Source organism: Arachis hypogaea, chromosome 6 (assembly GCF_003086295.3).
Source record: "Arachis hypogaea cultivar Tifrunner chromosome 6, arahy.Tifrunner.gnm2.J5K5, whole genome shotgun sequence".
Lineage (NCBI taxonomy): Eukaryota > Viridiplantae > Streptophyta > Magnoliopsida > Fabales > Fabaceae > Arachis > Arachis hypogaea.
Window position 1 is genome coordinate 69,767,767 of NC_092041.1, and position 71,375 is coordinate 69,839,141.

Sequence of the window (71,375 nt, forward strand, 5' to 3'; positions counted from 1 at the left end):
CTCTCCTGATAACAGAGCCTCCATTCCGTGTGATCAAAGTCTTTGTGGTATAAGCTAGAATCACATGGGCTGCATTCTTGAGATCCGGAAAGTCTAAACCTTGTCTGTGGTATTCTGTGTAGGATCTGGGATGGGATGACTCTGACGAGCTTCAAACTCGCAAGTGTTGGGCGCAGTGACAGTGTGCAAAAGGATCAATGGATCTTATTCCGACTTCATCGAGAACTGACAAATGATTAGCCATGTGGAAAACCGTAGAGGACCATTTTCACTGAGCGGATGGATGGTAGCCATTGACAACGGTGATCCACCTACATACAGCTTGCCATGGAAAGGAGTATGAATGATTGGATGAAGGAAATAGGAAAGCAGAGGCTCAGAGGGAACAAAGCATCTTCATACGCTTATCTGAAATTCCCATCAATGAATTGCATAAGTATTTCTATCCTATTTTATGTTCTATTTCATTCTTTTAGTTATCAAAACCCTATAACCATTTGAATCCGCCTGACTAAAATTTACAAGATGACCATAACTTGCTTCAAACTGACAATCTCCGTGGGATCGACCCTTACTCACATAAGGTATTACTTGTACGACCCAGTGCACTTGTTGGTCAGCTGCACGAAGTTTTGTATCACGATTTCGTGTACCAAGTTTTTGGCGTCGTTGCCGGGGATTGTGAATATCTGTGAAGCTCCATGAGAGCTCACTGTCAAGCTATTGACATTAAAGAAGCGCTTATTGGGAGGCAACCCAATTTTTATTTTCCAATTTCCATTGTTATTTTATATTTTCTTTAGGTTGATGATCATGTGGAGTCACAAAAACAACTACAAAAATCAAAGCAAACTCAAAAATAGCATTAAAAATAGCACACCCTGGAGGAGGAGCTTGCTGGCGTTTAAACGCCAGTAAAGGCAGCAGAATGGGCGTTAAACGCCCAGTCTGGTACCAGACTGGCGTTTAATGCCAGAAAAGGGCACCAAGTTAGTGTTCAACGCCAGAAAGGGAAGAAAAGCTGGCGTTAAATGCCAGAAATGGGCAGCAACCTGGCGTTTAACGCCCGGATTGGCACTCCGAGGGCGTTTACACGCCAAAATGGTACAGGGATGAGAAATTCTTAACACCGCAAGATCTGTGGACCCCACAGGATCCCCACCACAACTCACTCTCTCTCTTCTTCACACCTCCCCGTACCACCCTTCCCCAAATACCCCTCAACAATCACCTCCATCTCTCTTCCCCATCAACTCTTCACCACTCACATCCAACCACTCTTCCCCATAGACCCTACCTTTCAAAATTCAAAAACTTTCCCTCCAAAAATAACCCTCACACACGAACCCTACCCCTCTCTCCACTCCTATATAAACCCCTCATCCCTCCTTCATTTTCACACATCATAAACACTTCTTTCCCCATTGGCTGAACCATTCACACATATCCATCTCCTCCATTTTTTTCTTCTTTTCCGTCCCTTCTTTCTTCTTTTGCTCCAGGACGAGCAAACATTTTAATTTTGGTGTGGAAAAAGCGTTGCTTTTTGTTTTTCCATAACCATTTATGGCACCTAAGGCCGGAAAAACCTCTAGAAAGAGGAAAGGGAAGGCAAAAGCTTCTACCTCCGAGTCATGGGAGATGGAGAGATTTATCTCAAAGGTCCATCAAGACCACTTCTATGAAGTTATGGCCAAGAAAAAGGTGATCCCTGAGGTCCATTTCATGCTCAAAAGGAATGAGTATCCGGAGATCCGACATGAGATCCGAAGAAGAAGTTGGGAAGTTCTCACCAACCCCATTCAACAAGTCGGAATCTTAATGGTTCAAGAGTTCTATGCTAACGCATGGATCACCAAGAACCATGATCAAAGTGTAAACCCGAACCCAAAGAATTGGCTCACAATGGTTCGGGGGAAATACTTAGATTTCAGTCCGAAAAATGTAAGGTTGGCATTCAACTTGCCTATGATGCAATGAGATGCACGCCCCTATACTAGAAGGGTCAACTTTGATCAAAGGTTGGACCAAGTCCTCATGGACATATGTGTGGAAGGAGCTCAGTGGAAAAGAGACTCCAAAGGCAAGCTGGTTCAATTGAGAAGGCATGACCTTAAACCCACGGCTAGAGGATGGTTAGAGTTCATCCAACGCTCCATCATTCCTACTAGCAACCGGTCTGAAGTAACTGTGGATCGGGCTATCATGATCCATAGTATCATGACTGGAGAGGAAGTAGAAGTTCATGAGGTCATACCCCTAGAACTATACAAGGTTGCTGACAAGCCTTCTACTTTGGCAAGGTTAGCCTTCCCTCATCTCATCTGTCACCTATGCAATTTAGCTGGAATTGTCATAGAGGAAGACATCCTCATTGAAGAGGACAAGCCCATCACTAAAATGAGGATGGAGCAAATAAGAGAGCCCACTCATGGACCTCATCAAGAGCATGAGGAAGTCCCTCATCAAGAAATCCCTAAGATGCCTCAAGGGATGCATTTTCCTCCACACAACTATTGGGAGCAACTCAACACCTCTTTGGGAGATTTGAGTTCCAATATGGAGCAACTAAGGATGGAGCACCAAGAGCACTCCATTGTTCTCCATGAAATTAGAGAGGATCAAATAGCCATGAGGGAAGAGCAACAAAGGCAAGGAAGAGACATAGAGGAGCTTAGGCGTTCCATTGGATCTTCAAGAGGAAGAACTAGCCGCCATCACTGAGGTGGACCCGTTCTTTGATTTCCTTGTTCTTATTTTTCTGTTTTCGATTTTTATGCTTTATGTGATATCTATGTTTGTGTCTTCACTACATGATCAGTAGTATCTATGTCTTAAGGCTATGAATAAATTCCATGAATCCTTCACCTCTCTTAAATGAAAAATGTGCCTAATTACAAAAGAACAAGAAGTACTTGAATTTCAAATTTTATCTTGAAATTAGTTTAATTATTTTGATGTGGTGGCAATACTTTTTGTTTTTCTGAATGAATGATTGAACAGTGCATATTTTTTTTGATAGTGAAGTTTATGAATGTTAAAATTGTTGGCTCTTGAAAGAATGATGAATAAAGAGAAATGTTATTGATAATCTGAAAAATCATGAAATTGATTCTTGAAGCAAGAAAAAACAGTGAAAAAGAAAAAAAAAAGTAGCAAAAAAAATAGCGAAAAAAAAGAGGAAAAAGAAAGAAAAAGATAAAGCCAGTAGCCCTTTAAACCAAAAGGCAAGGGTAAAAGGCATCCAAGGCTTTGAGCATCAGTGGATAGGAGGGCACAAAGGAGTAAAATCCTGGCCTAAGCAGCTAAATCAAGCTGTCCCTAACTATATGCTTGTGCCATGAAGGTCCAAGTGAAAAGCTTGAGACTGAGTGGTTAAAGTCGTGATTCAAAGTAGAAAGAGTGTGCTTAAGAACTCTGGACACCTCTAACTGGAGACTTTAGCAAAGCTGAGTCACAATCTGAAAAGGTTCACCCAGTTATATGTCTGTGGCATTTATGTATCTGGTGGTAATATTGGAAAACAAAGTGCTTAGGGTCACGGCCAAGACTCATAAAGTAGCAGTGTTAAAGAATCAACGTACTGAACTAGGAGAATCAATAACACTATCTAAAATTTTAAGCTCCTATAGATGCCAATCATTCTGAATTTCAAAGGATAAAGTGAGATGCCAAAACTGTTCAAAAGCAAAATGCTACTAGCCCTGCTCATCTAATTGGGACTAAGTTTCATTGATATTGTAAGATTCATTGTATATTCTCTTCTTTTTATTCTATTTTGTTTTCTGTTGCTTGGGGACAAGCAACAATTTAAGTTTGGTGTTGTGATGACTGGATAATTTATACACTTTTTGGCATTATTTTTAGGTAGTTTTTTGTATGATTTAGTTAGTTTTTTACTATATAATTATTAGTTTTTATGATAAAATCATATTTCTGGACTTTACTATGAGTTTGTGTGTTTTTCTGTGATTTCAGGTATTTTCTGGCTGAAATTGAGGGACCTGAGCAAAAATCTGATTCAGAGGCTCAAAAAGGACTGCAGATGCTGTTGGATTCTGACCTCCTTGCACTCGAAATGAATTTTCTGGAGCTACAGAAGCCCAATTGGTGCGCTCTTAATTGCGTTGGAAAGTAAATATCTTGGGATTTCCAGCAATATATAAAAGTTTATACTTTTTTTGAGATTTGATGGCCTAAACTGGCGTTCCAAGTCAACATAAAAATTCTAGCGTAAAACGTCCAAACTGGCATAAAAGTTGGAGTTAAACACCCAAACTGGCACCAGAGCTAGCGTTTAACTCCAAGAGAAGCCTATGCACGTGAAAGCTTCAATGCTTAGCCCAATAACACACCAAGTGGGCCCCAGAAGTGGATTTCTACATCATTTACTTATTTTTATAAACCCTAGGTTACTAGTTCTTTATAAATAAGACCTTTTACTATTGTATTTTCATCTTTTTGATCATCTATGATCTTTTGATCATCTTTCATCTTGGGATCAGGTCTTTGAACCATTTTTTTTATTGTTGCATGTTATTTGGGAGGCATGGCCATTCGGCCATGTCTAGACCTTGTTCTTATGTATTTTCAACGGTAGAGTTTCTACACTTAAGCATAAATATGGGAGAGATAACAAAACCATACTAATTCATAGGCTAAATGTGACAAAAGGTTATCAAAATACTCTAAATTCAATACAAGATAAACCCTAAAAATGGGGTTTATCAACTAGCTACTAGGGTTTACAGAAATAAGTAATTAATGCAGAAATCCACTTCTGGGGCCCACTTTGGTGTGTGCCTGGGCTGAGCTTGAACTTTACATGTGCAGAGGCTTCTTTTAGAGTTAAATGCCAAGTTGTAACGTGTTTTTGGCGTTTAACTCTGGTTCGTGACGTGTTTCTGGCGTTTGACTCCAGAATGCAGCATGAAACTGGCGTTGAACGCCAGTTTACGTCATCTAATCTGAAATAAAGTATGGACTATTATATATTTCTGGAAAGATTTGAATGTCTATTTTCCAAAGCCGTTGAGAGCGCACCATTTGGAGTTCTGTAGCTCCAGAAAATCCATTTCGAGTGCAGGGAGGTCAGAATCCAACAGCATCAGCAGTCCTTTGTCAGCCTCCTTTCAGACTTTTGCTCAGGTCCCTCAATTTCAGCCAGAAAATACCTGAAATCACAGAAAAACACACAAACTCATAGTAAAGTCCAGAAATGTGAATTTTGCATAAAAACTAATGAAAACATCCCTAAAAGTAGCTAGATCCTACTAAAAACTACCTAAAAACAATGCAAAAAACGTATAAATTATCTACTCATCAACAAGTTACTTGGAGAGTAAGCCAAATATACATATACATATATATACACACAGAAATCCAAAATACGCCCAAGAACTACTTCTCTTCAAGGATCCAGATGCCTAGCGAGGAGCCTCTCGACCTGCATCTGAAAAATAACAACACAGTATGGAATGAGGTTCTCAGCATGGTAAAAGTGCCACGCGTATAATAAATAAGGTCCTGAGAATGCCATAGGCAATCCTAGAACTCCGTTATTTAGTTATCCAACTCAAGTACTAAACAGAAGCCATAAACAGGGGTAGGTATTCTAAATCTACCTAACTTACTCAATTTCAATTCACACCTATCACCAAACCATTTCTCCATTTCCTTCATACCTCCATTATCCATAATGCAACAGGAACAAACAACCAAACAAGTTCAAGCACAAGTAATGAACAGATAATACAAGTAGCAAATATACAAGTAGCACGTGATATATATCAATTAGGCATTCCCAATTAAGGCACAGCAAACAAAGCACACATATGCATATGATGAATGTCTATCCTACTGGCCGTGAGCTCACGTGTCGATTATTTTGCAAGAACCCGACACATCTGGTAGCTAACCCAGACATTGGTCTCTAGGTTGTGCATCTCTAGGAGGATCATAAACGAAGGAGAGTGCCTTTCCACATCGAAGGAATGTGCCTTTCCACCTTCTCCTGGAGGATATACGAAGGAGAGTGCCTTTCAACATCGAAGGAGTGTGTCTTTCCATCTTGCAACCAGAGAAGAATGTAGGGGAAAGAATACGAAGGAGAGTGCATTTCCACCTTCCCCACATCTGCATCACGACAAGAGAGGGAACTTCTATCCTCAACTTGCCATATCGACCATTTTGGCCACACACAGTCATTCCCAAATCTCATCATTTATCATCATCATTTCCTTACATTCGTTCTTTATAGCCATAACAACATGTATTCATTTAGCTTTCACATCATTCTCTTATAATTCATCACGTTTACCCTTTCCGGGTCCCGACCAAACCATTTATCAAACACTTCTTAACCTTTTTAAAATCAAATAATTTTAAAATCAACCCAATTCTAACATTAAATCAATCACATAACACAAAGATTAATCTTGGACTTTTCGGACCCATGACTATCACTAAGACATCCTTGACACTTTATTTTCTTTTCTGTTTTTAATATAACAAATGAACTCGGAATTTGGCAAACTTTATGTCCAGACGTTAAGCTCGGAATAAGCTTTCTAACTAATTAAAAACCATAATTTTCTGATTTAACTAGCCTCAAAAGCAGAGGAGAAACACTGACTACTCTGTAGTGCTTAAAAACATGAAAACAACAGCAGCATACGATATCTAAAACTCCATATAAAATTCAAATTAAATCCAATAATCTTCAAAATTAATATGGTTAAATTTAACATAACCAGGTTTCTTTTCCAATTGGTTTTAGGTCAAAACCATTTTTAATGAATGAGTTATGTAACTTAGGGTTTAACAGTAGAGCTCGACGCGCTGGACGCGTGACCGCAAACAGTGCAGCGATCGGAGCTCAAACGAGGAAGATACGGTGGTTTGAAGCTTGGATGAGGGTTAGGGATCTCCTCCTCTCCCCAATCTATTTTTAGTGCTGTTGATGCTGAAATTGGGAAGAAGAGCTTCTCTCCCTCTTTTAAGTCATGGTCCGGTTGGACCCACAGGCCCGGTTTGGCCCTTCCAGTCTGATTTTGGGTCAAATTTTCGAAATTGATATTAAAATTCTCGTTTCAACGAGCTCTATCCTATTTTGATATTAGTTTTGCATTTTTATCTTCCCTAATTAAAATTCGAATTATTGACTAACTGTTTACCGATTTTAGCGGGATTTACATCCTACCCACCTAATTAGGAATTTTGCCCTCAAAATTCAGATAGTTACCTGTAAAGAGGTGTGGGTAGTCCTTCGGCATACTTAGAGTCTCTCGAAGCTATCCTCATTATTCGAATTGTTTATCTCCTTTCATTTAAACTGGCTTAGGTTGAAAGACATGAACTTATTTTAGAAGCGTGTTTCAGAAGTTACGAAATATGGAGTACGTCGAATAGGTTCAAAAGTTACGGCAGAAATCTATTTGGCACGCCTCTGACCATTAATACTCTCCAAAAATTGAAATAGGCTAACTTAGCGGGTTTTAACTTTCTTGTTCTTGATTGCTCATCCAATTCTAGTCATTGAAGTAATCTTCAGAGATAGGTGTCCTTTTCCTTCCAGCTTGAAAAGTCTTCTTCTCGAATCTGCCTAACTCTATGTCAGCTTTTTGATAAACCACTATTTTATGATTTATATTGTATTTAATTGAGTGGTTTGATCAAGCTTTTCACCCACTTATTCATATGATTTGCATGATTTTACAATTTCTTCCTAATTTAGTTCTATGATTGAAAACATGCTTCTTTGGTCTTAATTTAGCTAATCTTAATCCTCTCTTATTACCATTCGATACCTTGATCTGTGTGTTAAGTGTTTCAGGCTTCATAGGGCAGGAATGGCTTAGAGAATGAAGAGGAAGCATGCAAAAAGGGAAGGAACACAAGGAATTGAGGAGATAACCAGCGAGAAGTCACGCGGTCGCATGGCTCACGCGACCGTGCAAAATGGAAGAAATCAGAGTGACGCGTTCGCATGCCTGACCCGACCGCGCGGATTGGAAGCTGCATGAACGATGCGAATGCGTGGACGATGCGCACGTGTGGTACGAAAAACGCTGAGTGACATGATCGCGTAAACGACGCGGTCGCGTGACGTGCGCGATCTACAGAAATTACAGAATACGCTGAAGACGATTTTGGGCCGCGTTTTGATCCATATTTTGGCCCAGGAACGTAGATTAAAGTCAGGGAACATGCAGAGACTCAAGACTTTAGATCATACATTCATAATACATACTTTTCACAATTTAGATGTAGTTTTTAGAGAGAGAGGTTCTGTCCTTTCTCTTAGGTTTTAGGATTAGGATTTCTTTTAGTCATTAGGATTGTTTCTTCGTATCAGGTTCAATAATTTATGTTTCTCTTCTATTTTTGTTTACTCAAGAGATTTTATTTGTATTTGATTTATGTTGCCCAATTGGCTTATGAACTTTTCCATGTTACAATTGACATCTTCATTCAATTTGAGGTATTCCAGATATTTATGATTTTAATTTAGCTTTCTATATTCTTGGCTCTGGTAGATTAATTGGTGACTCTTGAGTTGTTAAACTCATCGTGATCGATAATTGTTATCTTTGCTGATTAATTTAGATTCCTATAACTCTAGCCTTTCCTTAGGAGTTGACTAGGACTTTAGGTGTTAAATTGATTTGTCCACTTAACTTACCTTCATAGTTAGAGGTTGACTTAGTGGTAGTAAAAATATAATTCTCATCACCATTGATAAAGATAACTAGGATAGAACTTCCAGTTTTCATACTTTGCCAAGAGATTTTCTTCGTTATTAATTTATTAATTTTTGCAAACCTTTTCCATATTCAAAACCCTTTTTCAAAACCCAAAAACATTGTTTTCCATAACCAATAGTAAAACACACTTCCCTGCAATTCCTTGAGAAGATGACCCGAGGTTTGAATACTTCGATTTATAAATTTTATTGGGTTTGTTACTTGTGACTACCAAACGTTTGTAAGAAAGGTTGATTGCTTGGTTTAGAAACTATACTTGCAACAAGATTCTATTATAAATTCTAAACCAACAATCTTCAGTTCTTGAAAATGGCACCGTTGTCGGGGAATTGCAAACGTGTGCCTTATTATTGGTTATTGTAAATATTTTTCTTTTACTTATTTATTTGTTTTTGTTTTCCCTTCTTATTTCTGATAACTACTATGAATTCTCACCCCTCTTACTTTGAGTTTGGTTCTGCTTTTGTTGAATGGAATGGAAGCTATAACAGGACTATGCATCAAGGTCTAAGAAATCAAAGATGGATAGAGCCCAGAGGATCTTATCAACCTTTTAGGCAACAACACCTTCCAAGATATCATGGACGGAGACCATTCTACAATGCATGCCAAACTGATAGATTTGGTGGACCCCCTTGTAGCTACCAACAAGCCCCACCCTATGCTCAGAGACCATCCTCTCAACGTAGCCTCGAACCACCACACTCACAAGCTTCTTTTTGCCATTTGCCACCGTGTGATCCTTATCCACCCCAAAGCCAATCCAATTACTCCCAAGAAACACCACGCCCCTATGCACTATGTCCATATCTATCAAGCCAAGAATCACAGGCTCGCTTCGAAGAATCAGTAGACCAATTTCCGGCAACCCTTCATCAATTGGAGCAAGCAATAAATCAATTATCTTCCAGACGTTCGGACACCCAGCAAACCCCCATGGCTTCATGTGGAGAACCTAATGAAGAACGTAGCATGAAGGAGACACTCGAAACTCCAGCGGATAGCACAGAGCATAACCCCGTACTAGAACAAGTAGAGAAAGTTGTCACTATAGAAAAGGAAGAGTTGGTTGAAGATTTAGGAGATTCCGAACCTCCATAAGAATCCAGAGTTGTGGAGAATTCCGTCGAAGATGTTACAATTGATGCTAAGGAGGATAGTGCACAACCCCCAAGGCAGGTATCTTATGAGGAATTGAACGGAATAACCCAAGACACGTGTTTCCTTGACGATGACAATCACAAGTCAAGTTCTCTTAGTAATGAAGTTGCATCTGCAAGTGAATTCTTTGAGATAGAAGAATCTTCCCCAAGTGAATACGAAGATGATGCAGAGGTAGACTTTTCTCAACCTCCCAGTTATGACTCAAGTGACGAGGAAGAAATCAGTGACTTTGATCAAGACATGGTTGAAATGGAAGAAATTTGCAAAGAAGTGGAGGAATCCACAGAAGACCACAAGGGAGCAGAGCTTGCAGAACCACTGGAAACACTTATCCCAAGGCCATTACCACCCAACACAAACTTCAAGTGGATAAAATCCTTGACTTTTATCTTTACTTTTCCACTTGAATATGGTTTACTTGAGAAGATGGCCAGCTTAGAGCTATCTGCGGCTTTAAGAGCAAAAGGGGAATGACTCACACTTAGCACTGTTATGCAAGATTCAATGAGGTTTCACACTTCAATTTGAGGTGCAAGGATTGGTGTCAAGCTCAATTGAAAGGATCTCGGAAGCTGTTTGGTCACTGCAGTGAGAATTCAGACCACTCACCACCCGACTGGAAAAATGTAGATCAAGATAAACATGGGTGTAAAAGTAAAGTTTGGGATCCTGGAATCTCTTCTGACATTCAACACCCCGAGAGCCTGGAAACTTGTTTGAAACTGCTCAAAGGCTTCACGTGCCTTGTTTGGGACCCTGGAGGATGCTGGCATTCCAAATACTGGTGGAGATTTCTGGACGAATTCAAGCACAAGCCGCCATAACAAGAAGCTCACCAGAATGTCCAACTTAAGGACTTTAACTAAAAGTGCTAGGTAGGAGACAACCCACCATGGTATGATCGTTTCTTCTCTATTCTACTCTGATTTTAAATTTTGTTTGAACCTGGAATTTTTGCATGACATTCATTGCATTTTGCATTCTGCATACTGCATAAAAAAATTCGCACGCGAGGCGACAGCGTCGCCAACGCATCCGCGTCGTAGGTGCGTTAGGAAGAAAACAAAATTGAACAGAGAGTCACGCGAAAGCGTGGCTGGAGGCGTGCCTTTGGCACAAATTGGTTCACGCGACCGCGTCACTGACGCATCCGCGTCATGTGGAAAAAATGCCTTCCACGCGTCCGCATCACCCACACGAATGCGTGCCCTAAAAATCGACGTAGAAAGGGCATATGGCAGCAAGTTATGATGGAGTGGGGCTGGAATCGTGCTAGAAGCACAAGCCCTACCACGCAAATGCGTGCCCCATGCATTCGCATCGTTTTTTGAAATATGGCCATTCATGCGATCGCGTCACCCACGCGAACGCGTCACCCCAGATTTTTGGCAAAAATGCATTTAAATAGAGAGTTGTGCATACGTGAGGCTGCTCTCGTGCCACTAGCACAAATCAAGTCACACGTCTGCGTGCCCCACGCATCCGCGTCACTTGAATTTCTCACAGCCCACACGATCGCGTGCACCACACATCCGCGTCACATGCGACGCACAGCTTATCCAATCCAGCGCCAATTATCTTATCTTTTCTTTTCTAAATCCTAATTTCTTCTATCTTTTCATCTTTCTTCCTCCTTTCTTCCTTTCTTCTTCTTTTTCTATTGGTGTTAAAATTCTCTTCTTCAACTATTGCATCTTTTCTTGAATTATTCTGGTGCTTCATGACTTGTTTTATTCTGATTGGGTATTATTATTCAAAAGTCAATGCTAATTTTTATAATACTGATATTCCTTTTGCATTGATATGTACTTACACTATCTTGCATTACCCACACTCTCTTCCCCGTTGTTGCAACTTTTGCACTATTGATATGCCAATTGCTTCCACTATTTTCTCACTTGCATGTTGTAGCTACCATGTAATTGAGACCTTTATTATTTGGCATTAACACCCATATTTTATTTATGCTCTTATCTTTATTTTTGGGTTAATTTTCTTCCTTTTCCTCTTTTTTCAAGATGGCCACCGAGAGGGGACAGGAAGAACCTCTATATGGGGAGACAGGCGAGTCAATCTGCACAATCTGTAAAGAAAAGGCATTAGTTGGAGCAGCCCGTCCACCTGCACATCTCGCATGCACCGAGGACGGTGCAATATTTAAGTATGGGGAGGTCGATACCGATGTCCATGGGTTAGTTATCCTCTTCTAAACACCAATGTTTAATTTTCTTTGTTTGTTCATTGTTGCATTTGCATATTTGATTGCATGTTTGTTTGATTTTATGCATTTAGTCTCTACTTGGTTGAAGTGATATTTTCTTTTTTAAGAAACTTTTTATAGTATTTCACTAATTTAAATTAAAAACTTTTTGAAAAACTTGTTTAAAGAAATATTATTTTGGAACATGATTTAGAGCTCGAACACACAAAACCAGTGAGATTTTGAGCCCCTTGATTGGTTGCATTTTACCAACCAATATTTTATTTTTGGTGTGTGTTTTTCTCTCTTAAATTGTGACCTTTGTCTTGCTTCAATCTATATTTCCATTATTTGATGTATGCATGTACTTATATGATTGAGGCCTTGTTTCACTGAGCTTACATACCCATATGGCCTTGCCTTTTATTATCCTTTGCAAACCAATGTTGAGCCTATTTTACCCTGTATTCTTTACTTTATCTTATCAGTAACTCTAAGCGAAAAACAATAATGTCTTTAATTTGAATCCTTGATTAGCTTAGACTAGTGAGAGTGCTCATGAATTAAGTGTGAGGAAAGTGGGTTTGGAAACCTTTTGTTTGAGAATTGAGTATGTTAGACTTTGTGTGAAAATGTGAAAAATGTTAAGAACATGTTTATGCATTCAAAACATTAATCATATGCATTGAAAAAAATAAAAGAAAAATAAAAAGGGGACAAAATGCCCCAAAGTAAATGGCAATAGCAATGCATATGTACTGTACTCGAAACTTGGAATGCATAAATATGTAGTAAACGTAGTTAATGGGTAGTTATTGATTTTATATTACATGGATTTACCTAAGTTAGTTGGAAAGTTTATGTTAATTAAGGATTCAGATTTTAGTCCACTTGGCCAAATACAATCCTACATTGACACTAACCCCATTACAACCCTTAAAAGACCTCTTGATTTGTGTATTGGTGCATTAAATTTTTTGTTGATTGTTAGATGAAGAGCAAGCTATAGAAAGCAAGATTAGTAGAGAATTGAGAGAATTGACCCTAGACACTTGAGAATTAGAATGATATACACTACCATTAAAGGTTCAGTGCTTAATTCTATGTTCCCTGCTTTCATGATCTATCTTCTTCTTGCAAGTTATTTGTATTGTATTTTGTGATTTGAATTAGTGAAATTCAGTTCATATCTATTCTTGAAAGATTTATTTACTTTTTCACCAAGTAGGTAGAATCATTTTAGCATGTAGTTGCATTCACATTCATAGGTTGCATTGCATGAGTCCTGCTTTTTGCTACTCATTTATTTTGTCTCCTTGAGCTTAGCATGAGAACATGCTAATGATTAAGTGTGGGGAGGTTGATAAACCACTATTTTATGGTTTATATTGTATTTAATTGAGTGGTTTTATCAAGCTTTTCACCCACTTATTCATATGATTTGCATGATTTTACAATTCCTTCCTAATTTAGTTCTATGATTGAAAACATGCTTCTTTGGTCTTAATTTAGCTAATCTTAATCCTCTCTTATTACCATTCGATGCCTTGATCTATGTGTTAAGTTTTTCAGGCTTCATAGGGCAGGAATGGCTTAAAGAATGAAGAGGAAGCGTGCAAAAATGGAAGGAACACAAGGAATTGAGGAGATGACCAGCGAGAAGTCATGCGGTCGCATGGCTCACGCGACCGTGCGAAATGGAAGAAATTAGAGTGACGCGTTCGCGTGCCTGATGCAACCGCACGGATTAGAAGCTGCACGAACGACGCAAATGCGTAGATGACGCGCACGCGTGGTACGAAAAACGCTGAGTGACGCGATCGCGTGGATGACGCGGTCGCGTGACGTGCGCGATCTGCAGAAATTACAGAATACACTGTAGACAATTTTGGGCCGCGTTTTGACCTAGATTTCGGCCCAGGAACGTAGATTAAAGTCAGGAAACATGCAGAGACTCAAGACTTTAGATCATACATTCATAATACACACTTTTCACAATTTAGATGTAGTGTTTAGAGAGAGAGGTTCTCTCCTCTCTCTTAGGTTTTAGGATTAGGATTTCTTTTAGTCATTAGGATTGTTTCTTCGTACTAGGTTCAATAATTTATGTTTCTCTTCTATTTTTGTTTACTCTGGAGCTTTTATTTGTATTTGATTTATGTTGCCCAATTGGCTTATGAACTTTTCCATGTTAGAATTGACATGTTCATTCAATTTGAGGTATTCCAAATATTTATGATTTTAATTTAGCTTTCTATATTCTTGGCTCTGGTTGATTAATTGGTGACTCTTGAGTTGTCAAACTCATCGTGATTGATAATTGTTATCTTTACTGATTAATTTAGATTCTTATAACTCTAGTCTTTCCTTAGGAGTTGACTAGGACTTTAGGTGTTAAATTGATTTGTCCACTTAACTTACCTTCATAGTTAGAGGTTGACTTAGTGGTAGTAAAAATATAATTCTCATCACCATTGATAAGGATAACTAAGATAGGACTTCCAGTTTTCATACCTTGCCAAGAGATTTTCTTCGTTATTAATTTATTAATTTTTGCAAAACATTTCCCTATTCAAACCCTTTTTAAAACCCAAAAACACTATTTTTCATAACCAATAGTAAAACACACTTCCCTGCAATTCCTTGAGAAGACGACCTGAGATTTGAATACTTCGGTTTATAAATTTTATTAGGTTTGTTACTTGTGACAACCAAATGTGTGTAAGAAAGGTTGATTGCTTGGTTTAGAAACTATACTTGTAACGAGAATCTATTATAACTTCTAAACCAACAATCTTCAGTTCTTCACTTTTCATAGTAAGAATTCTAACTCAAATTTGCGTAACTTTTTCTTTGTTGTCCCGGCTATCAAATTCAGGAACTAAGGTATTCGATGCTCTAGTAATACGGGGGCATTTAGTGCTCTTTGAAGCTCCATCCTCTATCCTAGTCCTCGACGATCTATGTCGAAATCGGTAACTACTCTTCCTTACTCCCGGTGTAGGACCCTCAATGGTTGCCGCATTCCGATTTATGCTTTATTCTTTATTTATGGCTACCCAAAAATATCTTCTTTGATTCATGCTACGTCTTAGCAGTTTCAGGGTAAGTTTAAAAATCCTCTCTCGTAAGTTTCGAAAAATAGTTTCTCATCTCAACTTCCAATCTCGACACATAACTCTCTCTTGGTATCTTCCTGATTCAACATGCCTCAATACTCTTAGTATCTCCTTATCACCATTATTACGCTCCCTAAGTCCTTGACTCCATGATCTCTATTCCGGCATTAGACATATAAATCTCTTCTTAATTCCCTTTTGTTTACTAGACTTTGACATCTTTGACGGCTCCTTATTATCTCGTTACGCATCCCATACCTCATCTATTCCACATTGTAACCTAGCAATGGATTTAGACCAACATTTCCAACACTCTCATTCTTCTAACTTAGAACTTTAACTCATCTAACATTTTCTCCTTTGGAATTAACGTCCAAGAATCTTTTAGAAACTTCTTGCTTAGGGCATCTATCACAACCTCACGATGTTGCATCCGCACGCATCTTAAGTTTTTCAATAATACATTGTAGTCATTCCCTAAACGGTTCGTTAGGCTCAAGTGATACGAGCATTGGCATGAAGGTCAATCTTCTTTCTATGGCGCAAAGGCTTTCATCGGATCCTGGTAATTCATTCCCACGGTGTACCTCATTGCATCTATTTAGTCATGAGCGATACGATCGGTGAGGATTAAGGCTCTAAATTCCCTAGTAATGTCACAGGTTCGTTTTGCGTTCAAAGGTGCTCTAAGAAATCAACGTCTCTCTGGTTATAGTTGAGATTCATACTCAATACTAATATAGGCTTGAGTTAATTTTCAATAAAATATTAAGCTTGAAAGACGAATGAATAGTGTGAACAGTATTCGTGAGAAAATAGAAAGAGTTTTATATACGGTCAATCAGAATTGTATCAAAATAATAGAATGCACAAGAAGAAGAATTTAGGTGCATCTCAAGAAAGAAAACTGGATCAAAAACATATGATAGTATGGATTAGTGTGATGTCTCACTTCCTATATGCAAATAAAATTTCAGGTATCAGTTTCAGTTTACCTTTTCCTTCTTGTGACCCACCATCATCTTGGGCCCTCTTACGTGAATAGACTAATGTTCCATTCCCCTGATTCGCTTATCTCTAAGAGTCTTGATTATTCGTCCAACGCCAACTAAAAATTTCACTAAACTCTGCAGGCTTTGATGACAATACCATATTCGAAACGATTTAGTTTGGTTCTAAGTTTTAACCTAGGTCTTTGATAAACCAATATTTTATGGTTTATCTTGTGCTCAATTGAGTGGTTTTTATCAATTCTTTACACACTTATTCATATAATTTGTATGAGTTTACATTTTTCCTTCCTGATTTTGTGCTATGATTGAAACCATGTTTCTTTGGCTTTATATTTGCTAATATTAATCATCTCTTATTACCACATGATGTCGTGATCCGTGTGTTAAGTGTTTCAGGCTTCATAGGGCAGGAATGGCTTAGAGAATGGAGAGGAAGCTTGCAAAAATGGAAGGAACATAAGAAACCAAGGAGATGACCAACGAACACCGACGCGGACGCATGGCTCACGCGACCGCGCGAAATAGAGAAAATTGCAGTGACGCGTTCGCGTGCTTGACGTGAACGCGTGGATTGGAATCTGCATGAATGATGCGAACGCGTGGACGACGCGTACGCGTGGCAAGGAAAACACTGAATGACGCGCACATGTGGACGACATGTACGCGTGACATGCGCGATTTGCAGAATTAATAGAAATTGCTGGGGGCGATTTCTGGGCTATTTTTGACCCAGTTTTCGGCCCATAAAACACATATTAGAGGATATAAAGTGGGGAAATCCATCCATTCATTCAAAAACGGATACAACAATCACTATTCACAATTTTAGGTTTAGATGTAGGTTCTAGAGAGAGAGGCTCTCTCCTTTCTCTTAGGTTTTAGGATTAGGATTTCTCTTCTACTTTTAATTCTTCTAGTACTCTAGTTTATTGATTTTTCTTTGTTGATTATTTGACGTTGTTACTTTAATTTATGAATCCTCATGTCAGAGTTGATTTCTCTTATTTATGCAATTTGAGGTATCTCATATTTATGACTTTAATTTAGCTTTTTACACTCTTACCTTTGGTTGAGTAATTGGAGACGCTTGAGTTATCAAACTCCTTGTTGATTGAAAATTGGAATTCTTTGCTAATTGATTTGAATTCCCCTAACTCTAGTCGTTTCTTAGGAATTGACTAGGACTTGAGGAATCAAATTAATTTATCCACTTAACATACCTTCATAGTTAGAGGTTGACCAAGTGGGAGCAAAAGCCAATTCTCATCACAATTGATAAGGATAACTAGGATAGGACATCCAGTTCTCATAATTGCAAGGAGCTTTTCTAATTATTAGTTTACTTCTTTTACCGTTTACTTTTCTTGTTCTCTTATCCAAAACCCCAAAAACATACTTTTCCATAACCAATTATAAGCACACTGGTGCACGAAATTGCAATCACACTTTTGCAACTCCGCACAACTAACCAGCAAGTGCACTGGGTCGTCCAAGTAATACCTTGCGTGAGCAAGGGTCGATCCCACGGAGATTGTCGGCTTGAAGCAAGCTATGGTTATCTTGTAAATCTTAGTCAGGATATCAGAAATTATCAGGATTGATTGTGAAAAGCAAAAGAACATGAAATAATTACTTGTTTTGCAGTAATGGAGAATAGGTTGAGGTTTGGAGATGCTCTATCTTCTGAATCTCTGCTTTCCTACTGTCTTCTTCTTCAAGCACGCAAGTCTCCTTCCATGGCAAGCTGTATGTAGGGTTTCACCGTTGTCAATGGCTACCTCCCATCCTCTCAGTGAAAACGATTGCTAATGCTCTGTCACAGCATGCGGAATTCATCTGTCGGTTCTCGGTCAGGCCGGAATAGAATCCAGTGATTCTTTTGCGTTTGTCACTAACGCCCCGCCTGCTAGGAGTTTGAAGCACGTCACAGTCATTCAATGATTGAATCCTACTCAGAATACCACAGACAAGGTTTAGACCTTCCGGATTCTCTTGAATGCCGCCATCAATTCTAGCTTATACCACGAAGATTCCGATTAAAGAATCCAAGAGATAACTACTTAGTCTAAGGTAGAACGGAGGTGGTTGTCAGGCACACGTTCATAGTTGAGAATGATGATGATTGTCACGGATCATCACATTCATCCAGATTAAGAACAAGTATTATCTTAGAATGGAAGCAAGCATGATTGAATGAGAAACAATAGTAATTGCATTAATCCATCAAGACACAGCAGAGCTCCTCACCCCCAACCATGGGGTTTAGAGACTCATGCCGTGGAAAGTACACAAAGAAAACGTGTAAAGTGTCATGAGGTACAGATACAATCTCAAAAGATCCTATTAATAGTAAACTAGTAGCCTAGGGTGTACAGGAATGAGTAAATGACGTAAAAATCCACTTCTGGGTCCACTTGGTGTGTGCTTGGGCTGAGCATTGAAGCTTTTATGTGTAGAGACGTTTTCTGGAGTTAAACGCCAGTTCTCATGCCAGTTTGGGCGTTTAACTCCAAGTTTTATGCCAGTTCCAGCGTTTAACGCTGGAAATTCTGAGGCTGATTTGCCACGCCAGTTTGGACCATCAAATCTTGGGCACAGTATGGACTATCATATATTGCTGGAAAGCCCAAGATGTCTACTTTCCAGCGCCGTTGAGAGCGCGCCAATTGGGCTTCTGTAGCTCCAGAAAATCCACTTCGAGTGCAGGGAGGTCAGAATCCAACAGCATCTGCAGTCCTTTTTGGTCTCGGAATCAGATTTTTGCTCAGGACCCTCAATTTCAGCCAGAAAATACCTGAAATCACAGAAAAACACACAAACTCATAGTAAAGTCCAGAAAAGTGAATTTTAGCTAAAAACTAATAAAAATATACTAAAAACTAACTAGATTATACTAAAAATATACTAAAAACAATGCCAAAAAGCATACAAATTATCCGCTCATCACAACACCAAACTTAAATTGTTGCTTGTCCCCAAGCAACTAAAAATCAAAATAGGATAAAAAGAAGAGAATATACTATAGACTCCAAAATATCAAGGAAACATAGCTCCAATTAGATGAGCGGGACCAGTAGCTTTTTGCCTCCGAACAGTTTTGGCATCTCACTCTAAAAAACAATGCCAAAAAGCACACTCTTTTTGCCTTGGATCACAACTTTATTTCTTTCTTTTTCTTTTTCTTTTCTTCTTCTCTCTCTTTTTTTTTCGAAATTTTTTTTTGTATCCACTACTTTTTCTTGCTTCAAGAATCAGTCTAATGATTTTAGATCCTCAATAACAGTTCTCTTTTTCCTCATTCTTTCAAGAGCCAACAATTTTAACATTCTCAAAACAACAAATTCAAGAGACATATGCACTGTTCAAGCATTCATTCAGAAAGCAAAAAGTATTGTCACCACATCAAACTAATTCAACTAGTTTCAATGATAAATTTCGAAATCCTGTACTTCTTGTTCTTTTGTGATTAAAGCATTTTTCATTTAAGAGAGATGATGGATTCATAGGACATTCATATCTTTAAGGCATAAAATTTCAATTTTATTAATTATGAATTAAGAACAAGACTCAAAAATAGATATAAGACTAAAAAAAATAAAAATAGAAAACAAAACAAAAGAAAAGGAAAACGCAAAAACATAGGCTCCTAATGATAGAGATTTTCACAGAGTTAGGACTCAACAACCTTGATTTTGAGAAGTGGATGCTCCCTCAGCTTGAGAGGAGAGCTTTTGGCGTTTCAACTCTTGGAGTTCACGCCCCTGCTTCTCTTGTTCCTTCAGCAATTTGCAGAGCATGCAGTTCTGATTCTGCTGTTCTTCCTTCAGTTGCTCCATAGTCTCTTGCAACTTGGTGATAGATGCTTCTAGGCTGGTCCAGTAGTCAATTCTTGGGAATTCAGGGAGGAATTCCTGCGCCCTCCTCTTGATAGAGTTGCCTTGCACTTGTCCTTCCATTGACTTCTTGGTGATTGGGTGTTCAATGGGTATGAACTCATCTACTCCCATCTTCACCCCAGCCTCTTTACAGAGCAAGGAGATCAGGCTTGGATAAGCCAATTTGGCTTCAGTGGAATTCTTATTTGCAATTGTGTAGATCTCACAAGCAATCACATGATGGACCTCCACTTCTTTTCCAAGCATAATGCAATGAATCATCACTGCTCTCTTGATGGTGACCTCAGAACGGTTGCTAGTGGGCAATATGGAACGCCCAATAAAGTCTAGCCAACCTCTTGCAATTGGTTTGAGGTCTCCCCTCTTGAGTTGGTTTGGGACACCCTTTGAATTGGTTATCCACTTAGTCCCAGGGAGGCATATGTCCTCTAGAACTTGATCCAACCCTTTATCTACTCTCACCATCCTCCTATTGAAGGAATCAGGATCATCTTGCAGTTGAGGTAGTTTGAAGATTTCTCTTATTTTGTCCAGATGGAAGTACATAACTTTCCCTCTGACCATGGTTCTGTAGGTATGGTAAGCAGTTCCAGTCATTCTTTGCTTATCTGTTAGCCACAGATTAGAGTAGAATTCCTGAACCATGTTCCTTCCAACCTTTATTTCAGGATTGGTCAGAACTTCCCATCCTCTATTTCGAATTTGCTCTTGGATCCCCGGATATTCATCTTCTTTCAGATCAAATTTAACTTCCGGGATCACTGACCTCAGACCCATTATTTTGTGATAATGGTCTTCATGTTCTTTGGTTAAGAACTTCTCTTGATTCCAAAGATTCTTTGGATTATTCTCTTTCTTTCCTCTTAAATTGGTTTGTTTTCCCTTAGGAGCCATGATCTTGATGAATCTTGGCTTAGTGATCACGGAAAAGCACACCAAACTTAGAGGTTTGCTTGTCCTCAAGCAAAAAGAAAAGAAAGAAGGGAAGAGAGAGAGAGAGGAAGAGGAAATTCGAATGGTGTGGGGAATGAGGGGTGGCAAACGTTTATTTATAGAGTGGGGGGAGAGATTTTCGAAAAAAAAGAAAAATTTGAAAGGAGATTCGAGGAGATATGGAAAGAAATTGAAAGAAGGGTGAGTTTTTGAACAAAATTTGGGAATGATTTGAAGAATGATTTTAAATTTTTGAAAATTTGAAAGTGAATGATGAGAGATTGAAATGTATTTTTGTGAAAAAAATATGGTTGAGAAAAGGAAAGTTTGAAAAAATCTTATTTGAAAACAAAATTGTGGTCCCCCACCTTTCTGGCGTTAAACGCCCAGAATGGCACTCATTCTGGCGTTTAACGCCCAATTGGCACCCCTTTTGGGCGTTTAACGCCCAGCCAGGTGCCCTGGCTGGCGTTAAACGCCAGAAATCCTTTAGCACTGGGCGTTTTTCTGAACGCCCAGGATGCTGCACACCTGGCGTTAAACGCCCAGAATGGTGCCCATTCTGGCGTTTAACGCCCAAAATGGCACCATTCCTGGCGTTAAACGCCCAGAATGGTACCCATTCTGGCGTTTAACGCCCAAAATGCCCCTTACTGGCGTTTTTTCGCCAGTAAGCTCTTTTTCTCTGCTTTTTGAGCTGAATCCTTCTGTAACTCTGTGAATTCCTTCATTTTTGATACTTGCCTCTGTAAGAACAAATCATACAACCTACTAATGACTGGGTTGCCTCCCAGCAAGCGCTTCTTTACTGTCTTTAGCTGGACCTTCACTGAGAATCACTCAAGTCTCAGTTTTGAGCATTCCTGCTCAAAGTTGCCTTCAAGATAATGCTTGATTCTCTGTCCATTAACAATGAACTTCTTGTCAGAATCAATATCCTGAAGCTCAACATATCCATATGGTGACACTCCTGTAATCACATACGGACCCCTCCACCGGGATTTGAGTTTTCCTGGAAACAGTCTGAGCCTAGAGTTGAAGAGCAGGACTTTTTGTCCTGGCTCAAAGACTCTGGTTGACAACTTCTTGTCATGCCATTTCTTTGCCTTTTCCTTATAAATTTTTGCATTTTCAAAGGCATTGAGTCTGAACTCCTCTAGCTCATTTAGCTGGAGCAATCTTTTTTCACCAACTAACTGTGCATCCATGTTTAGGAATCTGGTTGCCCAGTAGGCCTTATGTTCCAGTTCCACAGGCAAATGACAGGCCTTCCCATACACCAGTTGGTTTGGAGAGGTTCCTATAGGAGTCTTGAATGCTGTTCTGTATGCCCACAGAGCATCATCCAAGCTCTTTGCCCAATCCTTTCTTCGGGCTATCACAGTCCGTTCCAGGATTCTCTTTAGTTCTCTGTTAGAGACTTCAGCTTGCCCATTTGTCTGTGGATGATACGGAGTTGCCACTTTGTGGCTAATTCCATATCTAACCATAGCAGAGTATAGCTGTTTGTTGCAGAAATGAGTGCCTCCATCACTGATTAGTATTCTGGGAACGCCAAACCTGATGAAAATGTTTTTCTGGAGGAATTTCAGCACGGTCTTGGTATCATTAGTGGGTGTAGCAATTGCTTCTACCCACTTAGATACATAGTCCACCGCTACCAGAATGTAAGTGTTTGAGTATGATGGTGGGAATGGCCCCATGAAGTCAATTCCCCATACATCAAACAATTCTATCTCTAGTATCCCTTGTTGAGGCATGGCGTATCCATGAGGCAAGTTACCAGCTCTTTGGCAACTGTCACAGTTACGCACAAACTCTCGGGAATCTTTATAGAGAGTAGGCCAGTAGAAGCCACATTGGAGGACTTTAGTGGCTGTTCGCTCACTTCCAAAATGTCCTCCATACTGTGATCCATGGCAGTGCCATAGGATCCTTTGTGCTTCTTCTCTGGGTACACATCTGCGGATCACTCCGTCAGCACATCTCTTAAAGAGATATGGTTCATCCCAGAGGTAGTACTTGGCATCTGAAATTAATTTCTTTCTCTGCACGTAGCTGTACTCCTTGGGTATGAACCTCACAGCTTTATAATTTGCAATATCTGCAAACCATGGAGCTTCCTGAATGGCAAAGAGTTGCTCATCTGGGAAAGTCTCAGAAATCTCAGTAGAAGGGAGGGACGCCCCAGCTACTGGTTCTATTCGGGACAGATGATCAGCTACTTGGTTCTCTGTCCCTTTTCTGTCTCTTATTTCTATATCAAACTCTTGCAGAAGCAGCACCCATCTTATAAGCCTGGGTTTTGAATCCTGCTTTGTGAGTAAGTATTTAAGAGCAGCATGGTCAGTGTACACAACCACTTTGGACCCCACTAGGTAGGATCTAAACTTGTCAATGGCATAGACCACTGCAAGTAACTCTTCTTCTGTGGTTGTGTAGTTCTTCTGTGCGTCATTTAGAACACGGCTGGCATAGTAAATGACGTGCAGAAGCTTGTTATGCCTCTGTCCCAACACTGCACCAATGGCATGGTCACTGGCATCACACATTAGTTCAAATGGTAATGTCCAATCTGGTGCAGAGATGACTGGTGCTGTGACCAGCTTAGCTTTTAGGGTCTCAAATGCTTGCAGACACTGTGTGTCAAATACAAATGGTGTGTCTGCAGCTAACAGGTTACTCAGAGGTTTTGCAATTTTCGAAAAATCCTTTATAAACCTTCTGTAGAATCCTGCATGCCCCAGAAAACTTCTGATTGCCTTAACATTGGCAGGTGGTGGTAATTTTTCAATTACCTCTACCTTTGCCTTATCCACCTCTATCCCTCTGCTTGAAATTTTGTGCCCAAGGACAATCCCTTTAGTCACCATAAAGTGACATTTCTCCCAGTTTAAAACCAGGTTAGTCTCTTGGCATCTTTTCAGGACAAGGGCTAGGTGATTAAGACAGGAGCTGAATGAGTCTCCATATACTGAGAAGTCATCCATGAAGACTTCCAGAAATTTCTCTACCATATCTGAGAAGATAGAGAGCATGCACCTCTGAAAGGTTGCAGGTGCATTGCACAAACCAAAAGGCATCCTCCTATAGGCAAACACACCAGAAGGGCAAGTGAATGCTGTTTTCTCTTGGTCCTGAGGGTCCACTGCAATTTGGTTGTAGCCTGAATAGCCATCCAAAAAGCAGTAATAATCATGGCCAGCTAGTCTTTCTAGCATTTGGTCTATGAATGGTAAAGGAAAATGATCCTTTCTGGTGGCTGTATTGAGCCTTCTGTAGTCAATACACATGCGCCACCCTGTGACTGTCCTTGTAGGAACCAGTTCATTTTTTTCATTATGAACTACTGTCATGCCTCCCTTTTTGGGAACAACTTGGACAGGGCTCACCCAGGGGCTATCAGAAATAGGATAAATAATCCCAGCCTCTAGTAATTTAGTGACCTCTTTCTGCACCACCTCCTTCATGGCAGGATTTAGCCTCCTCTGTGGTTGGACCACTGGTTTGGCATTATCCTCCAGTAGGATCTTGTGCATGCATCTAGCTGGGCTAATGCCCTTAAGATCACTTATGGACCACCCAAGAGCTGTCTTGTGTGTCCTTAGCACTTGAATCAGTGCTTCCTCTTCTTGTGAATTTAAAGCAGAGCTTATAATCACTGGAAAAGTGTCACCCTCTCCCAGAAATGCATATTTCAGGGATGGTGGTAGTGGTTTGAGTTCAGGCTTGGGAGGCTTATCCTCCTCCTGAGGAATTTTCAAAAATTCCTTTGCCTCCTCTAGTTCTTCTTGATCAGGTTGAGCATCTTTGAAGATGTCCTCAAGCTCTGATTCTAGGCTTTCAGCCATATTGATCTCTTCTACCAGAGAGTCAATAATGTCAGCGCCCATGCAGTCATTTGGTGTGTCTGGATGCTGCATGGCTTTTACAGCATTCAACTTGAACTCATCCTCATTGACTCTTAAGGTTACTTCCCCTTTTTGTACATCAATGAGAGTTCGTCCAGTTGCTAGGAAGGGTCTTCCTAGAATGAGAGTTGCACTCTTGTGCTCCTCCATTTCCAGCACTACAAAGTCAGTGGGAAAGGCGAATGGCCCAACCTTGACAATCATGTCCTCAATTATGCCTGATGGGTATTTAATGGAGCCATCAGCAAGTTGGAGGCATATCCGGGTTGGTTTGACTTCTCCAGTCAACCCAAGCTTTCTGATAGTGGATGCAGGTATTAGATTGATGCTTGCTCCAAGATCACATAGAGCTGTCTTGGTGCAAGCACCTTCTAATGTGCATGGTATCATAAAGCTCCCTGGATCTTGAAGCTTTTCTGGTAAGCTCTTTAATATGACTGCACTGCATTCTTCAGTGAGAAACACTTTTTCAGTTTCTCTCCAATCCTTCTTATGACTTAAGATTTCTTTCATGAATTTAGCATAAGAAGGTATTTGCTAAAGTGTTTCTGCAAACGGAATCTTTATTTCAAGAGTCCTTAGATAGTCTGCAAAGCGGGCAAATTGCTTATACTGTTCCGCTTGGCGGAGTTTTTGAGGATAAGGCATCTTGGCTTTATATTCTTCAACCTTAGATGCTGCAGGTTTATTCCTTACAGAAGTGGTTGAAGAAGCCTTGTTAGAGGGATTACTGTCAGCACTCTTAGGTGTCTGATTTTCCCTAGGCGTCTGAACGCCAGGATTGGGTGGAAATTGGGCGTTTAACGCCAGCTTTTCCCCCTTTTCTGGCGTTTGAACGCCAGAACTGGGCAAGGAATGGGCGTTTAACGCCAGCTTTCCTTCCCTTTCTGGCGTTTGAACGCCAATGACATTCCTCTCTGGGCTCTTACTGTCCTCAGAGGGATTTTGCATAGTGGTTTGGTTGTGCTCTGTCAATTGTTCCTTGTTTGGCTTTTTGCTCTTCTGAGCAGTGTTATTCAGTGTCTTCCCACTCCTCAGTTGAACTGCTTGACATTCCTCTGTTATCTGTTTAGATATTTGCTGTTTTGCTTGATTCAACTGCAGTTCTATGCTCTTGTTAGCAACTTTAGTTTCATAGAGCATCTCTTTAAAGTCTGCTAACTGTTCTGTCATCAGGAGCAATTGTTGATTAAGCTCAATTATTTGTTCTTGAGGATTAGGGTCATTGACTACTGCCATGACTTCCTCTTTTGGAGAGAACTCATTGCTAGAGTACAAATATTGGTTTCTAGCAACAGTGTCTATAAGCTCTTGAGCTTCTTCAATTGTCTTCCTCATGTGTATAGATCCACCAGCTGAGTGGTCTAAAGACATCTGAGCTTTTTCTGTAAGCCCATAGTAGAAAATGTCTAACTGTACCCACTCTGAAAACATTTCAGAGGGACATTTCCTTAGCATACCTCTATACCTCTCCCAGGCATTATAAAGGGATTCATTATCCTCTTGTTTAAAGCCTTGGATGTCCAGTCTTAACTGTGTCATCCTTTTTGGAGGGTAAAAATGGTTCAGGAATTTGTCTGACAACTGTTTCCATGTCTTTATGCTTGCTGTGGGTTGGTTATTCAACCACCTTTTAGCTTGATCTTTTACAGCAAATGGAAACAGTAATAGTCTGTAGACATCCTGATCTACCTCTTTATCATGTACTGTGTCAGCAATTTGTAAAAACTGTGCCAGAAACTCAAAAGGTTCTTCCTGTGGAAGACCGGAATACTGGCAGTTTTGCTGCACTATGATAATGAGTTGAGGATTTAGTTCAAAGCTGCTTGCTTTGATGGGAGGTGTACAGATGCTACTCCCATATGCAGCTGTAATGGGGTTAGCATATGACCCCAGAGTCCTTTTGGACTGATTAATCCCACTTAAGTCCATAATGGACAAAAGGGAAATGATGATGATTGCAAGGAGATAAATTTTGTTTTTTTTTTTTTTTGAATTTACGAAAAAAATAAAATAAAATAGAAGAAAAGAAAAAAATTCGAAAATAAAAAAGAAAATAAGATCAAAGCAAATTGAGAACTGAATCAATTAGTTAATCAAAAAGATTTTGAAAACAGCAATTAAAAAGATATGATTGAAAAATTTTTATGAAAAAGATTTGATTTTGAAAAGAGGAAGGAGAAAAACACAAAAAGACACCAAACTTAAAATTTTTAGAAAATCAAACATACAGTTTTCGAAAATTTTTAAGGGAAAAACACAAAGAGGACACCAAACTTAGAATTTTTATAAATCAAAAAGGGACTCAGAACATGCAAAAATCGAAAATTAAAAGAAAAACAAAAGCATGCAATTGACACCAAACTTAGAATATGAAACTAGACTCAACTAAAAGACTCTAAACCAACAAAAATAAAACAGTCCTAATCTAAGCAACAAGATAAGCCGTCAGTTGTCCAAACTCAACAATCCCCGGCAACGGCGCCAAAAACTTGGTGCACGAAATTGCAATCACACTTTTGCAACTCCGCACAACTAACCAGCAAGTGCACTGGGTCGTCCAAGTAATACCTTGCGTGAGCAAGGGTCGATCCCACGGAGATTGTCGGCTTGAAGCAAGCTATGGTTATCTTGTAAATCTTAGTCAGGATATCAGAAATTATCAGGATTGATTGTGAAAAGCAAAAGAACATGAAATAATTACTTGTTTTGCAGTAATGGAGAATAGGTTGAGGTTTGGAGATGCTCCATCTTCTGAATCTCTGCTTTCCTACTGTCTTCTTCTTCAAGCACGCAAGTCTCCTTCCATGGCAAGCTGTATGTAGGGTTTCACCGTTGTCAATGGCTACCTCCCATCCTCTCAGTGAAAACGATTGCTAATGCTCTGTCACAGCATGCGGAATTCATCTGTCGGTTCTCGGTCAGGCCGGAATAGAATCCAGTGATTCTTTTGCGTCTGTCACTAACGCCCCGCCTGCTAGGAGTTTGAAGCACGTCACAGTCATTCAATCATTGAATCCTACTCAGAATACCACAGACAAGGTTTAGACCTTCCGGATTCTCTTGAATGCCGCCATCAATTCTAGCTTATACCACGAAGATTCCGATTAAAGAATCCAAGAGATAACTACTTAGTCTAAGGTAGAACGGAGGTGGTTGTCAGGCACACGTTCATAGTTGAGAATGATGATGATTGTCACGGATCATCACATTCATCCGGATTAAGAACAAGTATTATCTTAGAATGGAAGCAAGCATGATTGAATGAGAAACAATAGTAATTGCATTAATCCATCAAGACACAGCAGAGCTCCTCACCCCCAACCATGGGGTTTAGAGACTCATGCCGTGGAAAGTACACAAAGAAAACGTGTAAAGTGTCATGAGGTACAGATACAATCTCAAAAGATCCTATTAATAGTAAACTAGTAGCCTACGGTGTACAGGAATGAGTAAATGACGTAAAAATCCACTTCTGGGTCCACTTGGTGTGTGCTTGGGCTGAGCATTGAAGCTTTTATGTGTAGAGACGTTTTCTGGAGTTAAACGCCAGTTCTCATGCCAGTTTGGGCGTTTAACTCCAAGTTTTATGCCAGTTCCAGCGTTTAACGCTGGAAATTCTGAGGCTGATTTGCCACGCCGGTTTGGGCCATCAAATCTTGGGCAAAGTATGGACTATCATATATTGCTGGAAAGCCCAGGATGTCTACTTTCCAACGCCATTGAGAGCGCGCCAATTAGGCTTCTGTAGCTCAAGAAAATCCACTTCGAGTGCAGGGAGGTCAGAATCCAACAGCATCTGCAGTCCTTTTTGGTCTCGGAATCAGATTTTTGCTCAGGACCCTCAATTTCAGCCAGAAAATACCTGAAATCACAGAAAAACACACAAACTCATAGTAAAGTCCAGAAAAGTGAATTTTAGCTAAAAACTAATAAAAATATACTAAAAACTAACTAGATTATACTAAAAACATACTAAAAACAATGCCAAAAAGCATACAAATTATCCGCTCATCACACACTTTCCTGCAATTCCTTGAGAAGACGACCGAAGGTTTGAATACTTTGGTTATAAATTTTATTGGGTTTTGTTACTTGTGACAACCAAACTTTTGTACGAAAGGATTCTTTGTTGGTTTAGAAACTATACTTACAACACGATTATATTCTTGTGAATTTCTTTACCGATAGAAATCAGTTGGTCAGTCTTTCTTCTCTATCTTAGACTATGAGTAATCATGGTATCTTAGAATAATTCATTGCTTCTCAAATCCAATCATTGCATTTACCTTAACCTGGTGATTGTGATCTATCTGCATCATAAGTTTCCACCACATGAATTAGGACAGTCCTTAACTAGATGCCCAGGTGATCCGCACCGGTAACACAAACCTTGCTTGTTTTTATGCAGCCTACTGTGTCGGTAGTTCTCAGTCCTCTTGAATTCCTGACTCCTTCGTGCCAAATTCTGATGGTGATCTCTTCGGTGGGACTCCTGGTTATCATTCTTTGCCAAAGCTTCGTTCCTCACACATTCTTCAGCTATTCGGGTCTTGTTCACAAGTTCTGAAAGCACCCGGATCTCCATAGGTGCTACAAAGCTCTGAATGTCACTCCGAAGGCCTCCTTCATACTTAATGCATTTCCACTCAGCAAAGTCCTCAGGAGTTCCCTAACAAATCCGTGAGAAATGACACAGTTCCTCAAACCTGCAAGTGTACTCAGTGATGGTCATCTGGCCTTGTTTCAGCTAAAGCAGTTAAAGTTCCTTAGCATTTCTGGCTGAACTGGGAAAGAATTTCTTATAGAATTTTTCTCGAAACAACTCCCAAGATATCACAACCCCATCAGGCTGCAAAATACGCCTCATGCCCTTCCACCAATGCTGAGCTTCACCTTGCAGCTGGTAGGTCCCAAACTCAACCCACTGTTCTTCAGGAACCTGCTGAGCCGGTAGTGCTTGCTCAATGGCTTGTACCCAGTTATCCACATCAGTAGGGTTCGAGGTTCCTCTGAAGGTCGGAGGATGAACCTTCAGGAAGGAGGAAAGCGTCATAGGACCATCATCGCCATTGTTGCCATTGTTACCATTATTTATTTGGTTTCCCAGGGCTTAGGTTGTCGCTTGCATCACCGTGGCCATATTCCCTATAGCAGCCATGAAGTCTACAGGATTAGGAATATTCCCTGTCGCTTCAGGCATAGCATTGCCTAGTTTGCCTCTACCTCACCTGCGTCCGTGTCCGCGATTCGACATCTGGTCCCTATACACACCAAGTGATATCAAGTTGATCAGTCTCAATATCACAAGTCTAGTGCTTTAAGTTCCAAATGCATACTCATGGACGTTTGTGCCACATATATCAGTTAGATTTCCTAATAGCACATAGACACATACATAGAGAATGCACAGAAGCATAATCAGTTCATCCTCAGGCTCTATAGGAACGAACTGCTCTGATACAATAATGTAACACCTTACCATACTTAAATCTTATGCTTAAGTCATAAGGCTAAGATAGTAAGGTATTACGACCTCTAGAAAGAAAAATAAATACATAATAGAGAAGAAGATAATATACTAGGAGCCTTGAAACAAATCGGGTAAACAAAAATTACAAAATGAAAAGCGCAACGCTCAAAAGAAAGGATTACTTGCGTGCTAAGAAACCTAATAGAAAATAATAAGGGTAAACCAGAGAGTAAAGGAAAGCCAAGGAATCAGCATAACTAGCCCCTTACTCAGCCTGTGAAGTTAAGGTTGGCCGGAGTATATATATATATATATATATATATATATATATTATCCCTAAAATACACCAAAATACCAAAGTAAACTCCAATCTGTCCCTCAACCTCTAAGAGGAGCAGCCTATACAAGTTACTTGGAGACTAAGCAAAATATACATATACATATATATACACACAGAAATCCAAAATACGCCCAAGAACTACTTCACTTCAAGAATCCAGACACCCAGTGAGGAGCCTCTCGACCTGCATCTGAAAAACAACAACACAGTATGAAATAAGAACCGGAAGTTCTCAGCATGGTAAAAGTGTCACGCGTATAATAAATAAGGTTCTGAGAATGCCATAGGCAATCCTAGAACTCCGTTATTCAGTTATCCAACTCAAGTACTAAACAAAAGCCATAAACAGGGGTAGGTATTCTAAATCTACCTAACTTACTCAATTTTAATTCACTCCTATCACCAAACCATTTATCCATTTCCTCTAAACCTCTATTATCCATAATGTAATAGGAACAAACAACCAAACAAGTTCAAGTACAAGTAATGAACAGATAATACAAGTAGCAAATATACAAGTAGCAGGTGATATATATCAATTAGGCATTCCCAGTTAAGGCATAGCAAACAAAGCACACATATGTATATGATGAATGTTTATCCTATTGGCCGTGAGCTCACGTGTCGGTTATTTTGCCAGAACCCGACACATCTGGTAGCTAATCCAGACATTGGTCTCTAGGTTACGCATCTCCAGGAGGATCATAAACAAAGGAGAGTGCCTTTCCACATCGAAGGAGTGTGCCTTTCCACTTAGCAACCAGAGAAGAATGTGGGGGAAACAATACGAAGGAGAGTGCCTTGCCACCTTTTCCACATCTGCATCACGACAAGAGAGAGAACTTCTGTCCGTAATTTGCCATATCGATCATTTTGGCCACACACAGTCATTCCCAAATCTTATCATTTATCATCATCATTTCCTTACATTCATTCTTTATAGCCATAACAACATGTATTCATTTAGCTTTCACATCATTCTCTTATAATTCATCACGTTTACCCTTTTCGGGTCCCGACCAAACCATTTATCAAACTCTTCTCAATTTTTTTAGTATCAAATAATTTTGAAATCAACCCAATTCTAAAATTAAATCAATCACATAACACGAAGATTAATCTTGGACTTTTCGGATCCATGACTATCACTAAGACATCCTCGACACTCTATTTTCTTTTCTCTTTTTAATATAACAAATGAAATTGGAATTTGGAAAACTTTATGTCCAGATGTTAAGCTCAAAATAAGCTTTCTAAGTAATAAAAAACCATAATTTTTTTATTTAACTAGCTTCAGAAACAGAGGAGAAATGCTGACTGCTCTGCAGTGCTTAAAAACATGAAAACAGCAGCAGCATATGATATCTAAAATTTCATATAAAATTCAAATTAAATCCAATAACCTTCAAAATTAATGTGATTCAATTTAACATAACCAGGTTTCTTTTCCAATTGGTTTCAGGCCAAAACCATTTTTAATGAAGGAGTTATGTAACTTGGAAGTTGAGTAACTTTCTGCAGACATCTGTTTTAGAAGCCAATGAACATGTCCTCTTCCAAGTCCCATAACTCACTCATTAAAACATGTACAGCCCTGAAATTTAAATCAAAACTGCTAATCATAATTAATTTTCACCTCCAATTGGTTGCACCTGAATATCCATCCATAATCAGAAGTTATAAACTCTCAAAGTTGCTGATCTAAGAAAACAGAATCTGGCTTTTATTATATAACGCGTCGTATCTCAAAAATTCATATCTTTAAAACCACAAGTCCAACCATTCTGAAATTTTATGACATTAAAATAATAGGAATTAAGCTTTATTTAAAATTGATTTCATTTCAAAATTCATTTTGAAGCATTCGCAGGAGAGCCAACAAGTTACTACTATTCTAGAAATTATGCAGTAAAAATCAGATTCCACGACTACTGATGAGCGGATAATTTATACGCTTTTTGGCATTGTTTTTAGTATGTTTTTAGTATGTTTTAGTTAGTTTTTATTATATTTTTATTAGTTTTTATTTAAAATTCACTTTTCTGGACTTTACTATGAGTTTGTGTGTTTTTTTGTGATTTCAGGTATTTTCTGGTTGAAATTGAGGGACCTGAGCAAAAATCTGATTCAGAGGCTGAAAAGGACTGCAGATGCTGTTGGATTCTAACCTCCCTGCACTTGAAGTGGATTTTCTGGAGCTACAGAAGCCCAATTGGCGCGCTCTTAATTGCGTTGGAAAGTAGACATCCTGGGCTTTCCAGCAATATATAATAGTCTACACTTTGCTCGGGATTTGATGTCCCAAACCGGCGTTCCAAATCAGCTCAAGACTGCCCAGCGTTAAACGCCGGAACTGGCACAGAAGTGGGAGTTAAGCTCCCAAACTGGCACAAAAGCTGGCGTTTAACTCCAAGAAAAGTCTCTACACATGAAAGCTTTAATGCTCAGCCCAAGCACACACCAAGTGGGCCCAGAAGTGATTTTTATGTCATTTACTCATTTTTGTAAACCCTAAGCTACTAGTTCTCTATAAATTGGACCTTTTGCTATTGTATTTTCATCTTGGTTCTTCTGGTTCCCTCTCTGGGGCCGAAGCCAATGATCACCATTATCACTTATGTATTTTCAACGGTGGATTTTCTACACACCATAGATTAAGGTGTGGAGCTCTGCTGTACCTCGAGTATTAATGCAATTACTATTGTTCTTCTATTCAATTAAGCTTATTCTTGTTCTAAGATATTCATTTGCACCCAAGAACATGATGAACGTGATGATTATGTGACGCTCATCATCATTCTCACTTATGAACACGTGCCTGACAACCACTTCCATTCTACATGCAAACAAGGCTTGAATGTTTATCTCTTGGATTCCTTAATCAGAATCTTCGTGGTATAAGCTAGAATTGATGGCGGCATTCTTGAGAATCCGGAAAGTCTAAACCTTGTCTGTGGTATTCTGAGTAGGATTCAAGGATTGAATGACTGTGACGAGCTTCAAACTTGCGATTGTGGGGCGTTAGTGACAGACGCAAAAGAATTACTGGATTCTATTCCGATATGATCGAGAACCAACAGATGAATAGCCGTGCTGTGACAGAGCGCGTTGAACATTTTCACTGAGAGGACGGGACTGTAGCCATTGACAACGGTGATGCCCAACATACAGCTTGTCATGGAAAGGAGTAAGAAGGATTGGATGAAGACAGTAGGAAAGCAGAGAGACGGAAGGGACAAAGCATCTCCATACGCTTATCTGAAATTCTAACCAATGAATTACATAAGTATCTCTATCTTTATTTTATGTTTTATTCATATTTTAATTATTAATCCTCCATAACCATTTGAATCCGCCTGACTGAGATTTACAAGATGACCATAGCTTGCTTCATACCAACAATCTCCGTGGGATCGACCCTTACTCGCGTAAGGTTTAATACTTGGACGACCCAGTGCACTTGTTGGTTAGTTGTGCGAAGTTGTGATAAAGAGTTGAGATTGCAATTGAGCGTACCATGTTGATGGCGCCATTGATGATCACAATTTCGTGCACCAACTACAATTTGAAAATTCACCATAAATCATATATTTAACGAAAAGATCCCAAATTCTCCAGTTCAGTTCCAAATATTACGTGGTTTAACCAGGACTTAGTTCCACACAATTCTTATCATCACAGAATTAGTTACAGCATATGCAATACCACCACAATACAACTCTACATCCTTATTAACAAAAACCAACCATAATCCATCATAAATAAATACAAGAGCATACCATTAATAACTTCCACACCTCATAATTCTAATATATATCCACCAACAAATCTATTCCAACAACATTACAAGGCTAACCATTAAATACAACAAACAATTCAACTTATCCTATGATTCCTCTAACCTAAGTTTTCACAACACCGTAAATATTAAACGTGCGAAACTTAAACCATACCTTGGCCGATCACTTTGTATTACCCAAGGCAGCCTCAGAACACAAATCACAACCCTTCCAAGCTCAATCAAAATACCCCCAAAACAAGCCTTGACCACCAAAAAGCCTCCAAGTATTCCCAATTCAATTCCAATGCATATATACCCACTTAATTTACACATAATACATGTACATGTTCCAATTTCAATTTTCCCATTATAAATACAAGATTGAGCTAGGGTTAGGGTGTTCTTACCATACCCATATGCTCAATAGCTTGAGCCCACAATTTCTGAAAGCTAACTTGAACCTAGAACATAAAAATTGGACAAGATTCACTATAGGTTTTCAATTTCACCAAAGAAAGAGGGATAGAGATTCTGAACCAAATATGAGGCTTACTAGTGAAATTGTTCGGATAAAAAAATAGAGTTTGACACGCTGGACGCGTGACCATAATCGGTGCGGCGATCGGAGCTCAAACGAGGAAGATACGGTGGTTTGAAGCTTGGATGAGGGTTAGGGATCTCCTCCTCTCCCCAATCTGTTTTCAGCGCTGTTGATGCTGATATGGGGAAGAAGAGCTTCTGTCCCTCTTTTAAGTCATGGTCCGGTTGGATCCACGGGCCCGGTTTGGGCCCCGGTTCGGCCCTTCTGATCTGGTTTTGGATCAAATTTTCAAAATTGATATCAAAATTCTCGTTTCAACGAGCTCTATCCTATTTTGATATTAGTTTTGAATTTTTAGCTTTCCTAATTAAAATTTGAATTATTGACTAATTATTTACCATTTTTAGCGGGGTTTACACCTTTGATAAGGATGAGCCAAAATATGAATTGATTGCCCCGGGTCCAGAACACCGGGTTTATTTTGGGAGGGCTTCTGATGCGGATTCCTATTTCTTTTTTATGTATGAGAGCCTTTTTACCCGCCTGGGTGTTTTTCGTCCTTTTTCTAATTTTGAGATAGCGGTTTTATCTCACTGTCGCGTTGCTCCCACCCAACTTTACCCCAACTCTTGGGGTTTCATGAAAATTTACCAATTCATTAGCCGTGAATTAGATTTTCCGACTTCTTTGAAGATTTTCTTCTTTCTTTTTCATATGACCAAGCCCTTCAGTGGGCAAAATAATAAAAAATAGTGGGTATCTTTCCGGGCCCTTCAAGGTAAGAGAATTTTTACCCTTTTTGATGAATCTTTCCATGCCTTCAAAAACTTCTTTTTTAAAGTTCAAGCCGTAGAGGGTCACCACCCCTTTTTCTTGGATGGAAATTCCTCTCCCCGTTTTCCTCTTTACTGGTCCGAGGCCTCTCCTGTAGAGAAGTATGGCCTGGATGATTTAGACGAGGTGGAGGAGGCTGTTGTGGGGTTCTTCCGAGAAGTTTGGGGAAGAGCCCTTATCTTGATACAAAAAATTTTCTTCGGGGGTCTCCGACTTTTGTACAGACTCAATTAGGTAGCTTTTGTTGTTTTTCTATTACTTTCCGACTTGATCTCGACTTTGATCTCTTTTCAAGCTGTTCTTTCTAACTTGTAGGCTGACCCTTTTATCATTTTTGGCAGAAATGGTGAAGAAGAATTCCAGTTCCTCCTACTAGAGGGTCCAGGACGCTAAAACGAGATCTCGAGCCCGAGTAAATGAGCCAGGGCTGCTGGCACTCTTCCTCCTCCTCCTCCTCCTCCTCCTCACAACTTGGGGACCCCTTCTCGTCCTATAGTAATATCCTCTTTTACTTCTTCTCTTCCTTCTCCTCTGCCCCGATCTTCCCCTGAACCAGAAAAGAAGAAGCGCAAGACTTCAGAGTTTGGCTCTTCTTTAGATGGCGAGGAAAAATTTAATGGCCCTCAATTCGTTTGGAATCACATCTATCCCCATACTTGAATAAGTATGGATGATGCTTCCGTTTGAAACCATCTTAACATTCTGCTCCAGGGGAGTGTCCGTGCGGCTGGAGTATGCACCAAATTACTTGATATTTTTGAAAAGACTCCCATCAGCTCTTTGGGTTCTTCCCAAAAGTTTGAGGAGCTTGAGGGGAGAATTTTCTTATATCAAGAAGAAGAGAAGAGGCTTAAGGAGGAGGTCGCCGAGTTGATGAAGGAAAGGGGTCGTCTCCAGGAGAGGGAGAAGAAGTTGATGGGCCAGTGCGCTATGGCGGAGGGCCTCAAGGAGAAGGCAGAGCAGAACTATGTTAGGCTTTTCGAGGAGAACCTAGACTTAAAGAAGGAGCTGGCTGGATGTTTGGAGGCCTTCCAGGAGCTGGAGGACTCGATAGCTGAAAGTTTCGAGGAGGCGTGGAGGATCTTCAAGGAACAGGTCAGGGTTATTGCTCCCGAACTATATCTTTCTCCGCTGGACCCTCACAAGATCGTGGTTGATAGGGCCATTGTTTATCCCTCCCGACCTGAGATAGATTCCGACCTGAAGACTCGGGGGCAGAGAATAATAAAACCTCCTCCGCGACAAGAGGATCTTCTGAGTTCTTCAGGGGGTTCCTTCTCAGGACCTTTTATCAACCTGCTCCGTCCTCCCCTGGTGCTGCTCCGACTTCTCGCCCTGTAGATCCTCCTGGTGGTGATGGCCCTTCTCCTAGCGGTGGTGATCTTCCTTCCTCTTAATTAATTCTGGCTATTTGGAGGGCCCGGCCTGTGGGCCCCTTATTTTTAAACAATCTTTATTTGTGGTGGTTTGGTTGACATTTCCTGGCCCTTTGCGGCCGTAAACAAAATATTGAAAATACCCTTTTTCGAATAAGGGGTTAGGATACCTTTCTTGCGGGCATGCTTTCTGTTTAGGTTTTGGAAAACCTTTTTGATCTTTTTTCTCTGAAAAACCTTTTATCTTAGCTGGCTGTCTTTTGTCTAAGTTATTTGAAATTTTCTCAAAAGACTTGGGACAGCCTCCGCCTTTGATTTTTTTGATGGATTTTCTTCTCTTTTTTGGTATTCCTCGTACTCAATTTTGGTTTTATTGAGTTTCCATGACTTAGGTTATTTTCGCAATGCATTTCCTTTCTTCTCAGTTTTCCCGACATGTAGGTCGATTAATTTCCGAGTTTATCATGATCTACTTTTATAACCTCTTTACATCGAGTTGTACCTCATCGTTTTATCCTGACGACCATCTAGATCAGTTCATGGGATTTTCACGTTTTGTCGAGCTTAAGTGGGTGCGTTTCGTAGAAAGTGTGAAAATAATGCAAAAAGGAATTTTATAAAGAGATATGGAAGAAAGAAGATCTTTATTTCACAAAGGTACTTTTCGCTACTAAGGATTTTGACAATTCGTTGCCCCTCAGTCCTCACTTTGATGCCTCGTTAACCCCCCCTTAGGAAAACCCTTTCTTTGGGAAAAAACCATGAAGTTGGGAAAAGAGGACATCATGGAATGGAGTTCGCTTTAACTATAGTACCTTTTCATATTACAAGCATGCCACGACCTAGGTAGCTCGGTATCGTTTAAGTTGGTCACCTTATAGTAGCCTTTTTCTAAGACCTCACTGATTTTGTATGGTCCTTTCCAAATGGCAGCAAGCTTTCCATCCCCAGATTTATTGACTCCGATGTCATTTCTAATCAAAACTAGGTCGTCTGGGGTGAAACTTCTTCGAATGACTTTTTTATTATATCTGTTTGTCATCCTTTATTTCAGCGCTGCTTCTCTTATCTGAGCTTGCTCTCGGACTTCAAGGAGTAGCTCAAGTTCTTCTTTGTGCCCCTGTATGTTTCCTACCTTGTCATAGAAGCTCACCCTTCTATTTTTCTCGTTGATTTCAATTGGTATCATGGCTTCTACGCCATAAGCAAGTCGGAAGGGTGTTTCTCCTATGGCAGACTGAGATGTAGTCCGATAAGCCCATAGTACTTGTGGGAGTTCTTTAGCCCAGGCTCCCTTTACATCTTGCAACCTTTTCTTCAACCCTACCAGTATGACTTTGTTTGCTGCCTCAGCTTGTCCATTCGCTTGTGGATGTTCTACCGAGGTAAACTGATGCTTAATCTTCATACTAGCTACCAGATTTCTGAAGGTTGAGTCGGTGAACTGAGTGCCATTATCAATGGTAATGGAGTGAGGTACTCCATACCTTGTGATGATATTTTTGTAGAGAAACTTTCAACTTCTCTGAGCAGTGATGGTGGCCAATGGTTCTGCCTCGATCCACTCCGTGAAGTAGTCTACCCCCATTATTAGGTATTTTACTTGTCCAGGCGCCTGGGGAAAGGGACCTAACAAGTTCAATTCCCATTTTACGAAAGGCCATGGAGAAGTTATACTAATGAGCTCCTCGGGGGGAGCGACGTAGAAGTTTGCATGCATTTGGCACGGCTGACACTTCTTCACAAATTATGTGGCATCTTTTTGCAAGGTCGGCCAGTAGAACCCGGCTCAGATGACCTTCCTGGCTAATGACCTGGCTCCGAGATGGTTTTCGCAGATGCCATTGTGGACCTCCTCTAATACTTCTATTGTCCTTGAGGTTGGGATGCACATTAATAATGGTGTTGATATCCACCTTTTGTAGAGAATATTTTTCACTAGAGTGTAGTTTTGTGCTTCCTTCTGGATTTTCTTGGCCTCTTTTTCCTCTTTGGGTAGGATGTCAAATTTTAGGTATTCGATTAGAGGGTTCATCCATCCGAGGTCTAATCCGGAGACTTCAAAGACATCTTACTTGGCCTCTGTTTTTGCCACAGAGGGTTCTTGGAGAGTTTCTTGGATCAGGCTTCTATTATTTTTCCCTGGTTTGGTACTCGCTAACTTGGAGAGGGCGTCTGCTCTGCTATTGAGGTCGCGAGTTATGTGTTTGACCTCGGTTTCTGCGAAGTGCCTAAGATACTCCAATATTTTGTCTAAGTACCTCTTCATATTAACCTGATACTCTCTGTTTATTTGGGAGGTCACCAATTGAGAGTCGCTGAATATCACTACTTTCATTGCACCGACGTCTTCTGCCAGCTTTAATCCTATAATCAAGGTTTCATATTCTGCCTGATTGTTAGAAGCTGGGAACTCAAATTTGAAGGAGACTTTTATTTGCATTCCCCCTTTGTTGACTAGTATTATGCCTACGCCGCTTCCTATTTTGTTTGAGGATCCATCTACATATAGCTCCCATGTAGTAGATTCTTCCTCTTGGTCTCCTACATATTCTGCCATGAAGTCGGTGAGGCATTAGGCTTTTATTGCCGTCCGAGTTTTGTACCTTAGATCGAACTCGGATAGCTCTATTGTCCACTGAACCATTCTACCCGCAATATCTGTCTTTTGGAGGATTTACTTCATGGGTTGGTTTGTTTAAACTCTTAGTGAAGGGGTATGAATCCTAGTGGTTTTATTGGTGTATCCCCCAGTCCATACAGGGTGTCAGGGTAAGCCCTTAAATCCTTTACATCCAACCCCAGCTTATCGAACGCTGGTTTGAAAAGGATGTCGGCTAAGCTCCCCTGATCTACCAGGGTTCTGTGAAGATGGGCGTTGGCAAGGACCATGGTTATCACCACTGGATCATCATGTCCAGGAATGATCCATTGCCCATCTTCTTTGGTGAATGAGATAGTTGGGAGGTCGGGAACCTCGCTACCGACCTAGTAGACTTCCTTCAAGTGTCTCTTACGAGATGACTTTGTGAGGCCAACTCCCCCGAAGCCCCCCGAGATCATATGTATATGTCTTTCTGGGGTCTGTGGTGGTGGCTCCCTTCGGTCGTCATCATCTCGCTTTCTTTTTCCATGATTGTCCGACCTTTCTATGAGATATCTATCAAGCTAACCTTCCCTGACCAGCTTTTCTATCACATTTTTAAGGTCGTAACAATCATTCGTTGAGTGACCATATATCTTATAGTACTCACAGTAGTCGCCACAACCCCCCTTTTATTATTGATGGGCCTAGGGGGTGGTAGCCTTTCAGTATGGCAAATTTCCCTGTATACATCAACTAGGAAAACTCTTAGAGGAGTATAGGAGTGATATCTTCTAGGCCTTTCGGGGCTGGCTTCCTCTTTTTTCTTGGGCTCTCTTTCTTTCTCTTTCGATGAATGAGAATGCCCAAGTCGCCAGTTTGGCTCTCGCAGTCTGGCGTTTTCCTCCATGTTGATGTACTTCTCGGCTCTCTCCTGTACATCACTTAGGGAGGTCAGGTGCCTTTTTGATATGGACTGGGAGAAGAGACCTTCTCTGAGTCCATTTACTAGGCCCATAATCACTGCCTCTGTGGGTAGGTCTTGAATCTCTAAGCACGCTTTATTCCTTGGTGACCATGGAACAATCCCATGAAATCTGCTGCATGGGTTTGTCCTTCCTTTCCTGATTCGCGCCCTTTAGAAGAGTTTGCCTTCGGGTCTTTCAACCCATAGGTACCTTCTCTGTGCTGGTTGTTCACCCCTTGGTGGGTGGCTATGTTCGCATCGTTGTTCCCAATGCCCAGATTCTCTTGCTCAGAATTGGACGCTGTATGGCCATCTTCGGGTGAATTGTCCGTCATTACTGGTTGATCTCTCGGGTCTTCGGCAACGGCGGCAATGTTATGGTGGATAACCAAAGATTAGTGGGTTTGACTCATTGGGTTGGCACAATCGTTTGAAGGAGGGAGCCCTTTGACTAGGTTCGCGTCAGGGAGCCTCCGTCCGACTTGTGTGCGTGAGAGAATGGGAGGTGGTAATGATGATTAGATTTTTGACGGTTTAGAATTTCACAAATGAAATCTCGTTGAAGTATAGTCTCTAAACCAACAATAATCCTTTCATGCAAAAATTTGTTTGTCACAAGTACAAACCCCTAAAATCTATAAACCGAAGTATTTAAACCTCGGGTCGTTCTCCCTAGGATTTACAATAAAGTGTCTTGTTATTGGTTGTGAGTCATTTTTGGGGTTTTGATAAGAAGCATGAAAGATAAATGGCAAGAAAGTAAACTAAGGCCTAAAAAGGTCTTGACAAGGGTTGGTGGTCAAGGATCTCTATCCTAATCACTAACCACAATATGAGAATTGGCAAGGATTAATCTCATTAAATCATCCTCTAACTAGTAGTAAAGGAAAGTCAAATGAGCTATATCAATCCTAGTCCATAAGTCCTAACTCTCCACTAATTCAATTAGTGAGAACTAGAGTCAATGGATCCCAATCATCAATTACTTGGACATTAGTAACTCAAGAGTTCCTAAGTTACCTTTCCAAGCCAAGAACATAAAATTCTACTCTAAAATCCAACCAAGCATTTCATCAAACACTTGGGAAGGCACAAAAGAAAAGCATAGTAAATTGACAACAAGAATGAAATCTAACAACAATTATTGAAAGGAATTAACAACAACAATTAAAAGAAACACATTTACTATGAATTACCTTGATTAAATTGAAAGAGAGTAGAAGAAACAAAAGTAGATCTACATTAAAACACAAGAACAACATAAAGGAAATTACAACAAAAGAATGAAAGAAGAATGAATGTAACAACAAGGAATTGAGAAAATAGAAGTAGAAGAAGATGAATTAAAATCTAGATCTAAGAACTAAACCTAATCCTAATCCTAATTCTAGAGAGAAGTGAGAGCTTCTCTCTCTAGAAACTAACTTCTAGAACTAAACTATGCTAATTGGTAACTAACTTATTCAATACTTGTGTTTCCCTTTCAGTCCTTGGGTTAAATAGCATTAGAAATGAGTTGGATTGGGCCCACAAGGCTTTAGAATTCGCTGGCCACGTTTTGCTTTAAGTGAACCAGGTGGCAACAATGGCGCGTGCGCGTACTATGCGCGTACGCGTCACCATGCGCAGTTCAACCATAGCAAATCTTATATCGTTTCGAAGCCCCGGATGTTAGCTTTCCAACCCAACTGAAACCGCATCATTTGGACCTCTGTAGCTCAAGTTATGATCATTTAAGTGCGAAGAGGTCAGCTTGACAACTTTCCGGTTCTTTCATTTCTTCATGAGTTCTCCAACTTTTCATGCTTTCTTTCTTCATTCCCTTGATCCAATCTTTGCCTCCTAAACCTTAAATCACTTAACAAACATATCAAGGCATCTAATGGAATCAAGGTGAATTAAATTTATTTATTTTAAGACCTAAAAAGCATGTTTTCACTCTTAAGCACAATTAAAGGAGAATATACAAAACCATGCTAATTCATTGGGTAAATGTGAGAAAAGGTCTACAAAATACTCTAAATTCAATACAAGATAAACCGTCAAATTGGGGTTTATCAGGTACCTGTAAAGACACTCTGATGCCTAAGTCAGCAAGAATCTAAGCAAGTTTATAGAATATTGGAACTTAGAGATATCTGAAGGATATCAGTGTATTTATAGTGGTGAACCAATAATCACCGTTGGAGTAGTTCTACCTTTTAAGAAGGATAACCGTCCATTTATCTTAGGGAAGTTGAGACATGACTCCTGAAAGTGGGTTTGAGAGATTTTAGGGGCAGTTACTTATTTGAATAAGTGTTATCTGCCAGCTAACCTTCGTTCCCGACTTCTTTAGGGTGAAGTCTGTGTCGAATCCGACCTTTGGGAGGAGGTCAGTTATGTGGGGAGGCCAATCTATGGATTGGGCCTTTTTATCCTATTTGGACCTGGGCCTTGGCGTTGGGTCAGGGTATGAACAATATCCAAAAGTTCAAATCGCTAACAAAAAGACTTAAAAAATTTGCTAACGACAAATAAGCATAAAGATTTCAAAACGTGATAAAAAGAACTAAATATTAAATTTATATTATAAAAATTAATTTTAGAGATCAAATTTTGATACAATTTTTTGTAATCATTAAAAAAATAAGATCTTTTCACCTTTAAAATTTAGTATTTTTGTTGAGTAAATGTTTTTTTTAATTTTTTATTATGAATGACCATTTTTTTTAAAAGAAAAAGAAAAATTTAAAGATTAAATTTTGCTTTGAAGGTTTTTTGTATACCATTTAAATATTTATTCAAATGTTGTCACAAAAATTTAGATCAAATAAATAAATTATTTGCTAAATATAAAATTTTTTTTATTACTTATAAACATATAATATTTTATTAGTTTTTTTATCGTATTTTAAAATTATTCAGAATTTGTTTTGTTGACAACTCCTTTTCCAGATTTTTGTTAACAGCTGAATCTTTTAGTACCCAATTGATTTCGAGATTTTTGTTATCCGCTGAATCTTTTGGTAGTTAACCCAATAAATTAAATACCCAAAAACATTTTTCAATGTTAGTTACGTGTATCATTTTATATATCAAGTTACGCGCACATAGATATCCAGTATTAAGTTGGTTTGCTACTTTGATCACGTAAAATTGATGGCATTGCCAAACAATTCCTATAATGATTCCGTGTTCTTTCTTCCCTTTAACTTTATCAAGATGCTTGCGGAATTATTAGTTTACTACCATTTTTCATGCAAAACAAGGTGCAGTCTGTTGCTTGGGGTCCCCGGAACCAGTGTGAGAAGCCACTGCAAGTTTCGGAACAGGGGAAAATGACACTTGCTTTTACTTCTGAAAGTAAAATACTAATGAAAGACCAAAGCAAAAAGCAATTCACGTGAATTAGTACATGAACTTTTACATCAAATGGGAGCAAGAACTCATCGGTTTACAAGATAAAACCAATATGAACCCTAGATACCGAGAGTTCTGGTTGACAATGAGAGAAAGAAACACTATTTATAGCCTTGGAAATTAGAAGCTACCATGCCTATCACTTTCCAAAGCTTTGACAACTGCCATAAGCATTGTACAATTGCCTATATTTCAGGGCTTCATCAACAAGTCCCTAACATAATTAAGAACTCCCTCAACATCCACAGTCCAAGCAACCGAAACAGGAGAATAGCCCGTCCACGGGTTGCTTGAATTCCATCTGTATAAAAATAAAAATAAAAATAAAAATAAAAAACCAGTTTGTGTCGAGTAGAAATCATATTTGCATAAAAAATTAACAACATTGAAAAGAAAGCAAAGAGAATCAGCTTATAATTTGGACATTACTGTTTCAATCCTTGGTCCATAAGTGTATGACCAGTACAAATGCCTTGCGTCTCTACCCTCACCACCCCTTTCCTGTATGTGAAAAGATCTGGACGGACAACTGCCACAAAACTGACAGGGTCATGGAGGAATATTCCTGAAAGAAGAAATCATATTATCATTGCAATACAGACCTAAATAGCATAAACTGAAACATCAAAGCAGCGTGTGAAATTACCATGGACACCATCAGATTTTACATGCCAATCCCTATAGAATTTGCACATATCACCCAGGAGACTAGCATGCTTTCCACTGGATTCCTTCAGGTCAAGGAGATCAGCATCTGACCAAAATACAATATTCAGTTTCCAGTGACTGACTCAGAATAATAATAATGAACAGCTAAAGATAGCCCAGAAATTGGAGCAAACAGGGAGTTACAACCCCACCTGTCAATCTGACTTGGGTTGTTATGTTTATTCCAACTACAGCAATATTTGCTCCAGAGGTGAACACAATATCAGCTGCATCGGGATCATTATAAATCTGCAAAAAGAACAAAATCATTAGGTTAAGAATCAATATGATAAGACATGAAAATCTGATCTTTAAGTTAAACTTCCTAAAATAAATAAATAAACGTTCTGTGGCGATTAGTAGATGTATAGTGGATAGTCTTCAACTAGTCATATGTCTAAAAATAACATACGTCTAATCACTACAACTTACAAGCTGATTACTTCATGTGTTGGGAATGTTAAAGGAAAAAAAAACGCTTATCTAAAAACCAAGAAATAACTGATGTATAATAGCTTTATTCAAAAACTGAATTATAAATTACACACGCATAACTGCATTAGGTGGCAACAGAACAGCTATTGTATTTAACAAAATTGCATTACTTGATAACTTATTTCCTATTATACTAACGGATTTTGCTAAAACTACCCTTAAGATTAAGTTAGTAGAAATTTTTCAAGTTTTTCTGTCAATAAATACTTTATAAATGTATTGGAAACTTCAACTTTTTAGTCATTCAATCAACTTTCCACATTTAACACCTTAACAAGTGCTCTCTTGTTAGCTAAACCCAATACTTATTTCTTAGCTCATCTTCGAGAATTTCCTAGGTGAAGACATGAATGTATAAAAGAAAATAGGTCACTTGAACAAAATAGAGATAGATCCTGTCAATCAAGCAAGTTAAGGAGCTCCATATTGAATTCATATAGGAGAAAAGAACAGAGGAATCCAACACCTACATTTGCTTCCGCAGCAGGATTAACATTCCCCAAGGCAAAGAATGAACCTCCAAGTATAACTATTCTCTTCACCTTGCTTGCAAAAGATGAATCTCTTTTGATTGCCTAATAATAGAGATCACACTATCAGATCAAGAAATATATGTAACAAAAGCTTTAAATTAAGAAGGTCAAGATCACAAAGTAAGAGGAATCCAAGAAAACTTACTAACGCTAAGTTCGTCAACGGTCCAAGTGCAAGTATAGTTACTTCACCAGGATATTCAGACACCTTCTCTACCAAAAACTCACAAGCACTCTTCTCAATCTTCTTAGTCGTAGGCGGGGGTAGGAATATGTTACCCAATCCATCTTTACCATGAACAAAATCAGCAACACGAGGCTCTCCACCCTTTTACAAAAGTCAGCATAATAAAATACTGGAAATTCAGAATCAACCAAAAGGTGGGAAAAATAAAAGGGGGGTGGGAGGTAGGGCCCGAGGCATGGCAGCAATATTTTGACTGGTGACCCACAAAGATGAGACAAAGGAATGGAAAACAAAGCACAATTCTAAAACTCAATTTGACCAAACATTGAACAAGGTCAAACTAAATATTAAATAGTTACCTTCAATGGCTCAGGGGAACCCTCTGCAACAGGAAGATTTTGACGGCCTGCGATCTCACACTATCCTTTTTGCATAGTGAAAACACAAATCAAGAACATGTCCAAGAAACATAAAAAGAAACTTGTGTTAAAAATTGGAAACTAGAAAACACATACCAAAAGCAAAGCATTCTGGGTGGCATCTGTGGTAGCAACATTACCAAAAATGGTGGTAAAACCCAGCATCTCCACCTCAGGGCATTGAAATGCCATCATAATCGCCATGCTATCATCTGCATAACCAACAAAAGACTAATTCCTTTTCTAATTTTTCAATTAATTAGAATTATTAAACGCACATATATCCTTCAGCACACCAGATTGAAGAACATGAAAAATTAATTTTCATACTTCCAACCTAAAGCATGATAATAACGTAATCTATAATCTAAATTACGTCAAAAACTAATTAGCTTTAGAAAATTAAAATTACACAATTGAAATAGCAAGTTGAAGCTCACCGATGCCAGGGTCGGTATCGATAATGAGCTTCTCGGGAAGTGGACGCATTCCGTCACAACCGTTGCCATTGACGGCGCCGTCAGAATGATTTGCGAGGGTGGCCATGAATTTGTGATCAGAGCTACGGATTGAAGGAAATCGTGAAGCCAAAATCAGATAGCAGCAAGAAGAAGAGCAATGATGATGTACGAAGCCGTGGAAAGTGTGTGATGTTATTTATGCTTGTATGTATGTGTGTATGTATTTATGTGTCGCACAGTTGCGGAGTGCATACACACATACACACAAAGGAATGAAGGGAAGGGACGAAAGTGCAATGGAAATATGCAGAGATTGGGTTTGTCTGATGATGATGTTCCAATTTGATGCAAAAGGAGAGAAGAGAGAGAGAGAAAAGAGATGGCGATAATACAAGGGGTTCGTGTCAATATATAGTAGTAGTACAGACTATACAACGCTTTCTCGTCTATGAAGTTCTATCCAATCAACCGAGGACACGTTGCGCATCTACATTGCATTCCTATTGAATATCCTTTATCTTTTCTCTTTTTCCCTTTTTCTATTTTATCTTTTTATCTTTTATGGTTAAATTAAATCCGAATGCATCGCTTGTGTCGCGATTCGCAAAGCGAAAAAACTTTAGAAAGTGGTAATCCGTTTTGGGATTTCTCCCAAAAGTGAACGACCAGTATCTCTAAGGTTAATTTTAATTTTAATTTTAATTTTAATTTTAATTTTAATTTTAATTTTATAAGATAATATATAAATATTTATAGAATTATATGTTATAAATAATAATTTAAAATTAAAAATAAAATTTAACTTTTTATATTTAATCTTAATTTAATTAAAGTTTTATATTATTTTTAATTATTTTATTAATATAATTATATAAATAATAAAATTTTATTAATTTTTTATTAAAATAATATTAATTTTATTTTATTAATTAATTTTAATATAAATTTTAATTTTAAAATAATTTATTTTTTAAAAATATTAAAAATAATATTCTAAAAATATTTTATTAGAAATGTTCTAACAAGTAACGAGACATATATACTATCTAAATAATGAGTTTACAAAATTTTTTTTTAATTTAATCATATTTGAGTTTTGATATAACAAATTTGACAAAAATATAACCAATTTGAATTTTTTAATAATTAACTTACTTATTTATTTAAATAAATATTACAAGTTTAAATCTTATTTTATGCAAATAATAATTACCTATTTAGTTTGCAATGTTGATAAACCCATATGTGACAAATTAGGGTTTTTTTTTTTTCTGTGACTAAGAAATTTTATGATAAACTAAATTTGACAAAGAAACTCTTCAGTCATTAGGCCAACAATTTTTAATTTTTTGTTATTATTTAACTATTATAAATATTAAATTGTCTTTAATAAATAAATTTTATTAATTTAATTGTACAAATTTTAAAAAATATAAAAACAAATTATATTAATTTATATGTATAAATTTTAATAAAAATAAATATAAATTATATATTTTTATGTATAAAATTTTTATAAATATAAGTGCAAATTATTATTAATTAAATATTGGTCAAAAATAATAATATTGTTGTTCATTGACAATATTGTGAGAGTTGATAAGAATTAATATGTACTCAAAAAGGTATTTTTGACATTTTAAAGTTAAGAGGAAGAATGGTAACTAAGTCACATTCAAATATCTAAATATTCAAAAAATTGTCTCATGCCGGTCTTGAACATTAAAGGAACTAAGAATTTGTCTAAAAAACAGTGATATTAAAATGGCGGCACTCATAAGATCTATTGGGTAAGTCAGGACAACAAGATGCACAACAGTGATTTTTAAGTCACACAAATTTTAGCAATAATTTTTGAATTTATATAGTCTCTATTTAAGTTTGGTTTGTTGTTAAGATTTGTTAAAACTTGATTTGGTTTTGATTTGTTTAGTAGTATTTATTATAGGTATTTTAAATTTAAATCAAATCTGATCTAATCTAATAAGATCAAATCTGATTTAAAATAATTATAATATCTTTTAGAATCTTTTAATTTAAATTAGTTATCATATCTTTTAGTTATCATATCTTTTAATTTTAGAGTTATATCTAAAAAGATTTATCCCATTTTTAAACTAATCTATTAGGGATCTATTTAAACACTTTTTATGAGACAATTTAAATAATAGAGACTCTTATATTTAAGTTAATGAAGATTTTAATCAGATTTTAATAGATTAAGACTTGAATATACCTGAAGAGTATCAGTATATTTATAGTAGAATAAATAACCACATCTTAGAATAGTTCTACCTTTATTAGTGAATAACCATTCTTTTTTGTTAGAGAGATTATTGAGATCTCCTTTTTAGATTAATAAGAGATATCTTATGAGTTAGTTACTTATTTAGATAAATAGAATTAGACTCATCATATTGCCATGTCCAACTTTTATGAGATCGAATAGAAACAAATCAAACGATATCTATAAATTGAATTTAATTTATTTTAGACCTTACTAAATTGTGGGTCAATATATAAACACTATTTCTATAAATTCTTTTTGAAATTTCTCCCTTAGTATGCAAATACAAATCACCGAATTAAAATTGGAGCAGTGATATAGCATCATAAATGTTTTTTAAATATTTTTTATATTTTAAATAATAAAATAAAATGTTAATATATACAATCAACGTCTTAAAAATAAAAAAGAAATTTAATTTTTATTATTTAATAATTATTAGAAAAATATTTAAGAAAGAAAAATATTAAAAATTCATTAAAATTTATTATTTTATAATTATTTTTAGTCAACAATTCAATTTTTTAATTTAATAATTTAACAATATATTTCAATCTACATTTTTAAATATTAATAATTAATTAAAAACTAAAAATAATAAATTTTAATGATCTTCTAACATTTCTCTTTTAAAAAACTTATTAGGGGGATATGTTATTTCTCAAAAATAAATATATTTAATAATTAGGGGAACCGTTAAGAAGATATATTATGAGAGAGTAGGAATTACCATTCGTATAACTGATTTTATCACCACTTTATTAAAAAAAATATATTGTAAAATTAAATTATTTTCACTAAGTAATATTGCTAATTTATCTGCAAATCTTTTTGCTAATTGAATGTTTCATAGTTTATTATTCAATAGTAGAGAAAATGGTACCTAATACTCGAAACAGTTGAAATATGAAATATCATAGTAAAAAGATTGTAAAAAAAAAAAAGAAAAAAAAGAAAATAGATTTATCCATATGATCATTCGTTTATCAAATAACTTGCCATAAAATATGTTCTGCCAAAAGAAATAAACGTTGCAGGCAACTCCAACATATTGAATAGACGGTCGTTATATTTGTTTTTTTTTTTTTTCAAGAATATGTCTTCCTGTTTCCAGCTAAGTATGACATGGAAGGATGAGAAGAACTCAAGCGTTATAAAATTGACACACTATTTTCAAATATATCGCTTCAAGTAGTAGAGCTTTGAAGTTGAATGTCATTGGAATTTGGAAATAGTCGGAACATGTTGTGGAAGCCTGGGATACGGAATAAAACCCACATGATTGTGCAAACAAAATTTATGTAGAAATGAAAAAACAACTGATTTTACTCCATCTTTGTAATGCTAATAAAATCATTGACAAAAACACAAAATGAACATATACTTATAAAAGATAAATTTTGTGTGATAATTGATAAAAATATCAAAAATAAAAATTTTTGTTGTTATTTCAAAAAAATAATCAAAATTTTTAAATTGTGCTACTCTTTATTTTCAATCTCAAACACTATTAATATATTTTTTTTCAAATCTCAAACAGTTAAGAATAAATAATATGACCACAATTCAATTTATTATATGTTAAATAATTTGTTATTGTTATTATATTAAAATATTAATATAATAAATTTTTTTATTAAATTTAAAAATTTAACATTATGATAATAATCATAATAATAATAAAGAATAAATATTTTATAATTTAATCTAAAAATTATTTTTGATCATAAGATTATTAAAAGGAACATTAATAATCTGGATAAATCAATATATATATATATATATATATAATAGTCTTCATTCGATGGAGATTAATAGATCGCATTTAATAAATTATATATGTAGATGGTACATATATAGAGATATGATCATTGGACTGATTCATTTTAAAAATTTCTAATGATTATAATTAACGTATATTTGTCAATAGAATATTCTCAAGATGAACATGGTATTAAAGTTTCTTTGACCTACTACTATCATATTAATTAAAAAATATTTATTATACTTTAATTTCGATACCTAACATCCTAGGATGCTAGTTGAATGGATATTGGGTATGATTTAAATACTTGTAGTATTAATGATTAGTCAATAAAAATTCTGTCAACTCTTGATAAAGAGTTTGAGTTCTAAGATTATAATGACAGAGATGAATAAAATCTTGACCAAAAAAATTGAATAAATAAAGAAATTAGTTCATTAGGTCATCCACATTTCATTATAATAATGGTAATAAGCAGGGCGGAGGTACACACTTGGAAAGGGGACAATGGTCCCCAAATTTTTAATTTTTGTTAAAAAAAATAGACATGCCCCTTTTTTTATTTCCCGGTTCCTATCTTTTTTTTTTGGGTACACTTTTTCAACCCTTTTAATTCATAAAAAAAATCAATCCATTTTTATATAATATTAATAAAGTATAATAGTTTAGGCTTAACCCAATGTCTTTATTCACTCAAACTTTTCACTTTCACTTTGCAGCAGGTAACAATTTTTCATATTCTTCTCCTTTTTTATCTCTTTAATCTTTTTATCTTCTACTTATTTGATTCTTATTTTTTTACAGATTAAAAAAAAAGATAGTAGTTCAACAAGTGGTTCTTCATTCTTCTTTCTTAAAATATGTTCTATGTTTATTCTTTTTTATTTCAAAGAAATTATTAAACTAACAATAAAGATACATAGTCATACAAAAATAGAACAAATGAATTATATTTAATATTATAATTTTTTAAGGACTAGTAAATGTTACGTTGTAGGATGAAAGGATAAGAAAAATAAATTATATAACCTAGCATTGCAATTTTTTTAATATTTTTTTATTATTTTTCGTTAGTCTTGCCTAATTTTTTTATAATTTTATATATTTAGTTATTTACTTAATTTAGTATTATTTGTTAATTAAGTTTATGCTATTATATGTTAGTTTGTATTTAGTTACGTTTTTTTATTAGTTAACTATTTAATTACAATTTTATATTATTTATACTACAATGTTAGTATTATTGTTCTAAATTTTAATATCTTATTTTGAATTGAAATATAAATTTTATATTTTATAAAGATTTCGATTGTAATTTATACTTTTTGATAAATATATCTTCAATTATAGGAACTTATTTGGCCATTTGAATTATGGGTAAGTTCAAAATCATTGATACATTTTTTAAAAGAAAAGATCAAGGGAATGAATTAGATGGTTGACATTTCAAGGTTGCGCCTACAGAAGACATGATGAATGGCAAAGTTCAAGTAACAAAGGTAACTTTTTGGAAATATTGAAATTTTTTGGATCTTAAAATGAAAGAGTGAAAAAGAATGTTTTGAAAAATGGTCCAAAAAATGCTAAGTATACTTCAAATGATGTCCAAAAAGAAATTTTACATATTCTTACTACTAAGGTAAGAAATTCAATTAGAGAAGAGATTGGAGATGCCAAAATTTTGTATTATTGTTGATGAAGTTAGAGATGAATCTAAAAAAGAGCAAAAGGCCATTGTTTTGAGATTTGTTAATCTAGATAGTTTTATTAAAGCGAGATTCTTTGATCTTATGCATGTTACTGATACTTGTGCAATAACTTTAAAGAAAGAATTGATTTCTGTCCTTTCTCATTATAATATCCAAATTGAAAATATTAAGGGTCAAGGATATGATGGTGCTAGCAACATGCGGGGTGAGTAGAATGGTTTGCAAGCTTTGTTTCTTGAAGATTCTTTACAAGCATATTATGTATATTGTTTTGTTCATAAGTTACAATTAGCACTGGTGGCAGCTTCAAGAGAGGTACTTCAAGTTCATAAATTTTTTACTTAATTAAACTCTAGATCTGAATCGTGGTCGTTGTCATGGTCGTCCGCCATGGTGATGGGATGACTTCCAGGTTCTCCGGCAACGGCGCCAATGTTCTGAGGGTTACCTGAAACTGTAGGTCGATCTCGGACGAGATCTTCTGTACTGGTCGGCGCTGTGTGTCCGACTTGATGGTGATGGCCAGAGCCGCCGTGTCTAACTTGTTGGACTGGAGGGTCGTGCTGATCCTTCATCACCGGAGGGTGGTGGTACCTGTAAGGGACTCTGATGCTTAAGTTAGCAAGGGTATTAAGCAGGTTTTTAGTAGAATCAGAGTATCAGTTATACCTGGGTGCTCCAGTGTATTTATAGAAGTGTAGAGTGACCTTTTTAGATAAGATAAGTTAGTTATCTTATCTTTATCTTATCTTCAAGTGAGGTCATCTTATCTTCAAAGGAACCGCCCTTCTCTCTGTAGACTTTTGGCTGCCTTAGGATTTGGGGGCGTGGTCCTCTGTTTGGGCCCTTTTTTGGGCTTTCCTAGTGATTTGACCGAGCTCTTTGAGAAGAGGTCGAATTGTCCTGACCTAAAGAGGTCGGTCGACTTGTTAGTAGAGCATCCCGGGTCGGACAGCTCGACCCAGAATATGAACAAGTGCACAATATGTTTTTGGAAGAGGTCTATCTCGTCAACCAAGTATGACAGTTGAGCATCATTATCGAATAGATGTATTCTTGGCAACAATTGAGTCTCAAATACAAGAGTTGAATAGTAGATTTAATGAGCAAACAATAGAGCTTTTGACTTTGAGTTATGCTTTAGATCCTAAGGAAAATTTCAAATCATTTAACATTGAAGAAATTAGCAAGTTAGCAGAGAAGTTGTATCCCCTTGACTTTCCTTCTAATGAGCCAAATATTTTGAAATCTCAATTGCAACATTATCAGCATGATATACCAAATCATTTGAAAGGCGTTGGTACACTTTCTAAATTGTTCAACAAGTTGTAAGAAACGGAAAATTCAAGAACTTATCACATGGTTGATAGATTAATACGTCTTGTTTTGACTCTACCAGTGTCAACAGCAACAACAGGAAGAGCTTTTTCAGTAATAAAAATTGTTAAGACAAGACTCCGAAATAAGATGGCTGATGAATTTCTTGCAAATAATTTGGTGATCTATATAGAAAAAAAATGAATAGCTATTTTTGACACAAATGCAATAATAGATGATTTTGAAAATAGAAAAAAATGTCAAATAACCATTTCATGATACAAAATTGTAAGTGGTAACTTTTATATATTATTGTCTTACTTTGATTCAGATTATATATTTAGTTTTTTTTAAATTTTCATTAGAAATAGTAATATAAAATATTTTTAGTAAATTATTAAACACTTCCACCCTAAATAGTTAGTCTAGCTCCGCCCCTGATAATAAGTTAGGTTTTGACAATTAAATCATACTAAGGGTTAACCAAGAGTTGAAAAGATGGAAGGAATTATACTTTGTTCTTCTTGGGTTCTTAGTAAAAACATATTACTTCATACTAACGGGTCGTTAAAGAGTGTTGCTACACCAACCTTGATTAATAAATTTAATATGACTAATTTACTATTTGCTTAATGTTGAACCTATGGGGTAACACACTAATGAGTGTTATAATCTTTTCTATAAAATTATTTAATTATTATTTTTGATTTGATGAATAAATAATTATATTAATTCAAATAGAATATTATTATATTCTTTACTAGTATCAAGAATATAATAATAATATGATAACTAAGAATATTAATTGAGAATGAAAATGTTTAGTTATTTTGTTTGTAAATTTAAATTTTAAGTTTGGATGAGTTTCTAACCGATTTTATTTCAAATTGAATTGTAATATGATATGTGTAAACCCTGCTAAAATTGGTAACTAATTAGTCAATAAATTGAATTTTAATTAGGAAAATTAAAAATGTAAATTTAATATCAAAATAGGATAAAGCCCTTCAAAACGAGAATTTTGACACCAATTTAAAAAAATTTGACCCAAAATTAGACTGGATGGGCCGAACCGGTTGAACCAGGGTCCAAGCCGGACCTGTGAATCCAACCGGACCTATAACTTAAAAGGGACAAAATCATCTTCTTTCCCATTCAGCATCAAAAATGCTCACAACATTGGGGAGGAAGAGAGCTTCCCTAACCCTCATCAATTCTTCTTTCCACCATAACTTTCCCGTTTGAGCTTTGATCGCCGCACCGTTCGCGGCCACGGGTCCAGCGCGTTGAGCTCTACATTTCTGTTGGATCAATTTCACTGGTAAACCCTAATTTTATTTCAGAATTTCTACCCCTTTTTCTAATTGTGACATTGAACCCTTGTGATGAAATCTTGCCCAATTTGGTGTTTTAGGTTCGATTTAGCTTGCGAAGCTTATTGAGCTTGAGTTGCTATGCGTGTGGGTACGGTAAGGACAACCAAAACCCTAGCCAAATCTTGAATTTATTATGTGAAAACTGAAATTTAAGTGTACATGTGTATTAGGTGTAAATTAAGTAGATATATATGCATTGGAGTTGAATTGTGGGCATTTGGAAGCTTGGTGGTGATTGGAGCTAAGATTTTGGTTGGTTTCTCAAAGCTTGAGGGGAAGTGTTGTGACTAGTGTGGCTGCCTTGGACTAAATATAGCAATCGGCCAAGGTATGGTTTTGGTTTTACGCGTTTAATATATAAGGTTGTGTGAAAACTTAGGCTAGAGAACTATAGGATAAGTTGAAATGGCTAGATGCATTGAATGATTAGTTTTGTAATGTTGTTGGATAAATTGATGATTGGGCTTATGATGGAATTAATGAGAATGAATAATTGGTGTTAATGAATATGTGTTATTGGAATTAATAATGGTGAGTTGATGATGTTGTTGGTATATGTTGATGAGATTTTGTGTTTATGGGTTGTTGATTAGTTAATGATGATTTATGGGTTGTTGTTGATGACAAGTCATCATATACCCATTTTTCAAGCTAATTTCACTTGTTTTGTTAGAATTTATGCATTTTCTTGTATCCTAAGTAAGTGATTTGGAGTGAAAATGCATAACTTTTCTAAATCAAGCAACCACCATGAAATTAATGTTAAATCATGAGGTTTAAGCTAATTTTAATTGAATTTTAATTGATTTATAAGCCTCTTGAATTTAGTGATACTTGGAGTGTTGTTTTGGTTTATTATAGGTGAAGAAAAGAAAAGAAAAGGAAAAGCGTGGCTGATGCAATTGCATATTTGTTATATTAGCTAGTTAGTTTAGTTGGTTTTAGCTTAATCTCACTCATTTTCTCTAAATAAACAAGTCATTTTATGAGTTTTATCTTTATGCATAAGAACACCAAGGAACATGTTGATTCTAACCAAATTCATGCAAATGATTTAAAGAATACATATATGAATGAGTATGAATGAATCTCATGAAATTTATTGTATGAATTGGTAAGACTTTGAAGCTATTTCCTTTGTTGATGATAGGTGATGAAACAAGGAAGCATGGAAGCAAGAATGATGCAAGCTGGGCAATCAAGAAGAAGAAGTTGGCGTTGCCAACTTGGGAATAGGGTGCGTTCTTATGGACAACGCCAGGCAACCTTGAAGAACAAAAGTTGGCGTTGCCAACTTGAAGAAAGGGGGCGTTGTTGAAGGCAACGCCAGGCAGCCCTGGAGAAGCAAATTTGGGCGTTGCCAACTCTAGAAGGGCGTTGCCAACGCCAATTTGTGAAGCAAGCTTGGCAGCCTTGGAAGAGCATAAGTTGGCGTTGCCAACTTGGAGAAGAGGGTGCGTTGTTGAAGGCAACGCCAAGGCAGCCCTGGAGAGCAAATGTTGGCGTTGCCAACTTGGAGGAAGGAGTGAGTTGTTATGGGAAACGCACACAAGCAAGGAACTTGGGCTATGAAGGAGTTTCGAGGGCGTTGCCAACGCCAAGAACTATTGGCGTGTCTCAAGGCAACGCACATGAGTGAGCTTGGCCCAAGAGGGGAAGAAGCTGGCGTTGCCAACGCCAGGAACCATAGGCGTTATTCAAGGCAACGCCAAGCAACAAATGGAGCCTTGAAGAGGAGCTCGAGGGCGTTGCCAACGCCAGGAACCATAGGCGTGTCCCTAGGCAACGCCACACAAGCAAACTTGGCCCAGGAAAATGAGATGCACGTTGCCAACGCCAAGTTATGAAGGCGTGTTCCTTGGCAACGTAGCAAGCAATTTTGGTACCAAACGGGAGCTCGAGCACGTTGTTGAGCTAGGAACCATGGGCGTGTTTGGCAACAACGCCAGGAAGGGTGCCAACCACGTTGCCAACGCCAGCTTCTATAGGCGGGTTCAATGGCAACGTGGGAAGCAATGTCTGGTGCTAGGAAAGAGCATCGAGCACGTTGCCAACTCAAGAAAGCATTGGCGTGTTTGGCAACAACGCCAGGAATGGTTGCTTGGCTAGGCACCAAGTCTTGGTGCCAACCAAGTTGCCAACGCCCACAAGCCGTGCCATGCACGTTGCCAACGCCAGGAAGGGCACCAATCAAGTTGCCAACGCCCATAAGCCGTGCCATGCACGTTGCCAACGCCCATAAGCCATGCCATGCACGTTGCCAACGCCAGGAAGCAAACATGGAGCCTTGAGAAAGGCTCGAGCACGTTGCCAACGTGCTGAAGAGAAGGAGTGTTCATCAACAACGCCAGGAAGCTTTGGATGGTGAAGAATTGTGATGCACGTTGCTAACTTGGAATATAGGGACGTTATCCACAACAACTCCAACAAGGCAGCCTGACCATGTCCATTTCAATGGAAGATATCTTGAGCTACAGAGATCCAAATTGAGTGCTCCCAGTTGTGTTGGAAAGCTAACATTCAGAGCTTTCCAACCATATATAATAGTCTATGGTGGAGCACAAAATTGAAGCCAAACCAGAGTCATCTTTAGGCCCTAAAAACAAGAACATGAAGTGAAATTCAAGAAGGCTAGAGATGAGCCCTGGAGGGGGGCACGAGCACGTTGCCAACGTGCTAGAAAGGGGGCGTGTTTTGCAACAACGCCAGCCCCAAGCCCCTGCCTTGGGAGGCTAGGCACGAGCACGTTGCCAACTTGGGAGTGAAGGTGCGTTTTTGGCAACAACTTGGCAGCTTAACCTTACCTTCTTTGAGGAAGCATAACTTGAGCTAGGAAAGTCCAATTGAGATGATTCCAGTGGCATTGGAAAATAGACTTCAAGAGCTTTCCAATGATGTATAATAGTCCATATTGAAGCAGAAGGTTGACACTCAAATTCTGGGCTACATTTAGCATGAAAATAGAGCCAAGAAGGGGAAAAGCAAGTTGTTAGCAACAACTTGGGCTAGCAACGCCCAAGTCTCAAACTTCACTTCCAGGAAATTGTGATGCACGTTGCCAACGTGCTTTAAGGCCAGCGTTATTGACAAAAACGCCAAGCCAATGGGCCAGAAGCATGATGAATGGACTCTTCCTTTCCAAGTCTAGTAACACTCCTTCCAATTGAGCCAAGAATTCAACAAAGAGGAAGCCCATATTGCTAACCCAATTCAAGATCTTTGAAAGAGTTTTAGGAGTAGTATAAATAGAAGAGATTGGTGTACTTGTAAGGGACTTTTTACACTTTTTGACACTTAGAACTTTTTCATACTTTTAGCACTTTATTGTGAGAACTCTTTAGTACTTCCGGGAGGATACCCGGGAGAGCATTTTTAGTTTTCTTTGGAATTTCTCTTCTTCATCTTCTAAAGCTTTAAGCCTTTCTTTATTCTTCTTCATCTTTCTTGGCATTTAGTTTAATTTTGATTTATGGTAATTGTTGTTGAAATTGGAGCAATGATTCACTAAACCCCACTTTCATTAGGGGGAAGAGCTCTGCTTGTTGAAATGAATTGGTGAACTCATCTTCTCCTCCTCAATTCTAGTGGTTGATCTAAAGAGGGAACTCTTGATCTTCAAAGATTCAACCACCATCGAGAGAGGGGTTAATCTATATGAATTATGTGGTGAATTTGAGGAATGAGCCACATAATTCAGTTTAGAGTTCATCCTTTCATGATTCCTTTAATCAATATACCTTGGTTAGTATGTGAGATGTAACTCTCCTTGGTTGAGATTATGGGAATTGTGTGGCTGGATTAGACTTGAGCTTCATCTCTTCTCATGAACAATTAGATCACGAGAGTGGCAATTGGTTATGTTGAGAGAGATTGAATCACCAAGAGATTGGGGTTCAATCACCCACTTGCCATGGATCTATACCCATGATTGAGAAGGATTTGACTAACATCAATTCATGAAAACTAGCATCTCTGATCCCTAATGATCCTCTCTATCATTAATTCTCATTTCTTTTGCTCTTAGTGATTGAATACCCATTGCCCAATTCCCTTCTACACTCTTGCAATTTATTATTCTTGTCATTTACATTCTGTTTCTTTATTTCTTGCTATTTACTATTTTGCTCTTTAGAATTCAGCACTTTATTTTCTTGCAATTTACTTTTGATGTCATTTAAGTTTCTTGCAATTTAAGTGTCCGTTATTTACTTTCACTTTATTTCTCTATTCTAGTTCTTTACATTCTTTGCCATTTAAATTCTTGCAATTATGTTCAAAAAATCACAATGCTCATGAAATCAAAACTATGTTTGCTTGACTAAATCTACCATTTAACTAAAGTTGCTTAATCTACCAATCTCCGTGGGATCGACCTCACTCTTTGTGAGTTTTATTACTTGATACGACCCGGTATACTTGCCGGTTGTACGTGAAATCAAATTTTTACGTATCAAGTTTTTGGCGCCGTTGCCGGGGATTGGAAAGATTGACAATGATTAAGTGAAAGGTGGTTTAGATTAAGCATTTTCTTTGTGTTTTTGTTAAGCCCACTAACTGTTTGATACTTTGTTTCACTAACCCCAATTTCACTCTAGTTCTAGAGTGTCTCACTTGTGATTTTGGTTTTGTTTGTGTATGTCAGGAGCTAGTAGACGTAATATTGAGGACGAGAGAACCCTCCGAAGGATAAGGAGAGCAGAAAGAGGAAAGTTCATAGTTGGTGAAGAAGGGTCAGAGGAATCAGAGGGAGAAGATCAAGTCATGGAGGATGAGATGCAAAATCCTCCTGGAGGGGTCAACAACAATAATGATGGACAAGCTAGAAGGGTGTTATCCTCGTACACTATCCCTGATCCAAGACATTGTGGGAGTAGTATTGCTACACCAAATGTTCATGCTCATAACTTTGAGTTGAAACCTCAGCTCATCACTTTGGTACAGAACAATTGCTCTTATGGAGGGGGACCTCTTGAAGACCCGAATCAACATCTCTCTGTTTTTCTGAGGATATGCAATACAGTGAAGACAAATGGAGTGCATCCAGATGTCTACAAGCTGCTACTGTTTCCATTCTCTTTGAGGGACAAGGCCACTCAATGGCTAGAGTCATTCCCCAAGGAAAGCCTCAACAATTGGAATGATGTGATGGGCAGATTTCTAGCAAAGTTCTACCCACCTCAAAGAATCATCAAGTTGAAGACAGAGGTTCAAACTTTCAGGCAAATGGAAGGGGAGTCATTGTATGAAGCCTGGGAAAGATATAAGGCACTAATGAGAAGATGTCCCCCTGATATGTTTAGTGATTGGGTTAAGCTCCAAAACTTCTATGAAGGCTTAAGCTTAGAAGCAAGGAAGGGACTAGATTACTCATCAGGAGGATCACTCAACATGATGAAAACTGCAGAGGAGGCTCAAGACCTCATTGAGATTGTGGCAAACAATCAATATTACTACTCATCAGAGAGGCAACACAATCCGACCCCAAAGAAAGGTGTAATGGAGCTTGAAGGTGTTGATGCTATCTTGGCACAAAATAAGTTAATGCACCAACAAATCCAACAACAAATGGAGATGATAACAAAGAGAATGGATGGTTTGCAACTTGCAGCAGTGAACACAACAAATCAACCATTGCTTGAATGGAACCAAGGTGAAGGGACCAATGTTGAACAACCACAAGAACAAGTTCAATACATGCAGAATACTTCAAATTCTCAGGATGAATTTCATGGTGATACATACAACCCATCTTGGAAAAATCATCCCAATCTAAAGTGGGGTGAAAACCATTGGCAAAAGAATAGCAACCACAATCAAACCCGTAACCCAAACAACCAAAATCACCATGCCAACAACACTAACCAATATAGAAAAACACAAAACACATATCAACCACCCCATCATAACTCACAAACTCACCAAAATAACTTCTCTGCACCATCATCCAATTCACAAAATTACCACACTAATCCACCCAACAACTTCCAACAACAATCAACCCCCATCATACCCCCAATTGACCATCATGAAACTAGAATCTCAAGTCTTGAAGCAACCTTGCAAGCACTTGCTCAAACCACTCAAGCCTTAGCTAAGGGACACAAGGAACATGAGGTCATCATGAAGAATATTGAGAGACAAGTGGGACAATTAGCCAAACAAGCTGAGCGACCAACCAATGTTCTCCCAAGCGACACAATACCCAACCCAAGAGAAGAATGTAAAGCTCTGCAGTTAAGGAGTGGCAAGGTAGTTGGTGAAAGTTCGAATAAAGAAGCAATAAAACCCAAAGAGCAAGACACAGTGGAAGTAAATGTGGAAAGGCAAGATGAAGAAAAGGCTTCAACATCTAACAAAGGCAAAGAAGTTGTCAAGCCACAAGGCAATCAACCCAGACAAAGGAGCAACCATGATAGCAATGGGAGTGTGAATCCACAACAAGAAAACAAAAATGAAGGAGTAAAAGCCTATGTACCCAAGCTTCCATACCCAACTAGGATACACAAAGGAGCAAAGGACCAACAATTCCCAAGGTTCTTGGAAATCTTCAAGAAACTTGAAATCAACATCCCATTGGCAGAAGCTCTGGAACAGATGCCATTATATGCAAAGTTTCTTAAGGAATTGATCACAAAGAAGAGAAGTTGGCAAGAAAAAGAAACGGTGATTCTCAATCAAGAGTGTAGTGCCATCATTCAAAAAGGGCTACCTCCAAAACTCAAAGACCCTGACAGCTTTCTCATACCTTGCACGATTGGGAGCATGGCTGTTGACAAGTCACTTTGTGATCTGGGAGCAAGCATTAACCTAATGCCCCTTACCATGATGAAGAAAATGATGATTGAAGAGCTTAAACCCACAAGGATGTCACTCCAACTTGCTGACAGATCCATCAAAATACCAAATGGAGTAGTTGAGAACCTCTTGGTGAAGGTGGGAAACTTCATATTCCCAGCTGATTTCGTGGTCCTAGACATGGATGAAGAGGGAAACAATTCAGTCATTCTTGGTAGACCCTTTTTGGCTACAGCTAGAACAATCATTGATGTGGAAAAAGGAGAGATGATTTTCAGAGTGCATGATGAGCAAATGACCATAAATGTCTTCAAAGCAATGCAACACCCTGTTGAGAAAGAAAATTGCATGAGGGTTGATGTAGTAGATTCTTTGGTTGAAGAAGTGCTTGAAACAAACCATCAAATGAAACAAGAGGAAGTCCATAACATCAAGGGACAAGAAGAGAACAAATTGGAAGCATCAGGGGAACCAAGTGAAGCTACGAAAGAAGAGGCACCACAACAAGAGTTGAAACCACTACCCCCTCATCTTAAATATGCATTCCTTGGTGAGAAGGACAGCTTCCCAGTGATCATCAATTCCACATTGAATGCAGAGGAAGAAGAAAAGCTCCTTTTGGTTTTGAAGGCTCACAAAGAGGCGTTGGGATGGACCATTGATGACTTGAAAGGCATAAGCCCTGCTGTATGCATGCACAAGATACTTTTAGAGGAGAATTCCAAACCAGTGGTACAACCCCAAAGAAGATTGAATCCCACAATGAAGGAGGTTGTTCAAAAGGAAGTCCTGAAGTTGTGTAAGGCTGGGATCATCTACCCTATATCTGACAGCCCATGGGTCAGTCCAGTGCAAGTAGTGCCTAAGAAAGGGGGGATGACTGTCATTGTTAATGAGAAGAATGAGCTTATTCCAACACGAACAGTGACAGGGTGGAGGATGTGCATAGACTATAGGAGGCTGAATGATGCCACACGAAAGGACCACTTCCCTCTACCTTTCATTGACCAGATGCTTGAAAGATTGGCTGGCCATGCTTATTACTGTTTTCTTGATGGATATTCTGGGTATAACCAGATTGTGGTTGACCCCATGGATCAAGAGAAGACTTCCTTTACTTGTCCCTTTGGAGTCTTTGCATACAGGAGAATGCCATTTGGACTGTGTAATGCCCCAGCTACCTTTCAAAGGTGCATGCTATCAATCTTCTCAGACATGGTAGAAAAATTTATTGAAGTCTTTATGGATGATTTCTCTGTTTTTGGTGATTCCTTCAATACTTGCTTGCATCATCTTACCCTAGTCTTGAAAAGGTGCCAAGAAACCAATTTAGTTTTGAATTGGGAGAAGTGCCATTTCATGGTACCCGAAGGCATTGTTCTTGGTCACAAAATTTCAAGAAAGGGTATAGAAGTTGACAAAGCAAAAGTAGAAATTATAGAAAAACTTCCTTTGCCAACTAGTGTGAAAGCCGTTAGAAGTTTCTTAGGACATGCTGGTTTCTATAGGAGATTCATCAAAGATTTTTCCAAAATAGCAAAGCCACTAAGCAATTTGTTGGTGGTAGACAATCCTTTTATCTTTGATGATGAATGCAAACATGCTTTTGAAACTCTAAAGGCTAAGCTCACCACAGCACCAATCATCACACCCCCAAGTTGGGGACTACCTTTTGAACTCATGTGTGATGCAAGTAACCTTGCAATTGGTGCTGTGTTGGGGCAGAGGAAGGAAAAGAAGCTTCATGTTATCTACTATGCAAGTAAGGTATTGAATGAAACTCAAAGAAACTACACCACAACAGAGAAAGAGTTACTAGCCGTGGTATATGCTTTTGATAAGTTTAGACAATATTTGATTGGATCTAAAGTCTTAGTGTATACTGACCATGCTGCTATTAAGTATCTTATGTCAAAACAGGATGCCAAACCAAGGCTAATCAGATGGGTGCTACTCCTACAAGAGTTTGACATTGAGATCAAAGATAGAAAGGGCAGTGAGAATCAAGTTGCTGATCACTTATCAAGGGTACCACAAGATGCATACCAAAACAACCTTCCATCAATAAATGAAGAGTTTCCAGATGAACACCTCTTGCACATTCAACATGTCCCTTGGTTTGCAGACATGGCCAACTACAAGGCGGGAAGAATCATTCCACAAGAGTACACAAAACAACAAGTTAAGAAGCTGCTACATGAGGCTAGGTTCTTCTTCTGGGATGACCCATTCTTGTTCAAAAGATGCCCAGATGGAATGATAAGAAGATGTGTGTCAGAGGATGAGATGAAGAACATACTATGGCATTGTCACAACTCTAATTATGGTGGTCATTTTGGGGCTGAAAGAACGGCTGCAAAGGTCCTTCAAAGTGGTTTCTACTGGCCTTCAATCTTCAAGGATGCTAGAGAGTTTGTGAGCCATTGCAATGAATGTCAAAGAACAGGGGGTTTGTCAAAGAAAAATGAGATGCCCCAGAAGTTCATTTTGGAAGTGGAACTCTTTGATCTATGGGGAATAGATTTCATGGGACCTTTTCCTCCATCCTACACATTCAAATACATCTTGGTAGCAGTAGAGTATGTCTCCAAATGGGTAGAAGCAATAGCCACCACCACATGTGATACCAACGTGGTCTTGCAATTCCTCAAGAAGAACATCTTCACTAGATTTGGAGTGCCCAAAGGACTTATAAGTGATGGGGGAAGCCACTTTTGCAACAAGCAACTAAATTCTTTACTACACAAATATGGTGTTACTCACAAAGTGGCCACACCATATCACCCACAAACCAATGGGCAAGCTGAACTTGCCAACAGAGAGCTAAAAAGGATCTTGGAGAAAACTGTGGGAACAACAAGAAAGGATTGGGTTAGGAAGCTGGATGATGCACTTTGGGCATATCGGACAGCCTTCAAGACACCCATAGGAAAATCTCCATTTCAGCTGGTGTATGGAAAGGCATGCCACCTCCCTGTGGAGCTTGAACATAAGGCCTTTTGGGCCACCAAACTTCTGAATTTAGATGCTCAAGCAGCAGGAGAGAAGAGGTTGCTACAACTCAATGAACTTGAGGAGTTCAGATTGGAGGCATATGACAATGCCAGAATATACAAAGAGAGAGCAAAGAGATGGCATGATAAGAGGATCTCTCAAAGAACATTCGAACCAGGCCAAAAGGTGTTGTTATTCAATTCAAGATTGAAGATCTTCCCTGGGAAGCTGAGGTCTAGATGGACTGGTCCATACACCATCACCAAAGTATCACCTCATGGCTATGTCGAATTACTTGATGAAGCCTCAAAACAAACCTTCACAGCTAATGGACATCGGGTGAAGCACTATTTTGGTGGCCCTTGGAGCAAGGAAGAGAGTGTGCAACTCTTAACATGAGCAAAGAAACTGCAGTGTCGAGCTAAGGACAATAAACAAAGCGCTTCATGGGAGGCAACCCATGCACAGGGAGTCTTTTATTTTCATACTTTAGTAGTCAATAATGATTAAGTAGACTAGTACATAGTGTATGCAAGGCACTAAGTTTGGTGTGACCAATCTTGAAGTAATGGCAAAAGTGTGTTCTACAACACTTAGCCACAAACTAAGTTTGGTGTCCATACATAAACGAAAATGCTAGACTATGAAAGTATAGTCATCTATTTTAGTTAAAAAAAAAAAAGAGAAAAAAACGTGAAATAGCATATAATGTAGGCAAAATACTAAGTTTGATGTGGCTATCTTTGGAATTAATTCCATAGAACACTTAGTCACAAACTAAGTTTGGTGTCTTTACTTACATTACTAATGCTAGAAAAAATAGATTCATAAATTTTAATTTTAGTTTAGTCAATTTTGCATAGGAATATCATCATAAGTTGTTAGCTATTAATGTCACTTTAAGAATCTCAAAATTTTGGAATTTTGTTGCAGGAAAGAAAGAAAGAAGTGATGGGGAATCTTGGAAGCATATAATGAAAGAAAGAAAGAAATGATGGGGAATCTTGGTGAGTGAGGTCACGGATACACAAGGAAGGGAAGTCACATGAGTTTTGAACTTTGTGCATGGGGAAAAACAACTCAACATGCATTGGGCACAAGGAAGCATGCTCCCCATGCCATGACCGAGCCTTAAATGTCACTAGAACCATGCATCCCCACCAAAGTTCACTTTAAATACTTCAACCACATTCATCAAACCTCACTCTTCATCACTCATTTTTCTACCCCCATAACTTCATTTCATTACCCGAACTCATACTCAACCTCCAACCTATTCCATGTTTCACAAATTCTAGCCTTGAACCTCATCTTTACCCAACAAAACTCTTGAAGCATCACATCCCCTCACATAACCGAAACACCCCACCTCCCCTCACCATCATTTTCTAGCTTGCCTAAGTCACATTGTTGTCATATATCTCTTCCATTCACAACCATTTTCCTTGTGCTTGAGGACAAGCATTCATCTAAGTTTGGTGTGGGAGATTCAACCCTTGCAAGTGAATTTCAATGGCCTCATCATCAAGGGATAGGAGAGAAGATGAATTTGATCAAAGAAGATTCAAATCCAAACACAACGAGCGTATCTTCAGCTGGATGTCAAGCAAAGATGTTGTTCCAGAGTTACCATTCAAGCTAAGAAAAGATGAATACCCTGAAATACAAAAAATAATCAGAAAAAGGGGATGGGAGCTTCTCTGTGACCAACCTCAAGAAGTGAGCATGCTTCTCATCCATGAGTTCTACACTAATGTGATAAGAGAATATGATGATGAAGAACCATACATGAGTTATGTAAGAGGTGTGACTGTTGATTTTAGCCCGGACACCAACAACAGGGTGCTAAAGGTCAAGGCAAAACAGTTCAAACGAGCTAGCTATGAAGAAAGGGTTGAAAATGACCCAAGATACATGGATGTGGTAAGTGACTTATGCAGAGTAGGCACGGATTGGGTGTTGGATTCACATGGACAACCACTCAAACTTCAGAGAGGTGATCTCATACCTCAAGCAAAAGGATGGCATGACATAGTGAGGAGATCATTGATGTCAACTTCAAATAATTCTGAGGTAACGGTGAATAGAGCAATAATGATCCATTGTATAATGAAAGGAGGGGAAATCAATGTTGGAGACATTATAGCCAAGAACATCATTGACATAGCTCAAAAAGTCAAACAGGACAGCTGGCTAGGATATCCTAGTACCATTCTGCGCCTATGTGAAGAAGCTGGAGTGCCTCTGGAAGAATTTGGAGAAACTGATGTGGTCTCTGTTGGAAAGCCTCTTACTCGAGAAAGGTTGGAATTCATCACCACAACCCAATTGGAAAGGCAACCTTTAGCAAGAAGGAAGAAAAGGAAAGAAGCAAGACAAGAGGAGGAGCCTCAAGAAATGGAAGAACCTCACACCTTGAACATGAATCAACTCCAAGCCGCCTTGGAAGGAATTTCTGGGCAATATTCACAAATTCAAAGAAGCCAAGAGGAACAAGCTCAACAACAAAGGGACCTTTGGCAATTGATGGATCAACAAAGAGGGATTCAAGTTCAATGGATGAACCAACAAAATGAATACCAAACACACATGATGGAATTACAACAAGAACAATATGCCAAGATGCAGGAAGCCATCAACAATTCAACTGTGGAACATGAAAAAGCCATGGAGAAAGTAATACAAGAACAAGCTCAACTAAGGATAGAGCAAGCTCAGCAAAGAGAACTTCTCCATAGATTGGATGCTAGACATAATACATTCCACAAAGAGTTCAATGAAAGCAGAATGTTCAGGGAAGCCAGGCATAAGGACAGACTTGACTATGATATATGCACCCAAGAAAAGCTCAGTTACCTCTGTTCCACACCCCCATTACTCAACCCACAAATTAAAACCTTTAATGAAGCTCGCAAGATATTTGAAGAGCAGGAACTTGCAAGGGTGAGATTTAATCAACAAAGGCTAAATGAGACAATGATAAGCTCAGGAGTGTGGCAAAGAGAAGAGGGGGATGCAACAACAAAACAACAAGGAGAACGGAGAAGCAAAAAGAAAGAAGATCCAAAGGGGGATGCAACAACAAAACAACAAGAAGAACTAAGAAAGAAAAAGAAAGAAGATCCAAAGGGCAAAGGAAAGCAAGGAGAATCAAGCAAGGGAAAAGGGACATAAAGACTAAAGGTGGTGAAGTTCCTTTGTTTTTCTTTATGTTTTATTAAATAAAGAAGATGTATGTCTGAAATATGGTATACCTTCTAAGATGCATTTTTTTTTGAAGCATTTTCTTTTATGTTACCCATTCCATGCATCACCACTCACAGGTTTGGAATGGTTGCTTGTCTTAAGTACTTTTACTTGTCAATGGAATAAAGATGTAGTTTTAGTAAGAACAGAGAGAATTCTAGCTTAAAAAGAATCATGTTGTCCCATAAGAAAGGTGCTAGTATATATACATTTATTGTGAAAGAATCGATGTTCAAGAAATTCAAAAGAATGCTTGCTTATACAAGACTAGTTCGGTTAAGGATCACAAAGACTTTACCAGTAAAAGCACAAATAACCTTGACAATAAAGAAAATAGAGTACAAAGAATGAAAGGCTAGGCATCAATGACAAAATTTGGATATGTGTCTGTGGTGATTGATGTTAAGAGACATACTTGGGCTAGTAAATCCGAGGGGTGCTTCATCACCCGATAACTTGAGTTAACTAACTCGGGATTATCGATTGAAAACCCACAATCAAGAGTAGCTCTATGACAGAACATTTAGCAACCCAAAGAGGTGCTGGACACCACTATCCAAACAAAATTCAATGTTATATGCCTGTGATTGAATGTGTTAAGGAGAGAGGCTTGAGTTAGTAAATCTTTAAGAGTGTCTCAACACTTAACAACTTGAACCAACTGGTTGGGATTGTTGATTGAAAACTTATGCTAAAGAGCCGCCTTAAGACAAGATTTCGAGCTCATTGGAAATGAAAAAAAAAGGGGAATATAAAAAAAAGAAGAAGAGAAGCATCAAGGAAAGAATGGTTCAAGGGTCATGTGCTAAGGTATAAAAGAAGTCTAGTGAAGTTAACCAATTTAGTAGTGAAGCAAGCATTTTAATGAAAAAGTTGAATAGTGTGTTCAATTACAATAAATTAATGACACACAAGTGAGGATGACATGCTCAATGAAAAATTATCTCTGGAAGAACATTCAAGTCTACTCTTAAATTCTGTGACAAGTTTTATATTTGCTTGAGGACAAGCAACATTTAAGTTTGGTGTTGTGATGCAATTGCATATTTGTTATATTAGCTAGTTAGTTTAGTTGGTTTAGTAATCTCATCATTTCTCTAAATAAAAGTCATTTATGAGTTTTTTTTATGCATAAGAACAAGAAATGTTATTCTAACAAATTCATGCAAATGATTTAAAGAATACATATATGAATGAGTATGAATGAATCTCATGAATTTATTGTATGAATTGGTAAGACTTTGAAGCTATTTCTTTGTTGATGATAGGTGATGAAACAAGGAAGCATGGAAGCAAGAATGATGCAAGCTGGGCAATCAAGAAGAAGAAGTTGCGTTGCCAACTGGGAATAGGGTGCGTTCTTATGGACACGCCAGGCAACCTTGAAGAACAAAAGTTGGCGTTGCCAACTTGAAGAAAGGGGCGTTGTTGAAGGCAACGCCAGGCAGCCCTGGAGAAGCAAATTGGGCGTGCAACTCTAGAAGGGCGTTGCCAACGCCAATTTGTGAAGCAGCTTGGCAGCCTTGGAAGAGCATAAGTTGGCGTTGCCGGGAAGAGGGGCGTTGTTGAGAAGCAAGGGCCTGGAGCAATGTTGAATTGGAGGAAGTGATTGTTGGAACGCACACAAGCAAGGAACTTGGGCTATGAAGGAGTTTCGAGGGCGTTGCCAACGCCAAGAACTATTGGCGGTGTCTCAAGGCAACGCACCATGAGTGAGCTTGGCCCAAGAGGGAAAGCTGGCGTTGCCAACGCCAGGAACCATAGGCGTTATTCAAGGCAACGCCAAGCAACAAATGGAGCCTTGAAGAGGAGCTCGAGGGCGTTGCCAATGCCAGGAACCATAGGCGTGTCCCTAGGCAACGCCACACAAGCAAACTTGGCCCAGGAAAATGAGATGCACGTTGCCAACGCCAAGTTATGAAGGCGTGTTCCTTGGCAACGTAGCAAGCAATTTTGGCACCAAACGGGAGCTCGAGCACGTTGTTGAGCTAGGAACCATGGCGTGTTTGGCAACAACGCCAGAAGGGTGCCAACCACGTTGCCACGCCAGCTTCTATAGGCGGGTTCAATGGCAACGTGGGAAGCAATGTCTGGTGCTAGGAAAGAGCATCGAGCACGTTGCCAACTCAGAAAGCATTGGCGTGTTTGGCAAACAACGCCAGGAATGGTTGCTTTGGCTAGGCCACCAAGTCTTGGTGCCAACCAAGTTGCCAATGCCCACAAGCCGTGCCATGCACGTTGCCAACGGCCAGGAAGGGCACCAATCAAGTTGCCAACGCCCATAAGCCGTGCCATGCACGTTGCCAACGCCCATAAGCCATGCCATGCACGTTGCCAACGCCAGGAAGCAAACATGGAGCCTTGAGAAAGGCTCGAGCACGTTGCCAACGTGCTGAAGAGAAGGAGTGTTCATCACACACGCCAGGAAGCTTTGGATGGTGAAGAATTGTGATGACGTTGCTAACTTGGGAATATAGGACGTTATCCACAACAACCTCCAACAAGGCAGCCTGACCATGTCCATTTCAATGGAAGATATCTTGAGCTACAAAGATCCAAATTGGAGTGCTCCCAGTTGTGTTGGAAAGCTAACATTCAGAGCTTTCCAACCATATATTATATGGTCTATGGTGGAGCACAAAATTGAAGCCAAACCAGAGTTCATCTTTAGGCCCCTAAAAACAAGAACATGAAGTTGAAATTCAAGAAGGCCCCCTAGAGATGAGCCCTGGAGGGGGGCACGAGCCACGTTGCCCAACGTGCTGAAAGGGGGGGGGCGGTGTT

At 38.3% G+C, this 71,375-nt stretch overlaps 1 protein-coding gene across 1 annotated transcript; it reads right to left on the reverse strand.

Annotated features, from left to right (window-relative positions):
• Positions 1-44,269: 44,269 nt before the first annotated feature.
• On the reverse strand, positions 44,270-47,518 carry LOC112696676 (uridine nucleosidase 1). Its single transcript, XM_025749504.3, has 9 exons — positions 47,082-47,518; positions 46,738-46,853; positions 46,582-46,641; positions 46,181-46,363; positions 45,973-46,077; positions 45,160-45,256; positions 44,946-45,053; positions 44,729-44,864; positions 44,270-44,600 (listed from the first exon to the last, which is right to left on the reverse strand). The coding sequence occupies exons 1-9, from the start codon at positions 47,185-47,187 to the stop codon at positions 44,492-44,494; spliced, it is 1,020 nt and encodes a 339-aa protein (XP_025605289.1). The 5' UTR covers positions 47,188-47,518; the 3' UTR covers positions 44,270-44,491.
• Between the last annotated feature and the right edge of the window lie 23,857 nt (positions 47,519-71,375).

Coding starts and splice junctions, on each gene's coding strand:
- LOC112696676 (XM_025749504.3), bottom strand. CDS start 47,187: ATGGCCACCCTCGCAAATCATTCTGACGGCGCCGTCAATGGCAACGGT. Junction 45,257..45,972: donor ATCCTGCTGCGGAAGCAAAT/GTAGGTGTTGGA, acceptor TTCTTTTTGCAG/ATTTATAATGATCCCGATGC. Junction 44,865..44,945: donor AAAATCTGATGGTGTCCATG/GTAATTTCACAC, acceptor TTCTTCTTTCAG/GAATATTCCTCCATGACCCT.